At 45.5% G+C, this 72,089-nt stretch overlaps 1 protein-coding gene and 1 long non-coding RNA gene across 2 annotated transcripts in view; both read left to right on the forward strand.

The window, feature by feature from the left end:
* Positions 1-2,047: 2,047 nt before the first annotated feature.
* TTC9 (tetratricopeptide repeat domain 9) lies at positions 2,048-34,763 on the forward strand. Its single transcript, XM_021675046.2, has 3 exons — positions 2,048-2,670; positions 27,261-27,443; positions 30,503-34,763. Exons 1-3 carry the CDS (start codon positions 2,265-2,267, stop codon positions 30,580-30,582), a joined length of 669 nt encoding a protein of 222 aa, XP_021530721.2. The 5' UTR covers positions 2,048-2,264; the 3' UTR covers positions 30,583-34,763.
* Positions 34,764-59,489: 24,726 nt separating this feature from the next.
* The window catches only part of LOC135274178 (uncharacterized), a 13,318-nt gene continuing 718 nt past the window's right edge, over positions 59,490-72,089 (forward strand). Inside the window, exons 1-3 of the long non-coding RNA XR_010341961.1 lie at positions 59,490-59,638; positions 60,787-60,992; positions 64,045-64,137. This is a non-coding gene — a long non-coding RNA (uncharacterized LOC135274178). The remainder of the gene's footprint in view (positions 59,639-60,786; positions 60,993-64,044; positions 64,138-72,089) is intronic.

Consider the following 72,089-nt stretch of genomic DNA (forward strand, 5'->3'; position numbering starts at 1 on the left):
TATAATTAACCAGGGATGATGGTATGCACCTATAGTAACAACTGCTCAGGAGACTAAGGTGAGAGATGAGAGGATCCCTTTAGCCCAGGAGTTTGAGGCTGAAGTGAGCAATTATCATGCCACTGCACTCCAGCCTGGGCGACAGAGAAATACCCTAACTCAAAAAAAAAAAAAAAAAAAAAAAAAAGCAGTAAACAAATTGTGTATATTGTTCCATACCACTTATGTTTGCTGAAAGAGCACTTGTACAAATATAGATGGCTAGAAAACAACTGGTAGGAATTCCATCAAAATATTAACAAAGACTACAACTGGGTGTAGATTGGGGGATTCTTTATACTTTACTGTATTTTCCAAAATCTCTAGAGCAGTGTTTCTCACACTTTAATCGGTAAACAAATCACCTGGTATGCTCGTTAAAATGCAGCTTCTGGGTCAGTAGGTGTGGGATTTCGCAGATTCTGCATTTCTGACAGATTCTCCTGTGATGCTGATGATAGTGGCCCGAGGTCTACACTTTGAGTAGCAAGGTTTTAAAGCAGTATATCTGAACCAATATACTGGTTAACTGGGACCCACCCCGAGAGTTTCTGACTTCGTAGATCTGGAGTAGGATCCTGGGATTTGCATTTCTAACTGTTTCCCAGGTGATGCTGACACTGCAGGTCTGGGAACAGCACTCTGACAACCTGTCGTCTAGAATATTTTTTCCTTAACATCATGGGGGGGGGGGCACTAAAAAAAATGTCAGGCTTCTCCATTGCCCACAAAATCAAATCCAAACTCTTCGTCCAAAAGCCTCCGTAATCCAACCCAATCATTTCCCACTACTTCTCATTAGGACATAAAATCAAACCTCTATGCCCTAAACACACCTGAGATTTCAAACATCAGGACTTCTGCTGGATTTCGTCACTCTTGCTATCCCATTTTCTTCTATTTCCTCAGGCCAAATCCTACCCAACCTTCAAGGTCCTCAAATGCTATTTCCTCCATAAAGCCTCCTGATCTACCACTACGCAAAAAGCGACCTCTCCCTCCCCTCCTCAGGGCTGCACAGGACTTTTTGTTCCTCCCCAGTGACAGGCACCATCTGTACCTGGTCCAGCGACTCCACTGGTGGGTGGCGTATCTTCGCCTGTAGACTGGGAGTTTCTTAAGGGCAGGGGAATGACTTGCCTCTTAGCCTTAGCAAATCCCCAGTAAACAGCTGACACTCAGAATTGACCGAAAGAATGAAGGAAGGAATGGGACCTCCTGAGGAAGGGCACAGAACTGTCCTGTAAATGGAAACTAGACCGGACGCACGCCAAGCCGATGACCCACAGTAACAGGTGCTCCATCTCTGATGTCTGTGATTCATTCTGCACAGCTGCGCACACACAGCGTACGCACACACAGGCTCCCAGAATACGGCGCCCCACACGCTGTACAGCACGCCTCGTTCTGGGCCCCCTGGCCGCCACACACACCGAGACACACCTCAGCGGCAACCTGGATCCACAAAAAGGAGGCCCTGCCCCCTTAAAAATATTAACATCTTACTGCGAAGAACTAGAAGCCCCGGCTTGCGCCTGCGCCCCTTGTTCCCCGCCGCACCTTTCCTTGTAGTTTTTAAGAAAGAATCTATTTCTGCACGCATTTCGTCGCCGCCGCCCCATCCACACACACACACACACACACACACACACTCTCTCTCTCTCTCTCTCTCTCTCTCTCTCTCTCTCTCTCTCTCTCTCTCTCTCTCTCTCTCTCTCACTCACTCCCCTTCCCCCTACACCTACCCCCTCCCTTTCAGACTGCGCGCCTCGGAGAGAGGGATTGAAGGGGAAAAAGCGGGGCCGTCTTTGTCATTAATCCTCCCCTCCTTCGAGCGAGCCAAGCTTCTTCCGGGTCAGCGACCATCCTCGCCACCCCACTCAGGGCCGCGGTCCCCCAGCGGCGCTAGCCCCGGGCCCACGAGCACACGCCCCGCCGCCGGCAGGTTGCGGAGGGAGGAGGGCGGGAGCGGGCGGTGCGGAGCGGGGAGGTGGGGGGAGGGGCCGGCGTCCCAGGCGGCGGCGGCGGCGGCGGCGGGAGCAGCCTCTGGCAGCAGCGGGGAGAATGGGAGTGCGGGGCGCCAGACCGCCGCGGGGTGTCACGGCCGCCACCAAGCCTGCGAGGCGCGAGGCCGGCGCCCGCGGCTTTTAAACCCGGGAAGGCGCGGCGACGGCGGCGGCGGCGGGCAGATCGCGGCGCGCACCAGGCGCCGGGGCGGCGGCCGAATGGAGAGGAAGGGTTCGGTGGCCGGGGCCAAGGGGAACCCGAGCCCGCCCGCGGCCGGAGAGGGGCAGCGGCCACCGCCGCCGCTGAGCGTCCCGGGAGGCGGCGGTGGAGCCCCGGCGCGGGGCCAGGTCGGGGCGGCGGCCGAGCCGGCCGAGCTCATCCGGCGAGCGCACGAGTTCAAAAGCCAAGGGGCGCAGTGCTACAAGGACAAGAAATTCCGTGAAGCCATCGGTAAATACCACCGGGCGTTGCTGGAGCTGAAGGGGCTGCTGCCGCCCCCCGGGGAACGGGAGCGCGACTTGCGCACGGCCTCCCCAGCCGGGGCCCCCAAGCCCGGCCGCCTCTCGGAGGAGCAGAGCAAGACGGTGGAAGCCATCGAGATCGACTGTTACAACAGCCTGGCAGGTGAGCCGCCTCGCGTCCCCTGCCCTCCGTCCCCCGCCCCTTGGTCCCCGGTCCCTCCGCGGACCACTGCGGCGCGCCCGCGGTGCAGATTCCCCTGCTGTGACTGTGCTGCTCTCGGGAGGAGAACCCGGGAGGGAGGCGCTTTGGAAAAAGTGTGACTTTCAGGATTATACCTTCCAAAGGCCATAGTCACCTCTCGTCCCTTCGCTTGCATACATCGTAAATCTCACCTAGAAATGACTGGATAGATAGAAGGGGACCCAGCTGGCCTGGAGATGGCTGCTGCTGCTACTGCTCACCAGTGGACCTGGGTCCAAAATGCAGAAGTAGCGCCCGGGGTGGGCCCCCCGCACCCACCGCTAGCCCAGCTTTTTCCTGCGGGAGGGTCCCAAGGGAGGCCACGCACCTGTCCACTCTCCTCAGGTAGCACTGGCACCAAGGACTGGCCTCGCCTTTTCCCCAACTAACCGCCTCCCTGTAGGTAAGGTCTTCCCCAAGTTTTTTGGCCCCATGAGCAAAGGGGAGTTAGACACCGTGCCTTCAGCATCTTGAGCAAAATGGATTCCAGAATGCCACTTTCTTCTCTCTGAGCTATGCTGGGGCTCCCGGTTGCCAGGTGAAGACCACAGTCTCAAACGATACCTGCTTCATGGCTGGGCTTGAACTAGGCTGCGTTCTCACTCTCCCTGCCCCTTTCTCGCTATGTGTAGCATCAGCCCCCACGCCAGCTGGCTGCTAGGGCTGAAGGAAAAGGGGGCCCTTCTCTTGGGCAAAGAAGGTGTACATTCCAGCAGTAAGGAATTCCAGTACATGCCTTATCCACGGGGAAGTACTTATTAATATAAGTAGTGGGCACTGGAGAAGGCAGCAGAGGGGAACATCTGCTATTGCTACTTCCAATTCTCTCTGGAATTTTTTGTGAAATACTCTGTACTTTTTCCCTTCCCTTTGGGGAAAAGGGCCAAAATCAGGCATTTAAAAAATTTTTAATTTAGGCGCAGGAAAATTTAAAGTCTCTAAAAAAGGAAGAGTCTGGCTCTTGCCAAGGCCTTCCTGTGAAAAGGTGGGAGAGGTTGGCAAAGGCAATTTGAAAAGCATTCTCTCCTCTTCTCTTGCCCCATTTGGTGAGATTTTGGTGTGGTCAGCCTTCTCCGATCAAATAAAGGGCAGTTCCTCCTAGTTCCTAATGTGTGAGGTTGCCGAAACTGTCTATGGACAGTTAGAGCAGGGTAGGGGTGGAAGTGTGACTGGGTGTGGCAAGGGATGGTGAATGTGTCTGAGGCCCAGGCAGTGGGGAGTGAAAATAAATACTGGCAATTCTGCTCTATTCTTAAATGCAGATCTCTCTGTTCCCTCTGAGGTTCCTAGTATTAGCCTACCTCTATCTTCCCATAATGCCATGCCCAGTTTCATCTTTGATCAGGAAAAACCCAGGTTACAGAGGCACTTTGTAAAAAGTAGTTTACAAACTTAAAGGATTAATAGAGTAGTAGTAGCAGCAGTTGGAGGAATGGTGGTGCTAATGGCAATACTAGCAGTAATAGCAGCAGATAAAATTGTTGTACAGCAAAAATGGACTCTTCAATCCATTATAAGATACAGCTTGAGTCCTTTAGTTCCCGTAAGTCTTTGGCATACTGGCTGCTGCCCCATGAATAAAGGGCAGAGCAGCCAGGAGTGGAGGAAGAGGCACTGTGGATTGCTAATGTGGTGATTTTGGAGTGGTAATGGAGTCTTATATTTAGTAAGTATTATCCATGGACTTACTAGGGCTGCCAGCCAGTGGCTAGCACTGCCTGCCCTCCACCCCAGATGTGGTTACATTTCCATGGTGAAATCAAAGATGTGTCCTTAGTCAGGGCCAGCCCAGTTAGGGTGGGGCTGAAATCTAGACAGCTCTGCCACTCCCATCCTCACCTCACACACTGGAAAACTTCAACAGTGAGAGAATTGGAAGTAGCAATAGCAGATGTTCCCCTCTGCTGCCTTCTCCAGTGCCCACTACTTATATTAATAATTAATTGTTTATGCTGTTAGGCATCCTCCATACATTGTCTCTTTAAATCTTTATAATCTATATAAAAGAAATATCAGTTTTGCAGAGAAAAAGCTCAAGGCTCTGGAGCCATTCTTCAAAGGCAATGTTCCTGTCATCATACTTTGATGCACAAAGTCAGCATCCATTGGGCCTCTGTCTCCCTTGAGCCCAGTTTCAGGTGGGCTTCAAAGCCTTTTACTTTGGAAATTCCTTTGGGAGTTCTCAGGCCTGGTAACCAGGAGAAAGAAATAGAGTAGAGTACTTTGATTGAAGGTTCTAATGGGGCTATTTGCAAATGTCAAGTTTCACACAAGAAAAAAAACAGATTACAGGCAAAGCAGTTTTGTCAAAGCTAAAATCTGTATCCTGTCTAGAAAATTCAGCTAGGAGGATGGTTCCACTTAAAAGTCACTTTGAGGAGAAGTAGAAACCTTGTGTTTGTTTCCTTCAGGACTATGTATAAAATCAGTGATGACTATTTCAGAAGTCCCAAGCTAATAGGAAAGTATCCTTTCTTGTTAGATTACAAAATAATCAATGCATATAATATGTATTTTTTGTGAAATACTGAAACATTTAAAGAAGAAAATACACAGTTACCTCTAATCCAGTTAGAAACCCATTGTGGTGTATTTCCTTCCTGTATTTTTTTCTGTGAATAAATGTAAAGAGTTTATGAAGCTGAGGTCCTCCTGTGTGTACAATTGGGTATCCTGCTTTTAATCCCATTTACTTATATCAGAAGCATTTTTACATTTCATAAAAATAGTTTCATGAAGATTATTTTAAATGGCAACAGAAAAATTTTACATGTGTATTTATAGTCCTCATTGTCTAGAAAGGAAGGAAAGATGATCACTGGTGGTGGTGTGAGAGCCAGAACAGTGCAGCATGGCCCATGAGATATCTTTTCCCCTGTGTGCCTGCTGAAAGGAAGGAGACTAGCAACTGGAGATTTATTCTGGAAGAATGGCAGCTGACCCTTCCACCAGGGCTGTAGCACCAGCTGAGTAGCCCATCAAGCTCCAGGTCTGGGGCAGTCTGAATATATTTAATCAAGGATCTGTCTGTCCTCCTTCTACACAAAGCTGTGCATAGAGAGAGAGGACTGGGGTTTAGGAGGAACTTGGACTACTAACCCAGAAGTCCAGGGAGAATTAAGCTGTGTTGCTAAGGGCATCGCTGCTCTAAACAAGAGGTGGTTATGAGGCTTCTGGAATAAATCTAGGCTCAGTGAATGCTTGTATTCCACATGGAAGCCTCCAAAAGAATAGCAAGGGGGCAGCTAGAATGTGCTAAGAGATGTCCATCTGAAAACCTATTTGGATGACTTGAAGGGCCATATGAAGGGTGTGCAGGCAATTTGCAAAGTGCTCCAGGTTGTGGTCTCTTCTGGCTGGGATTTCCTTTTGGTTGGAAGGGATCTGGCCAGTTGTACAGGGCCCCTGAATGTGATTTTTGCATATCTTATTTTCCAAGAAATTCAAAGAAAGAGGTAGGGAGCATTCTGTTTCTTCAGAATTTCCAATGATTCTGATACAATGATTAGAAAAGATACCCTGACCTTCCTGGGGGGACATAGGAATCTGATCTTTACAGAGGCTACAAAGGAAGCATGTATTGGCCTGTTGGTGGACTCTTCTTGACATTGAACAAGACACAGGACTCCCCTGGGGCCTTGGAATGTTCTGTGCTGAACCCTTTGAAGGGCAGAGACTTTTGCCCTACATCTGTTCTTGTGGGGCTGTAGGGGCCCTAGCTGAAGTGTGATCAAAGGGATACAACATACAATGACTTTGTTGGTATCTTCAAATGATGTTCGAGGCTCAAATGCCAGCAGCAGAGATGGAAATCAACAAACCATGGCATTGGACCTGAAGACTAGGAGCTTGTGCCTCTGTCCCTGAGAAACGTTGTGACCTTGGATAAACCACTGCCATTTCACTTTACCTCCATTTTCCCATCTACTTACAGCTATGTTTAGGAGATTTTTGTTTATCTTACCAAAGGGGTAGCTAATATCCACTGATCCCAGTTGAAGCCTCAGGATAGGGATGTGACAATGCCTAGAAGGAAGTCACACTGGGAAAAGGCCTGGAATGCTGCTGCTTTGAAACAAGCTTTTCGGTGCTTGTGGACGTGTCTTAAAGCCATGGGATCAGAGCCAGCCACATACTTTGCTGGGCCCAGCGCGAAATGAAATGTAGGACTCTTTGTTCAAAAAGCAGGGAGGAAGTGTCGTTAAAGATCCTAAAAGATAAAGCTTTCTTCTTTTTTTCATTCTCTCTCTCAACATGGTGTTTTGTATTTGCTATTTAATGTCATTGCAAATAAAAAAATTTTTAGATGTAGTTGTTAGCATAGATTTTACTATTCTTTTTTTTTTCTTTGAGTTGTCGTCTCACTGTCACCCAGGCTGAAGTGCAATGGCACAATCTTCGGTTCACTGCAACCTCTGATTCCCGGGTTCAAGCAATTCTCCTGCCTCAGCCTCTCGAGTAGCTGGGATTACAGGCACATGCCACCACACCCGGCTAATTTTTGTATTTTTAGTAGAGACGGAGTTTTACCATACTGGCCAGGCTGGTCTTTGGCCAGACTGGTCTCGAACTCCTGACTTCATGATCCGCCCACCTCAGCCTCCCAAAGTGCTGAGATTACAGGCGTGAGCCACCATGCCTGGCCTGATTTTACACTTCTTTATATTGTGTGATGCCAGTTTTAAATGAACTTATAAAAGCACTTTACTTATATAAGGGATTATAAAAATTATACAGTTTATACTTCTGTAGCTCATACATGCATATGTATTTATTCTTACTAGAACAGTGGAAATACTGCACCAAACAAACTGAACTATTTTTATTTCACTGTTTTATATGTGTACTTTATATGCATACTTCATATACACACTTTCTACCAGGCTTTCAGATGAGCTAGGAAAGGAAAAAGGGCTGTACGTTACCCTACCCTTTCCTTCTGTGTCATCCTTTTCAGCATAAGTGGTTGGCTAATAGGAGGAAGCAACATAGGTAGGAAAGGATATGATAGGGTTCCTAGATTATCTGTGTTTCTGAGAACGTTTTTTATTCCTACATTTGAAGCCATTTCTAATTTGAATGGAAAGCATGGCCCTTTGGGACTGTCAGCTTGTTCACTTAGTTATGGGCATAATTAAGTCTTGATGAACTCTCATGCATCATGAGCCTCCTAGAATTCTTTGCTCATTGAGCGTTTTGAATGCTATATGCAAATGGGGCAGCAAAGAGTGGTATTGTGCCCATCTCCTCTGTCCCTGCTCATGCTGTGTTGTCCCATCAGACTTTACTTACAAAACGCAAGTTTAAAGATACAGTGATTAAGAATTTCAAGAAGGCGGCTGGGCACAGTGACTCATGTCTGTAATCCCAACACTTTGGGAGACCGAGGTGGGTGGATCACTTGAGGTCAGGATTTCGAGACCAGCCTAGCCAACAGGGTGAAACCCCATCTCTACTAAAAATACAAAAAGTAGCCAGGTATGGTGGTGGCACCTGTAATCCCAGCTACTTGGGAGGCTGAGGCAGGAGAATCGCTTAAACCTGGGAGCAGAGGTTTCAGTGAGCCGAGATTGCCCCGCTATACTCCAACCTGGGTGACAGAGTAAGACTCCATCTCAAAATAAAATAAAATAAAATAAAATAAAAAATAATTTCAAGAAGGCAATAGCAGAGTATTAAATGAAATACAGGGCCCTTCTGAGTGTGGGGCTCTATGCAACAGCACAAGTTGCCTATCCTTAAAGCCAGCCCTCAATGGAACATCAGAAGATGGCTGGATGGGTACATCTGAGGTGAACAAAACTGGATACAGACTCTGAGGCAGAGTCTAAGAACAAAGGATATTCAACAGAAGTTGGTGTAAAGATGGATGAATTACAAATGCAAAAACTCAGTGGTGAAAACGAGGTCAGGGACTAGAGACAAGCAGTAACCTTGTAGTCAGAGTAGAATTACTAGGGTAAGGACTGGTCCAAGGAAGGGAAAAGAATATAGGCCTCATGCTAAGATGCTCAGCCAAGATCTTGCCGTCCAGATGGGAGAGCTTGACTGGCTAAGCTGTTGTTGACCTGAGGCTGTTCCTTAGGTAGCACCTTGACCAATAAATCTTAAGGGTCATGTAAATGGGGCTTGTAATACCTTCTTCCAAGGAAGAAAGTGAGAATTGAAACTTGCAGAATGCTTTCAAGGAAGGTACTGGGAAGAACATTCTGAATTTAGACTTTGGGCTGAGTTCCTAAAGTGGATTTGGAAGCTCTTTAGTCCACCTTCAAGGGAAATCAGTCAGGTGGCTTTTAGCCAGGAATTTTTTAGGCCATCTTGAAATCAGAGTCCCTAAAGCCAAAATACATGGAAGTGCCCCCTCCAAGGCAAGGAGACTCAGCTGCAGAGCAGACAGGAAGGCCGAGATGTGGAGCAGCCAAGAGCTGTGTTGTGGGTGACCTCCAGATTCACTATAAGGAAGTCCTCTCCTTACAGCTGTTGTCTTTCACCACCAGACTGTGCCTACTCCAAACAGCTAGGGTGATAACTGAATGTTTCCATCAACCCAACCAGAGATTTCCTAAGCCCCTTTGGGAAGGCAGATGTCCATGTCTGGAACAAAATTTTCCATTTCGCCCAGATGATTAGTGTGGCCCAGCCCCAGGCATGGAGCAGCAACTCTAAGATCTGGCTCGGACAATGATTCCAGACATAAAAAAGCCAAAGATAATACTACAGAGATTAAGGGAATTTAGCCTTCCTTGTGGCATTTATATGATCTTGGAATTATTCATTAGCACTGTAAAGCTCATTATCTTATATACACATACAATGTTATATACCCATCAAAAGTATGAAGTGGTACTAGCAAGCTCAAGATTTCTGTAAAATCAGAATTTTTATTTCGGATTTGGATATGACCCCAAATCCTACATAGGTACATGGATTCCCTTGCCAATACTACCAACTTGTCATCCCGCAGGAGCTAGGCATTTCCAATGATAGGGATATTCACCACCACCTGAAGCAAACTTTTTGACAACCACTACCACCACCAAAACAACAACTGTAATAATAATGGTATCGGTAATGACAGAAAGGATTACCATGATAAGCCCAGTACATCACAGGTGTTCCACAATTGTGTTTAAAATGAATGAAAGTGTTTGTCCTAGCATCTGTCTCATGTTAAGGATCCAATAAATTCAATCATTCCGTTAATGTTTATTGAGCACTTACTATACAACACCAGATCCCAGGCATGGGGGCTGGGTATACAGCAGTTGACATGAAGGACAAGGTCCCCGCCTTACATGAACTTACATACATATACTTTCATTTGATCTGTACAACTCTGTGAGACAGAAAACTCAACCTTGGAACAGTTATGTCACTTGCCCATGGTCACATAGTGGTATGTGGCAAACTGGGATGTCTCATCCACTGTGTCTATAATTCCAAAGCCTGCAGTCTTAGCCATTCACCCTACCACCTCCATCTTTAGGGGTTTCTTCCTTAGATACTAAAGCTTACCTCACTGAAATTTATTTTAATCCACCAATATTCTACTCTTTGAAGCAACATAGAGTATATATAATCTCTGTAGCAAGGACAAGCCTTGACATTTTTAGGGTAACTCTCTTGCCCATCTTCTAGTCTTTTCTTCTAGTGGTTAGACATTCTTTTACTGTGACTATGCCTTGTGTGATTAGGACTCCCATTCTATGGCCATCATGGATGGTTAAAGGGAAAGTGTCCTGTGTTCTGAAACCGGGTCATCATTTCCCTAGGTCCTTCCATGTCACCAGGAAGATGACTTGAATTTGTATGGACAGTGGGGAGTGAGAAGCCCCATGGGTAATAATTTTTAATGAACATAGAGACTGCAGAAGCCCCACCCATGTCTCTCCTCTTTCCTTCCTCCCTTGCTTTAGAGTGTGTGAATTCTAGTTAAGAGGTCTTGAGAAATCAAAGTAGAAATTTGAAGGCTAGTCCTGAACATTAGTAATATGTCTCTGGTGTTGAGAAAGGCATGACAGAAGGATTACCATAGGTGCTCAGCATCTAAGGTTCTTGTTAGCTCCTGAGTCTAGAAATCCCACGTGTTGGAGGCTCAGCCAGAGCAGCTGAAGCACCCAGAAGGAAGCTCACTAATTCATTGGATCTTTACTGGACGCTTGCTATGGCTCTTCACAGTCCAAATGTAAACATTTTCTGGGTTTTTTTTTAAACACGGAGTAGGGGCCAGGGTTTTAGTCCAGGCTCTGCTGCTAACTTGTTCTGTGACTTTGAGCAAGTCACATCCTGCTGAGCCTCAGTTTCCCCATCTGTAATCACTGGGGGTTAGATCAGCTTCCCAACAAGCTTTCTTTCAGAAGCATTGAATATGCAGGATTTCAAAGAGCTTCTAGCAACCCCCTCCTTGCCTTGATTTTTCTGTCACATTTGGGGAAGGAAACAAGAGACAAGCTCTCTTTTATTCCAGCTTACTGGTATGTGCTGACAAATAAGTATTAAAAGATCTCAACTGAGATTTCCAAGGCAACCCTTGCAAATCTGGGGGTAAACCAAAGGGACGTCAAAGCCTCCTTGGATGATGCAGTCAAACACTGGATTTCTGAGAGAAATATGGGTAGGAATTGAAGCCTATATAAAACATTATCTGGGCCCTGGAACTAAGTTGATGGCACCAAATAGTACTCATTGCTGCTGTATCTCCCTAGATTATCCCCAAATTCAACTAATCAAGCAGCCATTCAGCATCAGAAACCTGGCAATGCTGGCTATATTAGGCCAGGAAGTACTGGCAGCAGTGAAAATAAAACAAAACAAAAGCTCTTGATAAACAGACTGGCAAGAGTTTGAGAGAACAGTTGCTGGCTAAGTTATAGCATCTCAGAGAGCGGCCACCCATGGCTGTAGGCTGGCAAGCCCTGGGGATTCTGGACTGGATTGGAGCATCTGGGGATGTGACTCTAGGCCTGTTGCTTATGTCCAGTCAGAACTGCACTCCTTTCTCTAATGGATCTGTACCTCCAGGGTGTGGAGACCACAGGGCCATTGGAAACTTGAGTGGACTCTGATGCCTATACAGAGAGGGGTATCCCACTTGTGCCCATGAGGATGGCAAGGAAGACAGAACACAGAGGAAAAGACAGGTAGCAACCTAGTCCTCAGAAAACCTGAGGGGCAATGTGGCATAATGGAAACAGGTCTTTACTTAGTGAAATCTGCATCTGAATCCTAGCTTCCCTACTTATTCCTCCATTAACCTTGGACAGGACCCAACCACTGTGGCTTCTGTTTTCCATGACAGCATGGGAGTAATAGTAATGTACCACACAGGATTGTTATGATGATTAAATTTAATGATACTTGCACACATGCCTAGCACCGTGCCTGGTTCATAAAAGATGCTTAATAGATGTTAATTGATATTTGAATCTAACTCCTACTCTAGTATGTATGAAGACAGAGGGAAATACAGGGAAAGGGAGAGGAAAAGAATGCAGCAAAGAAGGCTATGGGGAACATGGGAAGCAAGTGAACAAAAAGGTGAGGACAAAACAGGGGTCAGGGGAAAGAGTTTCATCTCCCAAAGTGTCTGCAAGACAGGGGAGGTGAGAAGGTATAAGCCAACAGCCTTTGGTGTGGACATTTCCTACCACCATGCCTGGTGCATTCCTGGTCTGGGGAGGCTGAGTGAACAAGTAACTCATCAGTTACCTGAAAGACTGCAGAGCTCCAACCTGACCAAGAGCCCTTGGGTCAGGGGTCTGTCCCCCTTCCAGCTTCTCAGGATTTGGGTCAGTCTAAGAAACACTTAGAAACTGTGGGTTCTAGGCACACATCATCTCCAGCCTGAGATTCTCTAAGTGAATAAGGCTCAGTGAGACAGTGCCTGCTCTCTGCCACTTTTCACACTTTGCCCCAGGATTCCCCCTGACCCTGTCTTTGAAATGAAACAGCAGGGAAAGAACTTCAGGCACTCTCACAAGTCAGACCAGTTGAGAATCTGACAGCAGAAAATAAGGATTTGCCTGCCGGGAAGAGAAGATACATGCTGCGATCATTTGAGTTCCCAGGGGAGCTTAACAAGCAAGAAAGCATTCTGGTGGGAAGAGAAACAGAGGATGGCAGAGGCTCGTGGGAGAAGGAGACATCCGAGAGAGAGGCTATGGGGCTGGCAGCCTCAGGCCTGCCCCGCCCACCCTCTTGTGCATCAGGCAGATGCCAGCTTACTGAGCTTCCTTACGGGGGTAGGATGAAGAAAGTCCTTGGCTTAATTAGGCATCTTGGGAGTGAGAGCACTAGCAGGTATGACCCTTGGGTCTGCTCACAGGTTCTCCTCCACCAAAATACCCAGGGTCCCCTCATGACCCTAAGCCTCCCCAGGACAGTGCCCCATGAACAGGCAGTGCTTTCTGTCTAGGAAACCCTTCTGAATCCCTTTTCACACCTCTCCTCCCAAGTTCTTCTCCCCCTTATCCCCCTGCTCTCTCTGAAGGGATGATAATGGTCAGAGGTGACTTTTTAAAAATAGCTTCTAGCTGGGCATGGTGGCTCCCACCTGTAATCCCAGCATTTTGGGAGGCCAAGGCGGGTGGATCACTTGAGGTCAGGAGTTTGAGACCAACCTGGCCAACATGGTGAAACCCTTTCTCTACTAAAAATACAAAAATTAGCCAGGTGTGATGGTGCATGCCTGTAGTCCCAGCTACTTGGGAGGCAGAGGTTGCAGTGAGCCAAGATTGCACCACTGCATTCCAGCTTGAGTGACAGAGCAAGACTCTATCTCCAAAACAACAAACAAAAAAAAGTTTCTAATTACACAAGTAAAGCATCATAATTGCAGAAGTTATTGATATTAAAAGAAAAACCTTAGACAAATTAAATTTAACAAAGTTTAATTGAGCAAAGAATGACTCGTGAATCAGGCAGCCTCCCAAGCCCAAATAGGCTTAGAGAGACTTCAGTGCAGCTACATGGTGGAAGACGATTTACGAAACAGAAAAAGGAAAGCCACTGTACAAAAAAATGGAAGGAAGGTACAGAAACAGCTGATTGTTAACAGCTCTGCATTTGCCTTATTTGAACTCAGTTTGAACAGTTGGTTGCCTTCGATTGGCTAAAACTCAGTTGACTGGCATAAGAGTAGGTTGCAGACTGTTTACACACCCAGCTAGTTTTGAGTTCACCATGGTTCACTATGTACAAAGACATCTTTAGGCCAAACTTAGAATATGTAAGGAGGCAGCTTTAGGCTAAACTTTTTAACACTGAAAATATAAGAAATTACACAAAAGCAGCCCAGGCTAGGTGGCTCATGCCTATAATCCCAGCACTTTGGGAGGCAAAGGCAGCAGATTCCTTGAAGTTGGGTGTTTGAGAACAGCCTGGTCAACATGGTGAAACCCCATCTCTACTAAAATACAAAAATTAGCCGGGTATAGTGGCACACACCTGTAGTCCTAGCTACTCGGGAGGCTGAGGCAGGAAACTCGCCTGAACCTGGGAGGTGGAGATTGTAGTGAGCCGAGATTGCGCCACTGCACTCCAGCCGCACCTGGGCAACACAGTGAGACTCCATCTCAGAAAAAAAAAGAAAAAAAAATTACAAAGAAGAAGATAAAACTGTCATTTACCACCCCAAGATGACAACTCTTACCTGTTTTGGTTTATTTCCTTGCCATCTTTCTTCCCTGTGGGTATGTAATCATTTATATGTAAAACATCAGCCAATTTCCTTCAGGTCTACCTTTCCAGGTGTATTTAGGAAAGAAGGGGTTGTTCTCATGTGGGCTGGGGCCACTGCAGGGACCTCCTGTCTTTTCTCCCCTCCACTCCCACAGGATGCTGCTCACTGTTTGCATGACAACCAAGGGACCACTTGACTTCCTGCTGCTGCCACTTCCTTTTCACATTCCACAGCACCCCTACACCCAGATGTATGATTTCACTAGACTTTACTGAAGGTTATGGGATACAGAAGGAGTTTACATCTCAAAAATTGAATATTAGAAATTCTTCCTCCTAAAACTCATTTGGCCATCAGACTACCAGGAATTTCAAACGGACCACTCACCGTTTTTTTGGCAGGTTCCAGCTCCCTGCCATGCTGCTTGGACTCTGTCTCCCCTCCAGCTCCTCTTAGCTTCTTAGGTTTCCCACTCTCAGATTCCCTTCATTTCATATGCAAAGCAGCTTGGGCATCTTTTCATCTACCTGTGTGCCTACTACTGACCTGTAAGCCTCACCTTCCCCACCTGAAGCAGTTGATGAAGCCAGTCTCCTCCAAAAAGATAATTTCTTCCCTTAGAGAAACTCTGCTTTAGCTGTTACAAATTCTACACCCATACAGAAGGAGCAGAACTTTTAAAAGAAAAAAAAAAATCTTCACACACACACACACACACACACACACACACACACGGACATTTATTTTTCACAACATGCAGGTTAATACTGCACAAACTTTAGCAACCTTCATTTTTTTCCACCAGTGTTTTCCATTGAAAATATTTTTCAATGTCATTATTTTTCTAAAGCATAATTGTAATGGCTGTGTAATGTTCCATTGCACCAATGTCCCATTATTTATTTAACTAATCTACCGATGGATACTTAGGTTATTTCCAGCATTCTGTGATTACAACACAGTGCTGCCACAGAAGTGTTCTTTCTGCTATACACGTGCCTGTTAATTATCTGATCCCCAAATACATCTGATGGCAGGAGGGAAGGATGGTGGGAGAGGCAGTAGGAACAAGGGAGACATCGCTGGGGCAGGAGAGGGGATCGGAACGGGGAAGACATTCCTTAATGTCCAAAAAGAGAACAGGATAGAGCTTTGGCTTCTAAGATGTTCCCTTATCCTGGCTTAGAGTTTCTGCTAATCGACGTGACTTGTGTACTTGGCCAGAGCTGAGAAGAAAAAGATAATATGGGGCGATGGGTTTCTTCTGAATATTTCTGGGAATATACTCATCCTCATATTCCAAATGGCCAATCTGACCCCTCCAAAGTTCTGCTACCATCTTTTCACTACTGCCTTCTCCCTCTTTGTCTACCACACCAAAGGCAAGAGTGAGAGTAAGGGGCCATGGGTGGGATAACAGAAATGTTCTGCCGTAGCACCCAGATTGGTGCCAAAGGGCTGAGCTGACCTCAAGCTTTGGCATTACAACTCCCTTGGGCAGATTCCAATATGCCTTAAAGGACTGTCAACATAAGCTTTCAGCTTGTAGGATTTTTTATTTCATTTTATTTTATTTTTTGAAACGGAGTCTCACTCTGTCACCCAGGCTGGAGTGCAGTGGCATGATCTTGGTTCACTGCAACCTCTGCCTCCCAGGTTCAAGCAATTCTCCTGCCTCAGCCTCTTGAGTAGCTGGGACTACAGCCGCTCACCATCATGCCAGGCTAATTTTTTGTATTTTTAGTAGAGCTGGGGTTTCACCGTGTTAGCCAGGATGGTCTCTATCTCCTGACCTCATGATCTGCTGGCCTCAGCTCCCAAAGTGCTGGGATTACAGGCCTGAGCCACGATGCCTGGCCTCAGTTTATAGGATTTTATACTGGCCTTCCACCTTAGCTGTTTCATCTGCCGCTTTGACAGCTATTTTTCCCAACAGAGGGTAATTAAAAAGAATATAAACTCCTTGAAGATATATCTCTTGAATGCTTTCCATTTTCCTTGTGAAGCCCTGGGCACAGGCCATGATGAGTGAATCCTTATTGACTAAGTTTACTAAGAGTGCCTACCCGAAATTGCGTAGTGATGATGAGTGGGAAGCAGCAGCTCTGGTAGTGATCCCAAAGCTGGGGCATGTGAAGAATCAGAGGGATTCAAGGGAGCAGCTTGGTTATGGTGAAAAGGAGAGATCTTCAGACAGTGTTGCTAAAACAAAGAAAAGACACACTTGACAGTGTTTGTTTGAATCTAGTGCAAGCACATACTAGATTGGAAAAGTGGAAGGCCAGAAATTAATGTGAATGGAATCAAAGGAGATTTAGTCCCCTAGATAAAGCCAAACAGCTCCTGGTAGTGGGAGTAGCAGCAGCAGTAGTGGGAGACTCCCAGGGCAGCAGGCAGGAGAAACAGGTATTGTAGTGAACAAAGAAATGGCCACTTGTAGGAAGCTAACTCTGAGCCAGCCTCATCAGTCCTCAGACTTGAAAAAGATCTTCAGAGATCAGCTAGTCCAGGTTTCCACCGTTACCACCAGCTCTGTTCGATTGGAAATATGGGATTTGGGGTTAAGTAACACTGGCTCTTTCCCTGTAAGAGCTGAGTGGGCTCAACAAGTCACTTAACTTTCCCAAGCCTCAGCTCCTGGAAGCAGAGCTAATTATACCTATTTCCCAGAGTCTCCATGAAGGACAAATGAGTTGTAAAACACGATATATATGTTAGGTCTTGCTGCCAATTGAGCATAACCACTGTGATAGGTGCTGTGTGAGAATTTAAAGATGTTCTAGAGATGCTTGTCTGAAAGAGCAAGGGAGACACATTTCATAAATAACTGTAATGATCCTGACTTGGGAATATGCCTATGAAAAATAATTTTATTCTTTGTAAAACTAAAGGGCAGATCTGAGTTCATTAGAGAGACTCCCAAACAGGTTCTGCAAAGCATTACTGTTAGGCAAGGGTGTACTATAATTCACAAATATTTAAAAAATAATAATTTCTTCACAAGTTAGAAATAGAAATTTCCTGATCTCAGTTAAAAGCATCTACAAAAAAAAATAATAATAAAGCCAACATCATGGTTGATGACAAGAAATTGAATTATTTCTCTTATGATCCAGGAATTGCACTCTTGAGCTCTTATCTTAGAGAAATAAAAGCTATACCCGACTGTTCCTATCAATTTTATTACGCTTGATCTTAGCTAAAAGGCCGAGAAGCGATCAATTTTATTTATAATAACCAAAAACTGGAGATAGTGCAGCTATCTTTCAACAGATAAGTGGGTAAACAAACTGTAGTACATCCATACCAAGGAATACTACAGCACAATGAAAAAGGATGAACTGTTGGTGCATGCAACAACTTGGATGCATTGCAAGGGAATTATGCTGAGTGTAAAAAGCCCCTTCCAAAGGATATCATGCTATGTGATTCCATTTATATATTTCTGAAATGACACAATTTTAGAAATAGAGAACAGGATAGCAGTTGTCGGGGGTTAAAGAGGAGGTGAGACAGGAGGGAGATGAGGATAGAGGAACTTACACATGATAAAATTGTATATAACTAAACACCACACGCATACGTACTGAGTACAAGTGAAGCTAGGGAAACCTGAATAAGATCTGTAGATTGTATCAGTGTCGATATCATAGCCAATATGTTGTACTATCAACTTACAAGATGTTACCACTAAGGGAAAATGGATAAAGGGTATAGGGAGTTTCTTTGTAGTGTTTCTTACAGCTGGAGGTGAATCTATGATAATCACAATAAAAGTTTCAAGTAAAAAATAATAATCGGGGGATTAGCTTTGTAAGCACTAGCTAAGCAAAGATAGATGTTGTTTCAGGAAGAAACCAGAAACGTGTCATGTCAGCCCTATTAGGATAACAGTAGACTCTCAATGGAATTGGAGATGCTGGTGGTTTTAGAACTTAGAAAAAAAAAAAAAAAGCAGCAGCAGCAACAGGAGGGAAAACTTTGCACTTGGTTTTGTTTCCTTATTTTTTGTTTTTCTCTCTGAATGCAAAGGAACTAGTGGGAGAGAAGGTTCTGGAGGGTTATATAGGAAGTTTCCAGATGAGAAGTATTTACATATAAAGTGAGAACAGTTTGGCACAATTAGGGTCTCACACTTAACCCCCACAGGAGGCAGCACCTATGCCTCAAATATGTCTAAAGAAAGAACTGAGTTAGAATCATTATAGGCAGGTAAGCATCCTAGGAGGGCAGTGTGTGTAATGGTCAAAAGCACAGCACAATCTCAGGTGCCAGATGACCCAGGTTCAAATCCTGGCTCTGACACTTACTAGCATTGTGACCTTGGGCAAGTGATTCAACTTCCTAGGGCTTCCATTTTCCTCTCTGAAAAATGGGCAAAATACTAGAATCTACCTCATAGATTGTTGTCAAGATTAAATGAGTTAATGCTTAGAGCAGCGCCTGTCCCATTCATGCACAATAAAGATCACCTGCTCTTCCTCTTATTGCCCTTCTGGGAGGATGAATGGATACTGTCCACTGGTGCAGGGCCAGATTCTCTTGAGTTCATCATGGAGCAACTCGTTTTGCTGCTCCTTTTCCCCATCTCCTTGGCCAGGGTTCTTATTCTCCAGGAAAGTATTTCAAATCACTAAGAAAAGTATCCAAATGTCACAAGTTGACAGCATAATGGAGAACAGTTATTTGCCCACATGTGCAGATTTCCAGCTCTAGGACTTGGCCATCTGACACCTGTCTGCCCTTGTGGGTAGTCCTGGAGCTCCCCATGGCTGTCCTGGACTCTTTTCATCCAGTTTAACCAACTGGATGGTTCTTAATAAACGCATATCGGCCGGGCGCAGTAGCTCACGCCTGTAATTCCAGCACTTTGGGAGGCCAAGGCGGGCAGATCACGAGGTCAAGAGATTGAGACCATCCTGATCAACATGGTGAAATCCCGTCTCTACTAAAAATACAAAAATTAGCTGGGCATGGTGGCCCACACCTGTAGTCCTAGCTACTCAGGAGGCTGAGGCAGGAGAATCGCTTGAATCTGGGAGGCAGAGGTTGCAGTGAGCTGAGATCACGCCACTGTACTCCAGCCTGGCAACAGAGCGAGACTCCATCTCAAAAAAAAAAAAGAAAGAAAAAGAAAAGAAATACATATCTCAAATGCTAGAATGTCAGTATGCTCTCAGAAGGTGAGGAGGCTCACCTGCAGGAGCTCACTGGGGACTTACTAAAAATGTAGATTACAGGGCTCCACCCAAGCCCTTTGGAACCTGAGTTGCTGGGCTTGGAGTCTGTGAATCTCTATGTTAAATAAGTTCTATGAATAGTTTTCTTTTTTTGAGACAAAGTCTCGCTCTGTCGCCCAGGCTGGAGTACAATGGCCTAGTCTTGGCTCACTGCAACTTCTGCTTCCTGGATTCAAGTGATTCTCCTGCCTCAGCTTCTTGAGTAGCTGGGATTACAGGAGCACACCACCACACCTGGCTAATTTTTGTATTTTTAATAGTAATGGGGTTTCGCCATGTTGGCCAGGCTGGTCTCGAACTCCTGACCTCAGGTGATCCACCCGCTTCAGCCTCCCAAAGTGCTGGGATTACAGGTGTGAGCCATCACACCAAGCCTAAATAGTTTTCTAAGAAACAGTCATAGCAAGGTATATTCATTTCCTAGAGCTGCTGTAATAAATTATCACACACTGGGTGGCTTAAAATAACAGAAATTCATTGTCTTGTCATTCTTGAGGCTAGAAGTCAAAAATCAAGGTGTCGGCAGGGTTGGTTCCCTCTGAGCGCGTGAGGAAGAATCTTCCAGGCCTCTCTCCTAACTTCTGGTAGCCTCAGGCACTCGTTGGCTTTGTAGATGGCCGTCTTCCTAGATCTTATTGCATCATCTTTCCACTGTGTGTGTCTGTCTCTGTGTCCAAATTTCTCCTTTTTATAAGGACTCTAGTCATTTGGATTCAGGCCTATTCTAACAATTTCATTCTAACTTGATCGTCTCTGCAAAGACCCTATCTCCAAATAAAGTCACATTCTTAGGTACTGTGAGAGTGAGGACTGTAACATATCCTGTATAAATGGATACAGTGCAACCCAAAACAGTGAGGCAGCCTTGTAGAGTGGGTTCTTCCTTCTCACTCCTGGCCCCAGATGAATCTGGTCTTCCTTCTATTTAGCCCTTGTTTCCCTTCTGTTCAGCAGGTAAAAGCAAACGATAGTGAGTCAGCTACAAGAAGAAAACCCGTGATTGCATGAACTGTTCTTCCTTTCATAGTGGGTGGCATTTTGCCCTGCATGCACCAGGAAACACAAAAAACAAGACAGGTGCCAGAGCGTGGAGAACTTGACATGCTTCAGCCTGAGGTCTCAGTGTGGTTGCTGTGGGGAACATCACACTTGGGATTTTCCGTCTGTGTGCATGAGTATGGAAGGCGGCTCCTTGAGTAGCTGATTCTCTCATGTTTGCTCACCACAGACCCCTTTGTGGGGCTAAGAAGGCCCTCCAGTCCTTTTCATAAGATCATACCCCAACTGCCTAAGGCTGGCAGTGGAGGAGGAATCTGTACTTGGGAGGGGTAGTTGGAGATCTGCAGCTCCAATTCTTGTCCCCTAGATTTGCCTTTCTCTTGTAAGTTGCACTGGCCACCTCTGCCATCACCCTGTTTGGCTCAAGGAAGGCTGTTTCTCTTCTAGCACTTCTTCCCACGCCTTGATAGAGACTTAGTCTTAATTCTCCACAATTTGGCTGATTCCAGGCCATTGCATTTATTCAGCCTTTTCTGAAGACCCAAAGACCAGAAAGTTAATAACATTTCTTTCAAAGGAGCTTCTAGACATGGTTATCTGAGAGCCCAGGCCCTTCGCCATGCGTCTCCCACCTGCATCTCTTCTGCTGCCAAGTGACTCCTTCTTTGAATCCAAGTATATCCACAGAGCCCAGGCCAGGTTCCTTCGGCAATCAGTCCAGAACCTGCCTTCCCAACTCAATGGCCTCCTCTGCTCAGGATGACTGATGGTGGGGAAGTTTACTCCCTTCAGACCTTCAGGGAAGATCTCACCCCAGTGCCATGCCTTAGGAAGACCCACATCAGAACATAATCCAATCTCTATGCCAAAAAAAAAAAAAAAAAATCTACACAGCAGGAATGGAATTGTTGTCTTAGAAAAGCCCTCTTGATCACTGATTGTCCTCCCCAGCAGAAGATACCTGACCTTGATCAATAGGGAGAATGGAAATCCTTTTGAAGGGGAACCAGTGAAACAATTTTGTCCTTCTATTAAGTGGCAAACATTCGTATTCACAGGCTGTAGAGCTGAAGATATGGTAGAGATTATTTACTGAAATTTAGATTCCTCGTTTTACAGAGGCCCAGAAAGGGAAAGTGATTTTCATAATGTTGGCTAGTGGCAAAGACAGGACTAGAATCCAGCTCTTTTGATTTCTAGTTCAGTACTCTTTAAGATATAGATGCATGCCAAATGGCAGAGTACAGAAACTGTGACACAATAAACCTTAATTCAAACAGAGATCAGGTCACCACAACATGGAGAAACACTTCTTGACAATCAGGAAATCCAAAATGACAATAAAGATCTCCCAGATAAGGGTTCTAACTTGCAAATATGGACAGCAGAGGGAAAATACTGCAGAGATTCCCTGCTGCTGGTCACTTCCACCTCCTGGATGCCACTTAAATTGATCTGTTTCTCCTGCTTGTCTGCCCCACTCTGGTCCCCCAAGTCACCATCATTTCATCATCCAAATCCACTCTTGCCTCACAATGAAGTCCCAGATCCTCTACATGGACCAGAGGGGTCTCTGTGCCCTGGTTTCTTTCTTTTCCAGCTTCGCCCTCTTTGACCCTTCCCTCTGGCTCTCTGCTCCCACATGGCATGCATGGCTTCCCAAAGTTTCTCAAATAGGCCATTTCCCTCTTGCTGGCTCTCTTTCTCTGGGATTTGCCTAGAAAACATCTCCATTTCACCCAGATCAGTGATTCCCCAAACATGGGTAATTTTATCCCCACCCCACCACCCAGGGGATACTTGGCAATGTCCAGAGACATTTTTTCGGTTGTCACAACTGGCATATAGTGAGAAGAGGCTAGGGAAGCGGCTAAGCATCCTGAAAGACTCAAGACATCCTCGTGTCACAGAAAATCATCCAGTCCAAAATGTCGAATAGTGCTAAGGCTGAGAAAGAATCTTTAGATCCCAGCTGAAATACCACTTCTTCTGTGAAGGCTTCCCACAATCCTTTAGAGGAAGGTAAGGCCCCTCCTGCCTAGGTATGCTCCTCTTCTACCTTTGTCCTTCATAGCACTTAGCCCACATGTGAATATTTGAGATAACGTGACCTCTGCCCTCCCCGCCCGTCTGTTAGCCCTAGGAGGATGGTGTGAGGGGCTGTCTGCTCATCACCTGATCCCACTGCCCCGCCCAGTGCCCAGCAGTTAGGCATCAATTTTTGCTTGTTAGCTTTGGAACACAGCAGAAGGGAATTTCCACAGATGATCTTTCTTTCTCCCCAGGGGCTGTGTGGGTTTCTGACAGCTTCAAATGCAGGCCCATAGACACCCCAGAGGTCAAGTGCACAGTCTTAGAAGTCCGACAGAAGTGGGCTGATATCCTAATTCTACCACCTTTCAGCAGAGTGACCTTCAGCAAGTTACTTCATTTCTCTGGAACTTGGCTTCATCGTCTATAAAAGAAGCATAAAAATAGAACCCGTTTCATGGAGTTGATGGGAGGATTAAAAGATATAGTGTATGTGAAGTATTTAGCACCTCTGACACCAGAGAAGGGATTAATAACCATGAGGAGGACACACTGTGGGACGATGCCACTTATCCTGAGGTCCACTCACTGCGACCCCAGGTCCTGGCTAATGGCCACAGGGGCAGGGATGGAGCAATCAGGAAGCAGCCCATCCACCTCTTCTTAATGTCCTCAGCCTTCACGTGTGCCTGCCATCATCCCATCTTACCTATCCCATGGGCTTGTTAGATGTACCAGTAGCCACCCACCCAAAGCAAAGAGGTGCCTAAAATCACTCGTAGCCCTGGGGCCAGCCTCCAGCCTGGCTGTCACCCCTCCACCCCTGGATTCCCTTAAGAGTTCTGGCCTGGGCCAGGCATGATGGCTCACACCTGTAATCCCAGCACTTTGGGAGGCTGAGGCGGGCAGATCAGCTGAGGTCAGGAGGTTGAGACCAGCCTGACCAATATGGTGAAACCCTGTCTCTACTAAAACTACAAAAATTAGCTAGGTGTGGTGGTAAACACCTGTAGTCCCAGCTACTCAGGAGTCTGAGACAGGATAACTGCTTGAACTCAGGAGGCCGAGGTTGCAGTGAACTACCACTGCCCTCCAGCCTGGGAGATAGAGCGAAACTCCATCTCAAAAACAAAGTCCTGGCCTGGCACCCCAACTTCTTATCCAGATTCCACCTCTTGGCCCAGCATTTCTCCGGATGACAGCCCATTTCTCCATCTTCCTGGGCCCTGCCTCTGGTGTCAGCTGAGGCTCCATACCCTATAACCAGCCTAGCTCTGCCTTCCCCCAGGTCTGAACCCTGGTCCACAGCCAGGTATCCCAGTTCCCACCAGATCTGCAGGGGGAACTAGAAATATTTTCACCAAATAAGTGCCAGAAATTGATTGCTATGGTTCCTTTGACCCTTCGTGGGAGGGGGGAGGCTTTCCCATTTCCAGGCCTCTTTGCTGTCCCCACAGCCCCCCATCACCACCATTTTATGCATTCAGAAAAATTTTTAAACATTTTTAAAATAAACAAAGGTCCACTTCTTAGACTGCTGGGGTCAGCAAACAGAAGTGTCTGCTTGAAGAGGGAGGGTTAGACGGAAAGAGGGCTTCTGGGCCCGGTCAGAGAGGACATCAGGCAGGGCTTGTGGAAGCTGTGAACAGGACATCTTTTAGCTCTGGGAGCACCTGGGAGCCAAGTTGCACACATGTATGTGTCAATGAGGTTCATATTCAGGAACCTTTTTACAGAAACCCCTCTCTCTGTACCGCTCTATAAGCACCAGCACAGGCTCCAACAACATGGGGGTGAGGAAGAGGACAGAAGGGCCTAAGACCCCACCATGGAGGGAGGAGAGGGGAGGGGAGGGGGGCTTGTATCAGAAGGACCCCCTGGCGCACCAGAAGATTGTAGTCCTGGTGAACAAAAGCTGCCCGTAGGGTGGTTAGCAGCCTGTTGCTCCTGTTGACTTGGCTTTCTGCCCTGCATCCAGTGAAACCTGACAGGTCAGTTTCTAGATCTGGGCTGATTCTCTTTCACTTCCTAGTCCTCATACCGTCGACTTGAGAGTCTGTGTAGTTCTCCTCATTCTGTGAAAGAATGGAGTTTTTTGGTCCCAAATGCTCCAAGAAAAGTCTGGTCTCCTAAAAATCTCAGCAATTCTGATACCTGTGAAGTTATTTAAGAGGTCAGAAGGACTGAAGTTAGACCCCTCAAGATTGAAATCAGTGACTTGTCTCTATCCTGAGGTGTCTTCTTTCAGTGTGGGAAAAGTCTGGGCACAAAGAAGGAACAGAGCATCAGCATTCTCCCCCAGCCACCCAGCCGGGTTGTGGACAGAAGCAGTAGTTTTGCCTACTAAGTCTCTGTTTTTATTTGCTTTGAAGAAGACAGGTGCCATTTTCCTCTGTCTCTTTTTTTGTAATCCCTCCAAAGTATACAACATACTTTGCCCTTGGTCTGTGCCTACTAGATATTTGAGTGGTAAAATGGAGGCGAGGTGACTCAGCAGAGCTGGGATTAGAGTGAGGTGCCTAGGGCACGAAATTTCAGTCATTCTTCAAGGTCATTCAGTCATGCTCCAGGAATGTCGTAGCCCTAGTCCCAGCCCTGTGGCTCCCTGTGGCTCAGAGCTGGTGAGAGAAAGCTTCAAAGGGAGATGGTTTACTCAAAGATGACTGTTTGTGGGATGGGGAAGGCTCTCCACCATGGGACCTGCCTGCCATAGTTTCCTCTGGCCTGGGCACCTAAATCTCTCATGTCCTGACATGTGCCCTGTATGAGCTGGTCACTAGCCTACCAGAAAGCCCCTTCTCTCAGGAACTGCAGTGGCAAATATATATGAAAGGGAACTTGAGGGAAGTCAGAGGCAGATGTTACTGGTACTGGTTAGTTAACATTCTAAGAATGTTAACTAACATTTTTTTTCATGCTTGCTATGTGCCAAGCCCACGTTAAGTACTTTATGGCCATTATTTTATATAATCCCTCCAACAACTAGATAAAGAAGGACTTGGCCGGGCGCAGTGGCTCACGCCTGTAATCCCAGCACTTTGGGAGGCTGAGGTGGGTGGATCACGAGGTCAAGAGATCGAGACCATCCTGGTCAACATGGTGAAACCCCATCTCTACTAAAAATACAAAAAATTAGCTGGGCACGGTGGCGCCTGCCTGTAATCCCAGCTACTCAGGAGGCTGAGGCAGGAGAATTGCCTGAACCCAGGAGGCGGAGGTTGCGGTGAGCCAAGATCGCACCATTGCACTCTAGCCTGGGTAACAAGAGCGAAACTCCGTCTCAAAAAAAAAAAAAAAAAAAGAAGGACTTGGATTCTGGAGCCAGACAGCTTCAGTTTAAATCTCATCTCTGCCTCTTTCATGTTGTGTGGCCTTGAGAAATTTCTTGAGCTCTCTGGGCCTCAGCTTCCTTACCTATAAAATTGAAACAATAATAGTATCCACATCAGAGTATTCTGAGGATTATATCAGTAATACATATAAAACAATGAGACCAGCATCTGTTTAAGGTAAGCACTCAACAGATATTGGCCATGATCATGATGATGATGATGACGATGATGATGATGATGATTGCCTCTGGTAGCTTATTCCTAAGGCTGTCTGTTAGAAGCAAATTTTCGATGCCACAAAGGAAATAGCACTTGAACATAAATATTCTCAGCAAGGCAATTTTTACTTCTATAGAAGGGTGCATCTTGCAGATGGAGCAATGGCGAGAGCATACCTGAACAGGGGAGGGGAAGGAGTTCTTATCCCTGACGCAGGTTGCTCCTACTATTGGCTAAGGTTGGACTACACAGTCTAAGCTAATTCTGATTGGCTGTTTTAAAGAGAGCAGGGGTACAAGCCATATTGGTATACTGATTCTTTGAAGAGAAATTTGGAACTCACTGTATTCAACGTGCCCATAACACAGTTCCACAAACTGGGTGACTGGAGATAACAGAAATGTATGGTCTCACAGTTCCATGGGCTAGGAGTCCAAAATCAAGGTGTTAATGGGTTGTTATTCTGAGGGATATGAGGAAGAATCTGTTCCATGCCTCTCTGCGAGGTTCTGGTAGCCTCAGGCACTCCTTGGCTTGTGGATGGCTATCTCCTCCCCATGTGTTGTCACGTCATCTTTCCTCTGTATGTGTCTGTCTTTGTGTCCATAGTCCCCCTTTTTCTAAGGATACTAGTCACACTGGATTAGGCCCTACCCTAACGACCTCATGATTATGATAAGACGTGATCACCATGTAAAGACCTTGTCTCCAAATAAGGTCACATTCTTGGGTACTGGAGGTTAGGACTATAGCATATCTCTGGGTGGTGGAGGTTCGGGCATAATTCAACCCATAACACAAGGTTAAGTGACTTGCTCAAGGCATGTTAACATGGCTTGTTATTGATGAAACTGGTTGGGGAGCCTAGGATTATTAGAAGACAAATTCCATGATGTAAACCCCAGTGGATAACCCCAACCTTGCTAAACCTCTGGAGAGAAAGAACTCAAGGGAGACATGCAGAGCCGGCCGCTGTTGTGTTGATGGCATTTTCCCTCCCTTCCACCATAGCCTGCCTACTCCAGGCTGAGCTGGTAAACTATGAACGTGTCAAGGAATATTGCCTCAAAGTCCTGAAGAAGGAAGGGGAGAACTTCAAGGCCCTTTATCGGTCTGGTGTGGCCTTCTACCACCTTGGGGACTACGACAAAGCACTGTACTACCTGAAAGAAGCAAGGACCCAACAACCAACAGGTAAGGCAGAAATAGCTGTTTTACTTAGTCCCCACTCTGGTGGCTCCTGGGGCCTTCTCATTGCAGCAGACAGTTTTCTTGGCTGGGAGAGCCAAGCAGGGACAGAGATGGCAAAATTAGGGATCAGATATATGATAAGACCTAAGTAAGAGGAGCACACATCCCAAGCATTTGCCTAGGGTTTGAGGTCCAGGAGCACAGGTACCTCTTCTCTTCATATAGAGTATAGAATTCCTCATCTTTTTCAACTCAAAATCCAGCTCTCTTCACTTATTCAATAAATACATATTGAATTTATACTATGTGCCAAGATTTGTGCTGAGCACCAAGGGAATAGATGAAAAGACATGGTCCCTCCCATGAGGAGCTCACGACTGGCTGATGACACAGAATACAAACAGGCAATTTTGATGCTAAGCCCAGCATCTTTCAGAAAGCATGCTCTGACTTCTCTAGTCAAATCACATTCCTTAGAGCATGTGTTATCTATACCATTCACTTACATCACATTCGCCCGCCCAGTCATTCATTCATTCATTCATCGGATATTTATTGAGGGGGTACAATGTTGCTAGGTACATAGTAGTGAACAAAAGAAAGTCATTGCCTTCAAAGAGCTTCTATTATAATGGTTCACTGTCTATTGTTAAGTGGGGAAAAAAGTGTGGAGAGGGGACAGAACCCAGGGAGAGGTGCTCTCCACCAAAGGATGGCTAGAAGTCACCTGGTAAACAAGCAAACAGACAGTAAACAAATGAAATATTTAGTAGTAATAAATGCTGTGAAGAAAATAAAGCAGAATAAAGAGATTAAGAGTAAACGGGGACCAGGCGCAGGGGCTTATGCCTGTAATTCCAGCACTCTGGGAGGCCGAGGGGGGCAGACCACTTGAGCTCAGAAGTTCAAGACCAGTCTGACCAACATGGTGAAACCCATCTCTACTAAAAATACAAAAATTAGCTGGATGTGGTAGCAGGCACCTGTAAACTCAGCTACTCCAGAGGCTGAGGCAGAAGGATCACTTGAGCCTGGGAGGTGGAGGCTACAGTGAGCCGAGATCACACCACTGCACTCCAGCCTGGGTGACAAATCAAGACCCTCTCTCAAAAAAAAAAAAAAAAAGAGTAAAGGGAGAGCTATTTTAAACCAAGTGGTCAGAAAGAGCCTCTCTGAGGAAGTAGCATTTAAACAACAACTTTGACTTGATGTTGCTATTATTGTTGTTTATGTGGTTAATTTTTCTTTTTTTGAGACAAGTCTCACTCTGTCGACCAGGCTGGAGTGCAGTGGTGCAATCTCAGCTCACTACAACCTCCACCACTCTGGCTAAAATGATCTTCCCACCTCAGCCTCCTCAGTAGCTGGGACTACAGGCATGCACCGCCATGCCTGGCTAATGTGTTTTATTTGTGTATAGATGAAATCTTGCTATGTTGCCAGGGCTAGTCTTGAACTCCTGGGCTCAAGCAATCCTCTTGCCTCAACCTCCTAAAGTGCTGAGACTATAGGCATGAGCTGCCATACCCAGCCTTTTTTTCTTTTTTAATGCAATCCTCCTTTCAAAAAGTCTTTTTTTTTTTTTAATGCAATCCTCCTTTCAAAAGTCTTTAAAGAACTTTAGGATCAATTTACAAATGTCCAAATGTACACTTTTTTATCTTTTTAAAGAACACCTTGTTGTTGATTTATTTTCTGTATATAAATTGTGTTCCACCAATTATACTGTAAGCAATTTGAAGACTAAGAATTGGACTCATTCAACAGAATTTTCTGGAGCACTGCTATCTGCCAGCACTGTTCTGGAGGATGCGCCTGGCTTTTTTAGCATGATATAGTATTCATTTCTACTTCCAGAAGTAACTATTCCAGGCAGCCCTGTCACTCTTATGTTCTGGTGTATATGGAACTTAGCAGCTGTTCCATGCCATGCCCTCCTCACTAATTTAATAACAGGAACTGGGAAGAAATGCCCCACTTTTGGTGAGGTGGTAGTCTGACCCTACTTATAAGGACAAAAATAAGACAATGAAGCAAAGTCATTTTAAACTCTTCAAGTTTTAAAAAAATTACATTAGACTAATATTTATTGATCATTGTTTTAAGTACTTATAGACTTAGCTATTTTGGTCTTCAGAACAATTTCATGAGGCAGGTATTACAGTCCTCAGGAGAGGCAGGCTTTGCAGCCAGACATACCATTTACTATGTGTCTCCTTGGGCATCTTACTTAATCTCCCTAGGTCTCTATTCCATTTTGTCACAGTGAGGAGGAGGATATATACCTTGAGGGATTGTAGTGAGGATTAAATGAGATCATGAAGGTTAGAAACCTGGCACAAAGTTGGCATTCAAAAATGGAGGTTGTTGTCCATGCGCAGTGGCTCACACCTGTAATCCCAGCACTTTGGGAGGCTGAGGTGGGCAGATCACCTGAGGTCAGGATTTCGAGACCAGCCTGGCCAATCTGAGGAAACCCTGTCTCTGCTAAAAATACAAGAATTAGCCAGGCGCAGTGGTGTGTACTTGTAATCCCAGCTACTCAGGAGGCTGAGGCAGGAGAATTGCTTGAACTTGGGAGGTGGAGGTTGCAGCGAACCAAGATTGCACCACTACACTCCAGGCTGGGTGACAGAACAAGACTGCATCTCAAAAAAAGAAAAGGAGGTTGTTTCTTGCAGATGGGACAAGAGGCTCAGAGAAGTTGGCAACTTGCCTGATGTTAACCTCCAACTAGAGTCTCACTAAACTAACTCCACCGGCTGGGAAATCACTGGGCTATGCTGCTGCATAGAAAAAGGAGAGAAATATTCTCTCCTCTCCCACCCGTTCTCTCTCTTATTCCCTTGGTCACGCCAACCTGTCCACATTTGCTAAAGGGAGGCAGTGAAGGACAGGGCCGACATCTGGTTGCCCTCTCAGCCACCATGGATAGCAGAAGGGAGCTTGGCTGAGTGAGCCTGGCCTGTTCGTGGTCTGCAGACACAGCCTTTGCTGATTCTGCATACATGTGATAGTTGCACTCGCCTGGTGTTCCCTATGGTTTGTTTCTCTCCTCACAGACACCAACGTGATTCGGTATATCCAGCTGACGGAGATGAAGCTCAGCCGATGCTCCCAGAGAGAGAAAGAAGCCATGTAACCAGGAAGCAGCTCCAGAGCTGCGCCCACGCCTGACCAGGGACTTCCAGGCATGCCCTGGCAGAGAGCCCTGTCCTGGGTTCTGTCCATTTTTCCCCACTTCTTCTGGCTCCCCCTTTTTTCCTCCTGTTACACCCCAGCTCTTTGTCTCCTCCCAATGTGAAAAGAAGGAGAGATGCAAATTTGGAATCTGGTAGGTCGCCCGGACAATGGAGACATCCTCTCTTCTAGCAGGTCAGCGACTGAGAGGGGCCGACTTCTGCTGGGACAGCTGGAGAGGAGTCTCACCGGCTGGGATGCTGTTGTGGCTTTGAGTTTGGCCAGTGCTTCTGACCGAGGTGGAGCCTAGCAGGTGTATCTTCCCACAGGCAGCAGGCACACAGCCCAGGAACTGGATCCTTCCACACCTTCCTGACAGACCAGAGCCAGAGCATCTCAAGGCAATGGTTAGAAATCCAGGGACGAGACAAACAGCAGAAGCACTGGTGAAGCCGACACGGAGACTGTGAATGTGTACACTGGAGTTCCCACCGCCCCACCCACCACCAGCCACGTCAGCCCCTGCCTCCTTCCCCTTCTCGTTGTCTCGGCTTGTGCTTTCTCCTCTCCCCCTCGGGGATCCGAGACTCTGCCAGGATTCACATGCCACTGAAGCCCACTCTCGGTGCCCTCTGGTGACCACACATACCATTCCCCCAGACTCCCACCCAACAGGCAGCTGTGACCCAGAAGGGCAGAGTGAAGTGGGCCAAGGTTTGAGGCAGGGTAACTGTGTAGGTGACAGGGAGGGAAAGACGACAGCCAGGGGAAAGAGTATTGTATAGGCTAGGAGATTGAACTGTGGACCGATTCAGTGTAAATAAAAATAAATTAATAGGCAGTAGTTCCTGCCATTTCTGTTGGAAGCAGCCCACTCCCTCACTTTTACTCCCTCCTCCAACCCTCAATCAGAGCTACTTACAGCCAGGCAGGATGGGGCTTCCCCCAAAGCAACTGGCCATTTGTCCACTGGCAGACAATAGTGGCTGCAGCCTTTGTGCTTTTAAGAGTGTGCTGGGATTGTGGAGACCGCCCAGGGGCGTGGCTTTGTCAGAACTTGTACAGTCTTCTTTTGATGAAATTTTCTGAACTCAATATCTAGCACATAGAATGTGTTCAACAAATACTTGTTGAATGAATAAATGATGACTGCAGACTGGCTCTCCTGCCTTAAACCAATTTCATCCCAGCCTAGTCTCCTGATGTCTGTGCTCGTTATGCTACGCCATGTTGCTTCAGTCAAGCAAGAACCATTTAGTGGGCGTACTGTTTGCCCATCATTGTGCAATATGCTATGGGACATGGGTGTCGTCTCAGTCTTCAAGGAGATGGAAGGGTTAAGAAATGCATATGAGATTATTACCAATGACACCTTTAATTTATATGATGCTTTAAAATTATCAGAGCACTTTCATGTGTTTTTTGTGTGACTAGTGAAAAAGACAATGTTGTACAAAATTAAAATATATACAGATGCAATAATGTGAATAGTTAGGATTTATTAAATGCACTATCTTCAGATCTTTACATGTATAATCTCATTTGTTTCATGCAGTTACTCTGAAATACTGTTCCTGTTTGATGGGTAAGAGTATTGAAAACCAGATAAATTAATTATCTCAAGGTTGCATGGCCTTTAGTGGCATAGCCAGTATGTGAACCAGGCCTGTCTGACTCCAGGGCTCTGGCTAGTAACTATGCTATACTTAGTTGCCTCTCTATAAGTGTAATATCGGGCAATTGTAACCATTCAAGAACAGGACAATATGTATTAACCTGAAAAGTATTCGTGATGTCAGTGATGGTACATGGCCTCCTTGTGTATTTACTCAAGGCCCCAAAAAGACCAGAATCCCTAGTGGTCAGAGCAGTGACAGGTCAGAAAAAGGCAGCTGAGGTCCAACAGTTATGTCTGTGTATTGCTCATTCTACTTGCTGATGGAGCCAGCATGTGTCACAACAACTCACCTAGCATTCACCACCCATCCCCAGCATTGGGAAAGGGTCACAATTGAGACTGAAAGGAAACACAAAGTTAAATATGGGTTATTCATTTAAGGAGAAGCCCCACCACAGCAGGATTCAATCACAGCCGAGGGGCCCAGAAAACAACAGCATAAGTTACATTCACATAGTTCCCCAAAAGCTTTCAATGGGGGCTACAGGAAGGTCCTAGAAATATTGAGGGGCCTCCTGTTACTCACCTAGAATTCAGTCTTTGAAGAAGAGGAAAAGGAAGAAGCTGTTTCAGCTGCCACATTCTTTCCAAGCCCTACTATGTTCTGCTCTCTTCTCTTCCTCCAAGCTGGTTTTACGTGACCCTAACCCAGAACTACCCTATGGCCCCACACGGGCATGTGTTCAAACCTCCTAACTCCCATCTCCATTCCCAAGCCTCCAACTTAGAACGTTTGTGAGTTGGCCAATACAAAGATGAAGAGGAGGGCAGGGGTTGCCTGGAGAACCAGTTCAAACTGCCAGGGTCTTCCTTTGGTCAGTACATATCAGGAAGGACTCTGAGTAATTATTCCCCATGCGGAGGCAGGAGAGAGGTCTTGTTTACATGAGTGTGCTGGGGCAGAGCTGGACCACTGGGGATGTGATTGCAGCCATCCAAAGTAGAAAGATTGAAAATCAGAAAGAAATGAGGACGGCCTCTCAGAACCTCATAGAACAAGCATCCAGGCCATCTGCTTGTTTGGTGACTTAGATATAGAGGCTTATTGGAACTCCATTCACTGTGACCTGAAGTTAAATAATCCCAAAGAAAAAAGCTGCCTGGGGTATTGGTTGATGTTTGGGGTGGTAGGGCTGAATTTTCTGTGCATTTGTCCAACAAAGGCTTTAGAGCACAAAACCAGGTTCATCCTCTCTACCAAATCTTCGGCTTCCTTCTCCTCACCCCTCCCCAAAACAAGAACTGTGATTTAATTACATACTTTGTGGATGTCACTGCTGACCTATATATAGCTCGAGTACTAATCATGCATCTGACCTGCACTGTCATCTCCTGCCTGGACTTTTGCGATGGACTCTTTGGGGGGGAAACTAACGCTTTTTAATTATTGTGAAAGCATCACGTGTGTATTGTAGAAGTTTTAGAAAAAAAAAAAAGGACAAAATCCAATCCGTAAGCTTAACCACCCAAGACAAATGTGTATTCTTTTGAATATACCTTTTAGTTCTTTTTGGTGTAAATGTACACATACATACACACACAGTTGTGGGGTTTTTTTAAACAAAAACTTGATCACACCAAATATACCCTTTAATAACTTTTAAAATGCATATTTATATTTTAGAATGTGTGATATAGACACAAATACAAACTTCAAAAAGTACAAACTGCTCTGTAGTCGGAAGCAAATATTCTTCCCACCCTGTCTGCCAGCATCTAGTTTCCCTCTCATCTTTCTGGAGATGCTTACACATCGTCAAACATGTGTATATATTCCTTTATCACACACAAATGGCAGCATATTGAACACTTCTTTTTTGCTCCTTCTGTTCACTTAATAATATCATGAACATTTTCTGCATTTCAAACTTTCTCAACAGTATCTTCATTACACAGATGCACCCTTTTTTTTATCATCAATCCCCAAATAGTGATTATTTCATTTGTTCCCAATCTTTATTGTAAATAGTGTTGCAATTGACATTCTTGTAGCTAAATTTTGCACATGTCTATAACTATTTCCTTCCGATAAACTCCAAGAAGAGACTTGCTTGGCTATTTTTAAGAATTTTGATACGTGTTGCCAACCACCCTCCAGAAAGTTTGTACCAAAACACTCTCCTATTTGGAGCCTAGAGAGTACCCTGCTCCCTGCACCCCTAACACTAAGAATCATCACTTATCAAATCTTTACCAATTTGATAGCTGGGATAATAGTATGTCAATGTTATTTTAACTTTCTTTGATTCTTCGCGAATAACATTTTCATATGCTTATTGACCATTTGTACTTCTTCCTTTGTGAATTTTCTATTTATTTGATATTGGTATGTTTATTATCGATTTGTAATTTTATCAAGAATATTATTTTTGTCAAGAAATGCTGCAAATATGCTTTCCAAGTGCTTTGCTTTCAAATTTTATTTATGGTGCTTTTTGACATACATAAAATTCTTAATTCTGCAATTAATTCGTTCCTCTGTTGCCAGCTTCTCCTGCCTACAGTTCATTCTCTTATTTCTATCAGAGTGACCTTTCCAAAACACAATCTGACCATGTCACTCCACAACTTAAAAATCTTTAGTGGTGCCTCGTCACTTTTAGGATAAAGTCCAAACTCCTTAACAACCCACACAGTCTTTCATATTTTGTCTCCATTGATTTTTCCAGGCTCACTTCCTGGCCCTCTTCCCAAAGTACCCTACATTTCACTGCTGCACAGCTTCTTGTGCTGCCCTGAACCATTGTGTTGGGTCTCTGGGCCTTTCCACACTGTTCCTTCCCTCTGCCTCACTGGCTTTTCCTTAGCCCTTCAGTCCTGTCTTTGCCTTGCTAACTCCTGTCGGCCTTAACTCAGGATCACTGCCAGAAAGCCTTCCTTGGCCATTTAGTCTGAGTTATTAAAGCAACACAAGCCTATCTCAGCCTAGCTTTTGCTACAGCGCATTGGAATTTCTAGTTTACACTTATCTCCCGCACACCCTGGGTGTTCCTCAAGGCAGGCACTGTGGTATATTCATCTTTGCAACCAGAATGTCGAGCACCATGCCTGGCACATTGCAGGTACTCAGAAAGTGTTGAGCATTGAGCCTGGAATGAATGAATAATGGGTTCAGTGGCAGATGTTACTTGAGGTAAATGCAGGGCTGAACTAGATCTGTACTTCCGAGAAATGAAGATGTCCTACAAGACTTGGGTCAGAAGAGAAGCCACGTGCTCCAGCCCTGTGCTTTCTAAGACATCAGAATCACTTGGAAGAGCTTTTTAAAAATATATAATCTCAGGCTCTAGTTTATACCCATTGAATCAGATTCCACGGGGATAATGTTGAGGATTCTATAGTTTTGTGAACACCATGAGGGTAACCAGCCAGGTGAAGGCCCAGCAGACAAACTTCAGAGCATGCTACCCCACTGTTTCAAACCATGTGACATTTTACAGTGGATAGATGGAGTTTTGTTTGAATACCAGCGTTAGCATCTGCTAGCTGTGTGACCCTGGTGCAGTTGTTTAACTTTTCTGACCCTCATTTTCCTCGCCTGTACATGGGGAGAATGTTTTGTTGTTGTTTTTCAAGACAGAGTCTTGCTCTGTCGCCCAGGCTAGAGTGCAGTGGTGCGATCTTGGCTCACTACAACCTCTGCCTCCTGGGTTCAAGCAGTTATCCCACCTCACCTCCCAAGTAGCTGGAATTACAGGTGCGTACCACCACACCCAGCTAATTACATTTTTAGCAGAGATGGACTTTCACCATGTTGGCCAGGCTCGGGGAGAATGTTTTATCCCTTAAAAGGGCATTGGGAGGATTAAGAAATAAGTGTCTCCCAGCTCAGCGGCTGGAACAGAGTAAGCACAGAATAAACATTTATTTCCTTTCCTCACTCTCCCTGGCCTTGGTTTCCTAGTTTATGGTGCAGCTGCTAATACACGCATGTTCACCTTGCACATTCCCCCTCTCTGCACCGTAGAAGGAAGGGAACCTTCCAATAGGCCCTTAGGTTACTCTCTGATCAAACAGGACAAGTACTTGGAGGTGGGGAGTAGAAAGAGGAAGCTTCTTACTCCACCCCATGCCACTCCAGGCTTCAAAGAGACTCCACAGCAATCAGTTGGAATAATTCCGATGGTTCTCGGAATCAACTGTCTTCCAGTCACATCCAACAATGAACACTGTTTTCTTCCTGACAATCCACTGGAGGCTAGCAGCCTCTGAGCTGCAAGGAGACGGCAATTACCAGGAAATAGAATGGCCACTGCTGACTCCCCTTCCAGTGCCCTTGGTATCCTCATCACATGCCTCAGGCCGGGAAAGACAAGACCGGTTATGAGGTCAAATAGCTGATCTGCAGCTGCTTTAAGATGCCCCACTCCCTGGTCCCAATGCCAGCACTCTCTCTCCACAGCAGCCCAGGGCAGGCAGCAGAGGCAGGGAAAATGCATTCAGTCCATCAGGCGTGGCATAGTTCAGATTACCAAGTCAGCATGAAAAGTCCCACTCTAAATGGACTGAAATTGGATTCTATTAAAAACCACATTCGACAAGGCCCTTGACTATTAATATTTGCTAAGACACGGAGGAGGGGGAGGCGGTGGAGGCCTCTGGGAAGGCTGGGCATTTTGGCTGCTCTGTTGAGTTGCCTGTCTGAAAGGGAGCCTACATTTGAACCCTAGACTTGCCTTGTTTTCCACGTCTCACAGAATATTAGGGCTGGACAGAAGCTCGAAGCTCAGTTGTTCAAATCTCTTTTCTTTCAGATGAGAGATAAGTCCAGAGAAGGTTAAGAGATTTATTCAAGGTCACTCAGCTAGTAAGTAGCAAAGTCAGAACTAGAACTCAGGTCAGTTTCCTGACAATAAAATACTTTTTCCACTAAACCAAAATACACTTACAATATATATATACACACATATATATGTATATGTACATATATATATGCTGTAAAAGTGTTCACTTCTTTTGAGATGGAATTTCTCTCTTGTTGCCCAGGCTGGGGTGCAATGGCACGATCTTGCCTCACCGCAACCTCTGCCTCCCAGGTTCAAGTGATTCTCCTGCCTCAGCCTCCCAAGTAGCTGGGATTGCAGGTGTGTGCCACCATGCCAGGCTAATTTTGTGTTTTTAGTAGAGACGGGGTTTCTCCATGTTGGTCAGGCTGGTCTCGAACTCCAACCTCAGGAGATCCACCCCCCGTCAGCCTCCCAAAGTGCTGGGATTACAGGTGTGAGCCACAGAGCCCGACAAAATTGTTCTTTTCTAAAGAAAGAAGGAGCATAGTACTCATTTATTCACTCCCGCACTCAGTACTTCTTCCAGTCACTGGTAACAAGGTGTTGTTTCTGCTTGAGGGGCTTACAGTGTACAAGGAAGAAAAAAAAGTAAATGAGGAGTGTCAGTTCTGCGTAGGAAATGTCACAGAAAACATCATGGAGGCTCTGTGCAGTGGCTCACGCCTATAATCCCAGCACTTTAGGAGGCCAAGGCAGGCACATTGCTTGAGCCCAGGAGTTTGAGACAAGCCTGGGCAACATGGCAAAACTCTGTCACTACAAAAAATTAGCCAGGCGTGACGGTGCATGCCTGTAGTCCCAGCTACCTGGGAGGCTGAGATGGGAGGATCATCTGAGCCCAGGAGGTATAAGTTGCAGTGAGCCAACATCACACCACTGCACTCCGGCCTGAGTGACAGAGCAAGACCCTGTCTCAAAAAGTCATGGGAACACATAGAAGAGGGAATCTATTCCAACTCCAGAGGATCCAGGAAGAATTTCTTGAGGGGAGCCAACAGGGTGGGGCAGGAGCGATAAGAGATGAGTAAGCGTCACACTAGTGCCTATGGCAGTACTCCACTACTCCTTTTCCTGGATATAATGTGAAAAGATTTGAAAGAAACATCACATTAGCTGTCTTCTTACCTTTTTTCTGGTTTTTCATACCTGGGCTCCAGCAATGTAACTTTTACTACCTTTGGAAGCCCAAACGGCAGAGAAATCACAGAAGACCCTGCAGGTTACATCTGATTAAAGCCCTTCCATGTAGACTAGGAACACGTGGCTAGGCATGTTTTCTCTGACTGCAGTCAGAACTCTTCAAGATTTATGATTTCTATAATAGGGAAGATTCTAGACCAAGTTTAGCTCACACATGTAGTTCCAGGGGCATAATGTCATGAGTACATTGAATATATCCCATTATTTTAGGCTCCTTTGTTTTCACTAATCTCCCTTTTTATTCTAGAGCGGTGTTACCTTTTAGAAATGTAATGTAAACCGCTTAAATAATTTTAAATTTTCTAATAGTCACATTTTAAAAAGTAAAAAGAAATACAGAATATTTCTTTCAATAATACATTCTAAGCAAAAATAAAACTAAGGAAAAACACAAAAGAATAAAATATTCAGGAATAAACCTGGCATGGTGGTGCCTTCCTGTAGCCCTAGCTACTTGGGAGGCTGAGGCAGGAACATCGCTTGAGCCCAGGAGTTTGAAGCTGTCATGAGGTACAATCACACCACTGTCCTCCAGCCTAGGAGACAGAGTGAGACCCTGTCTCTTTAAAGTAAAATTTTAAAAAGAATAAAATACTCAGGAATAGCCCAGGCACGGTGGCTCATGCCTGTATTACCAGCATTTTGGGAGGCTGAGGCAGGCAGATCACCTGAGGTCAGGAGTTCGAGACCAGCCTGGCCAACATATAGAGAAACCCCATCTCTACTAAAAAATACAAAAATTATTGGCATGATGGCACATATCTGTAGTCCCAGCTTCGTGGTTAGCTGAGGCAGGAGAACCACTTGAACCCAGGAGGCAAAGGTTGCTATGAACTGAGATAGCACCACTGCACTCCAGCCTGGGTGACAGAGCAAGACTTCGCCTCTCAAAAACCAAACAAACAAAATACCCAGAAATAAATAGCAAAAGAAGTGTAAAACTATTACTCTGAAGACTACAAAAGATTTTGGAAGAAATTAACGGAACCTAAGATAAATGGAAAGATACCCCATGTTTATGAATTGGAAGACTTAATATTGTTAAGATGGCAATACTCCTCAAATTAAACTACAAATTCAACATAGTCTCTATAAAATTCCAACTGATTTCATGGCAGAAAATGACAAACTGATTCAAAACTTCAAATGGAAATTCAAGAGACTCAGAATAGCCAAAAAATATAGAAAAAGAACAAAGTAGGAGGACCCACACTCCCTGATTTCAAAACTTATGACAAAGCTACAGTAATCAAGATAGTATGGTACTGGCACAAAGACAGACAATAAATAGATCAATGGAATAGAAATGAGGACCCAGAAATAAACCCTAGTATTTATGGTAAATTGATTTTCTACAAGGGTACCAAGATAGTTCAATGGAGAAAAAAAGAGTATTTTCAACAAATGGTACTGGGACAACTGGATAGCCACATGCCAAGGAATGAAGTTAGATCCCTACATATAAAAATTTACTCAAAATGGATCGAAGACCTAAATGTAAGAGCTAAAATTATAAAATTTTTAGATGAAAGCATAGGTATAAATCTTCATGACCTTGGATTAGTTGATGGTTTCTGTTAAACGCATACTCTGAATGAAGAGATCCCCTAAACAGGCTTTGTGTGAGCAACATAGCTATTTATTCACCCAGGTATGGGCAGGCTGGGTCCAAAAAAACAGTCAGCACAGGGCAGTGGGATAGGAGTTGGTTGTATAGGTTTGGGGTAGGCAGTGGAAAGTTACAGAAGTTACAGTTCAGGGTGGTTTTTGCAAGCTGGGAGGGGGTCTTAGGGTCTGGAGTCACAAGGTTGACCAAGGTCAGTTACAAAGTCCAATTGCCTTATCAGTTGAGGTGGGAATAAGGAACAATAGAAGAATGTCTCAAAGTTAATTAGGTGCCACAGGGGTTGATTATTTCTTCTCCTTTTATGGTTTTCCAGTTACTTCAGACTTTCTAGTTCCAGGAACTCATCTGGAGTGTATGTGCAAGTTACAGATGTTATCATGGTGTAGTCCATGGTGCTGTCAGTCAGCCTAAAAGAACTTACAGTTTCTTAGATATGACACTAAAAGCACAAGCATCAAAAGAAAAAGTAGATAAACTAGACCTTATATCTATTAAAACTAAAAATATTTGTGCTTCAAAGGACAGCATCATGAAATGGCCACCCACAGAATGAGAGAAAATGTGTGTAATCTTATATCTGATAAGGATCTTTTGTTTAGAATATATATAAATAACTATTACAACTCAATAATAAAAAGACCATCCAATTTTTAAATGGGCAAAGGATCTGAGGGATATTTCTCCAAAGAAGATATGCAAATGGCCAATAAACACAATAACAGATCATCAGCATCACTAGACATTAAAGAAATGCAAATCAAAACCACAATGCAGGACCACTTCACACCCATTAGGATGGCTGTCATGAATAAGACAGGTAACAAGTACTGGTGAGGATGCAGAGAAACTGAAACTCTCATGCACTGCTGGTGGTAACACGATATGATGCAGCTACTGTGGAAGAGTCTGGCAGTTCCTGAAATGGTTAGTCATAGTTACTCGGTGACCCAGCAATTTCACTCCTGAGTCTATACCCAAAAGAACTGAATATATGTGTTCACCCAAAAACCTATACACTAATGTTCATAGCAGCATTATTCATAAAAGTCAAAGAGTGGAGAAAAACCAAAATGCCCATCAACACTGATAATGAATGAATGAATAAAATGTGGTGTATTTATCCACACAACAGAATATTACACACAGTAAAAAGGAATGAAGTACTGATAGATGCAACAACATGACGAACCTTGAAAACATTATGCCAAGTGAAAGAAGCCAGGCACGAAGTATCACATATTTTATGATTCCATTCACATGAAATCTCCAGAGTAGACAAATCCATAGAGACAGAAAGCAGATTAGTGGTTGCCTAGCAAAAGGGGTCAGGGAGATGAGAGGATTGGGAAGTGGTAGCTAAGGGGTGCAGGACTCTTTCTTGAGGTAATGAAAATGTTCTAAACTTGATTGTGGTGATGGATGCATAACTCTAAATATGCTAAAAGTATAAAGGAGTGTATATCTTCAATGGTGCATTGTATTTTAATGAAACTATTAAAATAATATATTTTATTTAACCCAATATACCTAGAATATTACCATTTCAGCATATCCTTAATATACAAATTATAAGTGATACATTTTACATTCTTTTCTTCATAAACCAATGTGTAATTTCTTGTTTTTTTTTTTTTCTTTTTGAGATGGAGTCTGGCTCTGTCACTCAGGATGGAGTGCAGTGGTGTGATCTCGGCTCACTGCAACCTCTGCCTCCCGGGTTTAAGTGATTCTTCTGCCTCAGCCCGAGCTGCTGGGATTACAGGCATGCACCACCACACCCAACTAATTTTTGTATTTTTAGTAGAGACAGGGTTTCACCACGTTGGTCAGGCTAGACTCGAACTCCTGACCTCATGATCCACCCGCCTCGGCCTTCCAAAGTGCTGGGATTACAGGTGTGAACCACCGTGCCTGGGCCCAATGTGTAATTTCTACATCCAGCACATCTCCATTTGGATTAGCCACATTGCAACTACTCAACAGTCACATGTGGCTAGTGGCTACCATATGGGACAGCAAAGTTGTATAACCTTCAGGAAGATCCCCACCAACAGGTAACCAGATTGGTGGGGCCGACTAGTTCTTTTAATCCAGCTCCTTCATGGAATGTCCAGTGCGCCCACCCCCAGACCCTTCTGTAGCCTCTGCTGCTGAATCAAGACAGAGTCAAAACTGCAGTCTGCATGAGAGCCCTAGGGGAGAAGAGGGCTCAATGGTCTATGCGGTGAGCCTCCACTTAGGGCCCTGTGCTGGTGCACACACCCTTTGTCAGGTTCAACCTCAGACTTCAACATGTATGAGTGATGTGTCTCATTTATGAAAATAGGGATGTAGTAGTACCATTCCCTCATAACTATTTTAAGAATGGAATGTCATAATGTATGTAAACTGCTTTGGATGGTGTCTGGTACAAAGTAAGCATTATTTGGTATTAGGTAATTATTGGGTAATAATCAGATCATTCATTTTGTCTCTGGCTTTTGTTTTAGTTATTTGTTCATTTGTTTTGCCATGTCTTATGGTGTTGATTATCTCTGGCTTTTAGCAGGGTGCCTGGCACATAGCAGATTCTCGGGAAATCATAGATCTCCACATTAAAATCTTATGATGGCCTCAACAGTTGGCTCTCTAGCCACAGCCTGAACACTTCCAGGGAGTCCTGTGTCAAAGACAGCCCATTCCATATTGAGTTCATTCTGCCTTTTAGAATGGACCTTCTTATATCAGGCTGAATCTGTCTTTCAGTAGCTTTTACCCACAATCTCCTTGTCCCTGCCCAGGGAAAGACAGTCTTCTCAACATAACATTGTTCAAAATATTTAATGACAGTCAGTCATCTGAGCTGCCTTTACAGTCTCCTAGTTTTTCAGCCTATGTGTTCTCAGTTCCTTCAACTCCTCTCCTAACAGGTTTTTCAGCTCTGAGCTTTGTTTTTCAGTCTATTAGTGTTCTTCATTTTTTTGTGTGTGATGTGATTGCCCAGGCTGGAGTGCAGTGGCACAATTATGGTTCATTGCAGCCTCAAACTCCTGGGTTCAAAGGATTCTCCCCCCTCAGCCTCTGGAGTAGCTGGGACCACAGGCATGTGCCACCACACCCAGCTAATTATTTTCATTTTTTTGTAGAGATGGAAGTCTCACTGTATTGCCCAGGCTGGTCTCAAATTCTTGGGCTCAAACAGGCCTCCCACTTGGGCCTCCCAAAACTCTGGGATTAAAGGCATGAGCCACTGCGCCTGGCCTAGTGTCCCTCTTTAAATATGACACACAGAACTGTGCTGACCAGCACAGAAAACAGGGGACCATCATCATTTCCCTACTTCTGGATTGCAAACTCCCTTGCTTTTTTATCCAATCGTTTCACAGCTGGAATGTAGCATGCTTGTGGCTCCATCTCTTACTTGTACCATTACTTTTTAAAGAACGATACAATATAAAATAACTCCAAAGAAACCTCATATATTATATTATTGAGTTATAATTATGTGCCATAAAATGCACAGATCTCAAGCATTAGTTAATAAGTGAATAGGCTCCTGCAACAATACACCAATCACAATATAGGACATCATCATCACCCTAGAAACTTCTCTCATGCCCCGTTCTAGTCAATCTCCTCTTCAAACTCCTGAGACAACCGCTATTCTGATTTCTAGCCCTATAGATTCATTTTGCAAAAACAAAATTGTTCTGAACATTCACATAAGTGGGAAAATACAGTATTGCAACTTTTTTATCTTAATGCAATACAATTTTATTCCCATTAAATATATTCATATTGCTTTTCATATTTCCTCATAGCTTCTTGTGAACATTTTGGTCTTGATTCTGCCAACCGTATCTGCTAATTTCCCTAACTTTATGCCACCTACAGACTTAATAATTCCTTCTGTCCTTAATCCAACACAAGATAAGACCAACGATGGAGTCCAGGGTGCTTAACTAGAAGCCTCCCTTCAATTTTCAAGCTTAGGAAATGAGAAGCATTGAGAAAGCACCAACCCAAAGGAGGCACCTGGAGATAACCCATGTGGATGGAGAGGGCTGTGTTCTGTTAGGATGCAGTGAAGAGGAAGGTGATGACAGGACATCCTAGCGGGATGTGTGCTGGGGGAGGGGAAGGGCTCAGAGGAAGGTCTGAGAGTCACCTGCATAGAAACAATTGCCTACAAGAGAGGGCTGCAAAGGTTTCCAAGGTCATCTGAGAAGTCTTGAGCAAAAGCTCTTGTCTGGTCTGGTTTTATGTTTGCTTTACTTTGTTTGTTTTGATAAGTCTTAAATGGAATCTGGCAGCCTATAAGGCAAATGATTTTCCTAGATTTAGAAGTAACAAATTGTGCAATCATGGAGAGACATCGTCCATTCCCTCATTCCCCCAACCTCAGAGCAGTGAGGCTTTGGGTACAGGCCAAGTGTAGGCTGGGGTAGGGGTGGGGAAGGGATGTATGAAAGACACTGGTCCTCCCTTCTTTCAGGGGAGAACTATGGTAAAGTCAAAGCCACCTTATCAAAATGTTCCTTAAATTTTTACTTTTTGATTACTTTTGATTAAGCATTTTAGGGCTTCTGCTTCTTTGACACACACGTGGGCTTCGAAATGCAGGTAAGCACCTGACCTATGCCTGCGGAAGCCTGAACCTGGATCCGCCATCCCTGGCTGAGAGACCTTGAGCTTGTGGCAGGCCTTATATTCATCTATAAATGGGTGAAGGTGAGTCAGAAATCTGTCAGAGTCTCAGAATCAGCCAGCCAGCATTTTAAAAAATATACATGATGGGATCTAGGAAACTATTTTTTTTTAAAACTAGAATTCCAGTACCGGTTCATAAACTGATATTTGGGAATTACTGAACTATAAAGTCCTTTACAGTCCTAATGTTCTACAAATACATGGTAGGATATCCTAGAAAACTCCATACAGAATTGATCCTTCTGGTCCACGCAGAGGGGCTTGAGAAAAGATGAAGGGGTGGAATGAATAAGAACAATGGGGACTGGGTATCTGACCATCAGGCATGGTTATAGGTTCTGGTTAGACTAGCATTTTATAGAAACATCTGTGATAAGGAAATGAAGAAATTAAAAAGGCATGCCAGTGGCCCATTTGGCATGTAATTCAGTGTAAGCAAGGTACTAACACCTCATCCACAGTGGATTGAACTGTAAACCTTTGAACATGAGATAATTTAGGACCCTCAGGTATCATCTGAGCTGGCATTGAGCTTACAGAAGGGCTAAACCCTTTAGCTTCTTCTTGTCCCTTTTCACTCCCTGCAACCAAACTACCTTTGAGCCTCTAAGCCTCACGGTCTTAGCCTGAGTCTAAACCTACACCTTCTCGGGTTGACACCAGCATCTAGTTAAAAGAAGCTGGGGTCTCTTTAGAATCCAGAAAAAGGAAGGGTAAAACAGAAGGGGAAACGGAGAGTCTGTTCAATAAGCTAAAACCCTCCTTGTCAATCATGTGGCTCATTTTGCAGAAGAGAAACTGACGCACAAAGCAATGATGTATTCAAGGAACCATGCTGGACACGGCAAGAGACTCTTTAACCTGGCTCTCAGTCCTTCTGGGATTGGATTCTTTGCACAGAGACCTTAAAGTCTTCCTTCAGGACTGCTGAAGGTTGCTTGAATTGATTTCCTGCATCCCCTGGCAGGTGGCAATAAGGGAATTTTTAATAAGACTATTAATAGAAATTATGCATTAGGGAATGTCTAGTGAATCATGAATACAGGAATTGTGTCTGGTAATCAAAACTCATACTGAATAGTGCTGATGTTATAGTGTGTGTGAGTGTGTGTGTGTGTGTACACACGTGAGTCAGGGTCAAGAATGTTAAATATGTCAAAGGCACATTGGTGATATGGTTTCCTCCTGCTATTGGTCCATATACAAAGATTTTATTCAAGGATGAGCCCACTAAAGTATAGTTTAAAATTAGAATGTAATAAGGTTCTTAGCATCACCTGATGGCATTCTGTCCTGGTATAAAGAGTTTTTAAATCTCTGCAGCTCACACATCTCCCCCAAGCTTAAATATATGCATGAATCACCCGGGAATCTTGTTATAATGCAGATTCTGATTCAGCAGAACTGGAGCAGAGCCCAAGGCTCTGCCTAACAAGATCCCAGGTGGTGCTATGCAGCTGGTCTGTGGACCACACTAAGCGGGAGGGGATAGAGTGGCCTGACTCCTGAGCATAGGCAGACAGCCTGCAGAGTCAGTTAATCCCCAGCCCCGTATCCACATACTCCTTCTGACCCTTCCTTTATCTAGCTACATATTGATTATAAATAAGCCACAGTATTCTTCAGTGTCACTAAGGCTTTTGGCACGTCACCATTCCGAAAATCTCGAGGACCAAGGTAAGGACTCCACACACTACCTTTGCCTCCAATCACCCACCCCTGACTAAACTCTTTCTTTGCATAACCTCAATCCATCCCTTATAATCCATAGCCCCAACCCTACCATTTAGTTCCCCATTTTCCTCCCTACAGAATAATCCAATCCTATAATAGAAAACATCTGTTGGCTACTGTGTGCCAGAACTGTTTTTTGCTATCCTTATTGGGTTTGTAAATGTCACTTTATGAGGTAGGTATTATTATTCTAACCTCTATTTTATTAATGAGAGATTTGAGACTCAGAGGGATCAAATAAATTGCCCAAAGTCTTACAACTAATAAGTGGAAAGACCAAGGTGTGAAGCCAGGCTGCCCTTCTCTAAAGCCCACGTTCTTGGCCCACTGTGATGTGGGAAACTGTTTCCCAAGATGGAGAGCACTCCATTCTCCCTGGGAGGTTAAGGCCTTGAGCATCCTCTTCTCAGCCTAAATTGTCTCTGGTACTAACCCGCTCTGACTACTTTCATCCCTCCTTCACCTGGAATGAAACCACGTCAGGTTCTGAATCTCCAGGATAAAAATCTCACTTAAATTTCAAGCATCCTCAGAACTTGAGATGTTGGCCGAATGAATCTGTGAGATCTCCAGCCTCCCCTTCCTAAACCTCACTGCTACCCTCCATGGGACCACCTTACAGCTCCCTCCTCCTGCTCACTTCGGGAGCCCCTGTTCTCTACCCTCCGTCCCTTCCACATCAAAAGTGGCTTCAGTGAAAAATCTACAAATGATTAATAATACCTCCACATACTTGAGGATTTGGGGACCGTTTGCATTTTAAGCCTTATCACTATTCAAGGGAGAAAAGTCTCAGGGAGCTGAGGTCTAAAGAATAAATGGTTGTTGATTAGGACCAAGCTGTAAAGGGAAGGAGGAGAAGGAAGGAATTTAGGACCTATTCTTGCATATTGGGTAATATGCATATCATAATAAATGTTTGCTGATGAAGCAATGGAAGGGAAAGAGGCACGTTTAAGGGATTTCCCTGCAAAACTCCTGGCCTCCTTTCCTGCCTGTCATTCAATTCTAAGAAAAGACAGTTGGATTTTAAAAACCATAATATGTGTCTTCTCTCCTCTCCTGACCATATGAGTTGACTTTTCCTTTAATTAGATAATCTAAAAGTAAATTTAAAAATTCTACCAGTTACCATTTAAACAAAAGAAAAGCTATGACTTCCAACCAAAAGGTGCTTGTTATGAGGGAATAAGGTGGAGGTGTTTCCTTTACCCTCCCACTGGCACCTTTGGCCCCAAAACAGTTTCTCCTTCTGGAATTGCTGCATAGTGATTGGGCTCTGGCCTCTGACCTCTGGAGCCCTATCAGGCATGGGAACCAGAATCTTGAGCTTTGCTGGGAAGGTCATGTGTTGGTCTAGTTCATAACCTGGCAGCTCTACCCATTGTTTCTGTGCAGCTCAGTTTTCTTGCCTCACTTTTCAACCCCTTGACTTGTCTGAGTTATGGGAAGTTACAGCTGCTGTTCTAAGAGCAAACAAGCAAGAAGACAGTAGCAAAATCAGCTTCCAGGTGAATTTCAGGCAGTTCAAGGGGTCTAGAATTGGCTGATGGCTTTGCACCTCTGAATAGATGAGTATTCGAGGTGTGCTTCTTTTCCTTGCCTTTGATCTGTATTGTAAACTCTTCCCCTGGCTACTAATTGTTGAGAGATCAGCAGGTTATGAACACTATTACATGCCTGTCATCAAGGATGCAAAAGTGAGGGAGACACATGGTCTCATTGGTGTGATAGCCATGTGCCTGTAATCCTAGCTACTTGGAAGGAGGAGGCAGAAGGATTGCTTGAGCTTGGGTGTTCGAGACCAATCTGGGCAACATAATGAGACCCCATCTAAAAAAATATAGAAATAGTGCCAGCTGGGTGCAGTGGCTCATGCCTATAATCCCAACACTTTGGGAGGCTGAGTTGGGAGGATTGCTTGGAGTTTGAGACCAGCCTGGGCAACATAGTGAGACCCTGTTTTAAAAGATTTTGTTTTTTAATTAGCTGGATGTGGTGCATGCCTATAGTTCCAGTTACTCAAACGGCTGAGAGGACGATTGCTTAAGCCCAGGAGGTCGAGGCTGCAGTGAGTTGTACTCAGCCCAGGCAACAAAGTGAGACCCTGTCTCAAAAAAAGAATAACATAGACCAGATCAGACCAGAATGGAATGTAGAAGGCTGAGGAAGAGGAACCTGGGATGCACTGGGAAGCTGTGATCATATGTACAGGCCAAGAATAAGAGCTGGAGCAAATAGTTCTTTATCATCTACTGAGACATACCATGATCTTGAGGTGGGAACCAAAGCCACTTGACCAGTAAGAGACTACTTAAAAGAACAAAGAGCAAGAGGGGGATGTTAGCATGGGTGTCCAGAGGGGAAATTTTAAGCTTTTACATAGGCAAGTATGGGATAAGAGTGTGGTAAGTGTTTAAGCGAAGTTTTTAGTTTTTTTCTTTTTGAGACAGAGTCCTGCTCTTGTCACCCAGGATGGAGTACAGTGGAATGACCTAGGCTCACTGCAACCTTCACCTGCCAGGTTCAAGCAATTCTCCTGCCTCAGCCTCCCAAGTAGCTGGGACTACAGGTGCGTGCCACCACGCTCAGCTAGTTTTTTGTATTTTGAGTAGAGATGGAGTTTAACCATGTTAGGATCGAGGATGGCCTCAATCACCTGACCTTGTGATCCGCTTGCCTTGGCCTCCCAAAGTGCTGGGATTACAGGCCTGAGCCACCATGCCCGGCCTAAACAAAGTTTTTTTAACCAGTATAACATCTTGTCAGAAAAATAAAAGAAAGTTTCTCATCCACAAAATGTTTGGGCAGTGACCTGAATAAGAATTAGCTTATTCTAAGAACAGCCAGCTTGAATTTTTAAAAGGTAATCCCTGGCTATTCAGTGAAGGATTGGGCATCTAGTTATTAGTTTACATGTTTGTCTCCCACATTAGGCAAAAGTTCAAGGGCAGGAACCCTGTGTCTTCTTCTTTCTTTGAGATGGGGTCTCACTATGTTGCACAGGCTGGTCTTGAACTCCTGAGCTCAACCAATCCTCCTGCCTCAGCCTCCCACACAGCTGAGATTACAGGCACATGCTATTATGTCCAGTAGGACCATGTGTCTTATTCATTTTTTCACCCTTGATGATCGGCATATAATAGTGTTTATAACCCAGTGAGATCTCAACAGTTAATAGCCAGGGCAAAGAGTTACAATAGGCCCAGAGCAGTAGCTCCTGCCTGTAATCTCAGCACTTTGGGAGGCCAAGGTGGAAGGATCGCTTGAGCCCAGGAATTCACGATCAGGCTGTGCAACATGGCAAAACTCCATCTCTACTAAAAATTAAAGAAAAAATAGCTGGGCATGGTGGCACATGCTGGTAGTCCCAGCTACTCGGCAGGCTGAGGTGGGAGGATTGCTTGAGCCTGGGATGTTGGGGCTACAGTGAGCTGTGATTGCACCACAGCACTCCAACCTCAGCAACAAAGTGAGCCCCTGTGCCACAAAAAAAAACGGTTTGAGTAAAAATTAGGGCAAAGAAAATAAGCTGGATAGCTAGAGCCATTTCAGCTTCACCTACTTCTGCACAAGCTTAAGACGAGGGCAGACGGATGGCCTAAAGTTGCCCTAACGAAAACCTCTCTTTTTCTCAGCCTCCACTGCTCTCACTTTGCATTTCACCCATCTCATTATTGTCTAAGCAGCACAGCTTTTGCATCATAAAGCAAAATCCTTAAGTGAGCTGTAATTCTGACAGTTTGTTCACTGAATCTCAGTTGGGGAAAAAAACAACTATATGGTATGTGAATCTTCCTCCAAGACACGCATACAGCATCACCAGCAAGCCCGTGTCACTGATTCAGGGGCCATTCAGGAAATACGGTCTTATCAGCTTTAAAATCATGAGATCTCTAAGTCTGAAGAGGAGGCTTTATTTCTGGCACAGGTTTGCAGCCTGCAGGTGGCCAACCTAACAAGCTGGAAAGTGTAGCCTTTGGCAGAGACTGTTAGCAGGCACTTAAAGGGAGGAGGAGTTGGAACAGAAATTTATGCCGAAGGGTAAATTTGCCTAAGTATACATATTCAACAGGTTATAGGATGAACTATAAACATTCATGAAGGGGACCCTACTGCATGCGTACTGAACAAACATGCATTTTACATGTGTCCCATGTTCATTTTTGGGGTGGATACTTACCATTTAAATGCATTGCAATTAGGCCCTATGTGTCAAAAGGTGAAGCAGGGACTGATGTCACTCAAGTGCACAAGCTCCGTAAATGCTAGAACCAGTCCGTGGTGAGTGGGCACTTATCAGGAGAAAGTTACTCAAGTTAGCCTCTTGTCTAATTAAAGCTGTAATTTTTTCTTGTGGAACAGGGCGGGTCTATTAGCATCTGGCAGTGGACAAGCTACAATTGTTTCAGCATTGCTTATCTCGAGGCCAGTGCTTGATTACTAGAGAAGAAGAAAACCCTTGTGGCAGTTGGGACATAGTTTATTCTTTAAATGTAGGGGTGCATGACTTCACCCTTGCCTGGCATAGCCTTAGATCCTGTTTATAACATGGTATCCTTTTTTTTTTTTTTTTTGAGACAGAGTCTTGCTCTGTTGCCCAGGCTGGAGTGCAGTGGTGTGATCTCGGCTCACTGCAACCTCCGCCTCCCGGGTTCAAGCAATTCTCCTGCCTCAGCCACCTGAGTAGCTAGGATTACAGGCAAGTGCCACCACACCCAGCTAATTTCTGTATTTTTAGTAGAGACGGGGTTTCACCATGCTGGCCAGGATGGTCTCAATCTCTTGACCTCGTGATCTGACTGCCTCGGCCTCCCATAGTGCTGGGATTATAGGCGTGAGCCACCATGCCCGGCCTTTTTTTTTTTTTTTAAGACAGAGTCTTGCTCTGTCTCCCAGGCTGCAGTGCAGCAGTGCAGTCTCAGTTCATTGTAACCTCCGCCTGCTGGATTCAAGCAATTCTCCTGCCTCAGCCTCCTGAGTAGCTGGGATTACAGGTGCATGCCACCACGTCTGGCTAATTTTGTATTTTTAGTAGAGACTGGGTTTCACCATGTTGGCCAGGCTGGTCTCAAACTCCTGACCTCAGGTCATCCACCCACCTCAGCTTCCCAAAGTACTGGGCTTACAGGTGTAAGCCACTGCACCTGGCCTATTACTTGGTATCTTACTACCACAAAGGATCTGTGTTTCCTCAGTCTTATGGTCTCTATTTTAACATTAGTGCTGGTCAGTTGTGTCTAAACTGCAAAAGGGAGGGCGTATAAGAGGCATGCCTGACCTCCCATCCCATCCTGGCTGGGAACTCATTTTTTAAGATTTCTCTGGGGTCTCCTTGGCCAAGAGGGAACCCATTCAGATGATTGAGGGGCTTATGACTTTCTTATTTGGTTCTCAGTCTTAAGGGCCATGCTGACCAGTTCAGGAGTATAGAAGGGAGAATTGGGGCATTCACATAATTGGCTTGAAGGAACAACTCCTAAGCTGGTTTCAAGATGGCTGGCAGGGCCTGTGTTGTCACAAAAGAGGGATTCCCTTTGTCCAGACCTAGGAGAGCTCAAATTCTCTACAGCTCCTCCCATCAGACAGATGCCTCAAAAAGAGCTAATAAAAGGAGAATAACCTGGTGGCACCCAAAATACAGACAGGCCCCGTCCCCAGGAAACTCTCCCCCTGCCTCTGTCACACATGAAGCCCTGGGGCTAATAGCCCTGAGTTGTTTTCTGAAAGGCAACTCACAGGAAACATGAGAGGAAAGGCAACTAGGAACAAGGAAACTAAACTGCTGGGTTCGCCTTCCCATGCTTCTCATTCTGCAGACTCACTCCTTGCCTCCAAGATGAGCATCTCCAGCTGGGGCTCAGAAGTGAGGCCTGTTGACAGGAGCGTGATGAGCTTTCCTAGCCCAGGCCTGCTAGTCTAGCTGTACGGCATCCTCTCTGTTATCATGCCATTTTGGACAAATGCAATTCACCTATCTCTCTTGATTTATAGGAGGCTCAATTTGAAAGAATGAGGACTCTGATGGAGCCAAGTCCAGAGATGTAAATATCTTCGATAACAAAAGTGGTTTTTTTGAGATGGAATCTCTCTCTATTGCCTAGGCTAGAGTGCAATGGCGCGATCCTGGCTCACTACAACCTACACTTCCCAGGTTCAAGTGATTCTTCCGCCTCAGCCTCCCGAGTAGCTGGGATTACAGGCTACCATGCACCACCATGGCTGGCTAATTTTTGTATTTTTAGTAGAGATGAGGTTTCACCATGTTGACCAGGCTGTTCTCAAACCCCTTGTAGGTCTGTTAGGTTCTCGCCGAGTTTAAAAGGAAGAAACTGAGGCCAGCACAAGAAGATCCAATGCGAAGGATTTATTCAGCTCCCGGGCGAGATTCTGCCGTCCAACAGGAGGGGCCGGAGAAGTCGTGTGGACTTCTCTCAGACGTGGGGTTTTATAGGGAGTGGAGGTGTTCGATTGGTTGTGGGAGAGCAGGGTGTGGGCAAGACAAAACTGCAGTTGGGTGGAGTTACAAGACTTCATTTGCATACAAGATTTGACTGCTATTGGCTAGAGTTACAAGACTTCGTTTGCATACAGGACTCGGCTGCTATTGGCTAGAGTTACAAGACTTCGTTTGCATCTTGGCAGGGTTCTTTAAGGGAAGGCTAGGCTGTGCGAGGGGGTGGACATGTCCGAGCTCTCAGAGAAAAAAAGGAGGGGTTGTCCGAGCTCCCAGCGAGGCGACCAGCCTTATACCCCTGACCTCAGGTGATCTGCTCACCTCAGCCTCACAAAATGCTGGGATTACAGGCATGAGCTACCACGCCTGGCACCACGCCTGGCCATAGTTTTTGTATTTTTAGTAGAGATAGGGTTTCACCAGGCTGGCCAGGCTGGTCTCAAACTCCTGACCTCAGGTGATCCACCTGCCTCAGCCTCCCAAAGTGCTGGGATTACAGGCATGAGCCACTGCGCCTGGCCAACAAAACATTGTTCTTGGCCAAACTTCACAGACCTTTAGAGCTTGAAAGAAGCTCATCTAATTGGACCCCCTTTAAAGACACTAAGGCCCATGGTGACAGGGCTGGGACCCAAACTCATTTCTTTGGCACTTCAAGTTCAGTACTTCTTAATGGTCCTGGTTCTTCCCTGCCCTTCTAGGTTGGCAACTTGTTCCTGCATTGGCAACTCAATCCTGAGACCCCTAAATTGGCACCCCAAAACTAAGAAGGGAAAGAAGCTGTGACTTCGGGCACCACTGTCAGGTCACTAAATTGAAAGAGAGCTGCAGCCACAGTCAGAATCCCTCGTGCTTCTTCTTTGAAAGCTTGGCCTCCGAGCTTCCTGACTCCAGTAGCCATGGCTGTGACCCCATAGAGTCCTCTGACCCTCAGTTCTCCATGGAAAGGGGGGTGACTTCTGAGTGTGTTTGACAGAGACATGTTTTGAAATAATTGGGTGGCAGGAAGAAGGATAGCGTACCAACTTTTGTCTAGAATTGAAATTGATGTCACTGCTAGCAGGCCAACGCAGTAATTGAGCAAATTTTGTCAGTTCCAACTTCAAAATATAGCTGGAATCTGACTACTTCTACCACTACTACTGTCACCCCGCTCCAAGACCCTCCCCTAACATTACCCTCGAACGGGACTCATGACTTCTGCACTTGATCCCTGCACTCTGTTCCAGCATGACCCTGTTAAACCTGATTCAGATCATGTCACTCCTCTGCTTAAAACCTTCCAATAGCTTCCCCCTCATTCACGGTAAAAGCTAAAGTCCTTTACTATGAACTACAGGGTTCAACATAATTGGGTCCTATAATACTCTGACTTTATCACCTGTTCTCTCCATCCACTTCAGCGATAACTGACCTCTCGGTGATTCCTTAATGGCACCAAGCAGGTTCCCAGCTCAGGGCCTTTGCACTGGTGTTCCCTTTATCTGAAATTATCTTCCCCGACCTCAGCCTCCACTCCCCAGACAACATGGCTAGCTCCATCACTTCTTTCAAGGTCTTTAATCAAAAGACACCTTCTTAGTAAGGCTCTCCCTGGCTATCCCATTTAAAATGTCAATATTCACATACCTGGCTGACAAGTCACATATCTCTTCCCACTTTATGCCTTCTCCTTAGTACTTGCCAGTAACATATATTTTACTTGTTTATCCTTATTTGTCTTTCTCTCCTACTAGAATGCAAATATGCTATATCTCCAGCAACTAGCAGGTTGACACATAGTAGGTATTCGATTAATATCTATTAAACGAAAGGGTAGTTTGGGTACCCAAGACATGGTAGCACTTACCTGTCCTCCAGCTGGGAATTAGCAGTCAGGCCTCCTGAAGGAACAACATTTGCATGTCCACACCCCTAATGGTTTACAACCCTGTCTCCCCCAGTGGACAAATGAATGGAGATGCATTCCCCATACTCACGTCACTCAAGCCCGTGCCTTCTGCACTACCCTTCCCCTCCCAAGTCCACACTACCTCAGGGATCTTCCTACCAACTCCAGTGGGCTTTATCTTGAATAAAGAGCAATTGTTCAACTGGCAGCTCTTACTATGTATCAGCCACTATGCTAAGCATTTTACATAGAATATTTATTCAATTCTTATGAGACATGTAATATTATCCCATTTTTCACATGAGAAAATTGAGGCTCAGAGACTGCATTGAACAGCTAATTGGGTGATTTCTCTTCTCTGAGAACTTTTCACCCCCACAAAGGTGGGCCCTTGCCGGACCGTTGGTACCCAGCAATACCACCCTCCAGTCCTCAGGCCAGCCCTGACTGATTGGGCCAACGTAGAAACCTGATTCTAGTGGGGCCAGTCAGTTTCTTTTTCCCAGAAATGTAGATTTGGATATAGAGACATTTGTCCCCCCTGTTAGGTTCTTCATAAAGGTGGGACTGGAACGAGGCGTCTGGTCATGGGCACCCTGAGGCCAATCAAGAAAGAAAAAGCCTGGGCGCAGTGGCTCACGCCTGTAATCCCAACACTTTGGGAGGTGGAAGGATTGTAAGAGTTAAATAAAGAGGAAAGAAAAACGAAGTGCAGCTGGCAGTTAAAGACAGGTTTTCTTTTTTCTTTCTTCCTTTTTTTAACTTGTGTCTGACTCTTAATTCCTTCAGCAGGACAGGTTTTCTTTAGTTAAAACCTGGGAGGCACTCCTGGCTGATTTTGGTCAAGAGTGCTTTCTCTTACAGACTAAGAGTATACATTGGTTTTAGGGTGAGGGGCCTTATCACAAGCTTGGAATGTTTATGTGTGTGGAGAAGTTTATGGCAGGGTTGGAATCTCTGTGGGAGGAGGGGAGGTTATCTTAGGGCAGACATCTTTCCAGCACAGAGTGGGGTTATCTCGGGGCTAGCATCTTCCCAGCAGGAAGGAGCTTATTTAGGGGCTAGCATGTCTCTGGTCAGGGAGGAGTTTGGAATGTTTCTGGTTGGAGACATTATTTGTGGTTGATGGTCATGCTAACCTTAGCCATTACATTGATGCCCTTTGGATTTAGGGTTTTTTTTTTTTTATTAAGGTGAACTTTAGAATGAGGGTCTTGTCCAAGATGGCGATGCTCCTGCTCTGTCAAGGCTCACCTGACATCAGGAGTTCGAAACCAGCCTGGACAACATGGTGAAACCCTGTCTCTACTAAAAATACAAAAAAATTAGCTGGGGGTGGTGGTGGGCGCCTGTAATCCCAACTACTTGGGGGAGCCGAGGCAGGAAAATTGAACCCAGGAGGCAGAGGTTGCAGTGAGCAGAGAGCGTGCCATTGTACTCTGGCCTGGGGGACAAGAGTGAACCTTTGTCTCAAAAACAAAATGAAGAAGAAGAAGAATCAGATTTGCTGAGAAAAGCAGAAACAGAGAACTCTACAACCCAATAGCAGATGAATGAGGAAAAAAGTGGCCACGCCTCTGTTCAGAGCAGCTCATCTACCCTGATCTTTCTCCCTAAGGCCTGGCTGAATGTCCAGTTCCCAAGTGTTTTAAGACACACACCCCCTGTATTCTTCCAGTTAAATGCCTTGTTTTGATTAAGATAAACCAAATGTCTTTTAATTGTAACCAAAAGAGCTTGATTCAGAGAAGTTCAAAGACTTACCTAACTCCACGTAACTTGAGAAGGATGAAGCTGGGACTCTAACACCTCACGTTCCTGTAACTGCCAAACCGTCAGACTTTGTCTTCCTCCTAGAGGTTGGCAGGGCAGAGGTGGAGCTTCCCCACTGGATCACAGTCTCATTTTATGTTTTTATTGAGTCTTGGTTCTTTTGTGGAGCAGGTGGAGCCAGCCCCTTCTCTCCACGGAGACACAGCCAGGCAGATGAGTAAGGTGAGCAAGGAATAGTCCAGGAAGGAGTGTAGGGACAGCTTAGCCTTTGGAGTGAGGACTTCATCCATGAGGCTTCCAGGCCCAGACGAGTTCCCTCATCAAGGAAACTGTGTACGCCTCCTGCAGGTTTGCTCCAAAGATGTAATCAAGCCAGGTGAAGACCAAGGAAAAGTGGGTGGACGATCTTGCTGGGCAATCCATTAGTAACAGCTGATCCCTTGGCACCACTTGAAGTCTGCAGCTCCTGAAGCTCTGTTTATTGACTCTGTTTATTTCTCTACTTTGTCAAGTACTGTCTGCAAGCTCCAGCTTCCCTCATAAGTGCTCAGCTTCTATTCTGCCTCCCAGGCTTCACCAATTTGATTAGCATACTCTGCACTCCGTCTTTCAAGTCATTAATGAAAATACTGATGACTAGTGGGAGTTATTCAGGTCCCTGGGAGGCCTCTCCTCCACCCCATCATCTTCTTGCCTGATGAGTAACCTGGAAGGGATGTATCCTCTTTTCAGACATCCTTTGCCTACTGTTCAAGAGCTTTTGTCTGCTCTTTTCATTCATTCATTTATTCAATCACTCATTTATTCATTTGCTAGGGCTAGAGGCTTAGCACAATCCCTGCCATATGGAAAACACTAAACAAATGCAAGCTCTTCATGTTATGAGATGCTGTGGAGAAACAAAGATGCACAGGATAGACCCCAGCCCTGAGCAATATGAATGGGAATAAGAATTACAGCTGCCAGTTTTGAAATACTTGCCAGATACTGGGCTACCTACTGTTCAGACAATATCCAGCCCAGGCCAGGTATTATCCACCCTAGGGAGGCAGTTGTTGGTAATGATTAAAAGGGAGGATTCTGGCCAGGCAAGGTGGCTCACACCTGTAATCTCAGCACTTTGGGAGGTCAAGGAGGGCGAATCACTTGAGGTCAGGAGTTTGAGACCAGCCTGGCCAAATGATGAAACCCTATCACTACAAAAAACGAAAATTAGCCAGGTGTGATAGCAGGCACCTGTAAGCAATCCCAGCTACTCAGGAGGCTGAGTCATGAGCATCACTTGAACCTGGGAGGCAGAGGTTGTAGTGAGCCAAGATAGTGCCACTGCACTCCAGCCTGGCGACAGAGTGAGACTCCATCTCAAAAAACATTTTTTTAATTTAAAAAAAAATGAGAATTCTAAAGTCAAAATTCTTATTCTAACTCATCCACTGACTGGCTTATTTGCCTTAAATTCTCCTCTCTAAAGTAAGGGTACTATTACTTATTTCGGAGGGTTACTGCGAGGATTTAAATTATTAAATAATACAGAATTGGTACTTGGAGCACTGCCTAGCATATAATATGCACTGAACAAATGTTGGCAATTATTATTATTTGATGTAATACAATTACCCCTTGTGAGGTAAGTGTTATTATCGGTGTTTTACCAACAAGAAAGCTGAAGCTTGGGAGGCCTGAATAATCTGCCTAAATGCCTACAACCAAATAATGGAACTTGGGTCCAAACCCAAATCTTTTTTATTCCAAATTCCATTAGCTTTATTATTGGAAGCGAGAAAGGGAGAAAACATGCATACATATATCACTATTTTTACAAGACAGAAAAGCAAATGAGACGGTAGAGCACAGAATATTTTCATGGCACACCGTAGATTCTCAATGAACCCAACCAAATGATGATGATGATGATGATGACGATGATGAAATTATAAGTGCCATGCTGAAATTTTTAAAAATTGCTTTAAGATGTCACAGGACACAGAGAGAGCATTTCTGAAGAGAGGAATAGTTGGAGACTTTCATGGAAAAGGTGGCATTTGGAAAGGCCTTAAAGGTTGGCCATGAGTTGGACACAAGGAGAAAAAAGAAAAAGGCACCCAGGTAGAGGAAACTGCAGGAGCAAAGGCTTACAGACATGAATGCTTAGGGTGTGTGTGAAAAGAAACAGCAAGACGTTCCATTTGGAAAGTATGTATTGTATGAAAGAAAATAGTTGGAACTGAGCTGGAAAGGAAGTTGACACACCCATATTGACACATGAGGCCTTGCCCAAAAGACTGGTCAAAGCAGAGAGATTTCTCACACTTCAGAGTCTTCTAAAATTCACATTGCAGAAAGAACCATATAGGGATATGGAGATGAGGAATGGGATTTATTCAATATTCAAGCAAGAGTGAGTACCAGAATGCTTATACAATAAAGCTTTACTTTGAGGTGAGGGCTAGGCAGGGCTGACATTCAGCCAACACGTGTGTATCAATACAGGTTGTTGAAAATATTAAAGTGCTTTTCTTCCAGGCTGGTAAACGGCACTGCCCTGAACCATCCAAGGCCCCTTCCCCCAGACTCCAGGACCTCCTTGACATTCTCTCATAAAAGGATTAATTTCTGGCAGTATTTTAATAATCACCCCTGGAGCTAGGGGACTTGGCTTGAGGATACTTTTGCATAGCATTTCGCTTAACATTGAAAAACACAACAGTTGTGTCAATAAATGGGTTGCAGAGTATAAAAGCAAACAGACCAACCACTACACTCTGGCCCAGATATCCCTCAAGGTAGATCTTGTGAGGAACTAAATCTTTTCCTGCTGAGTCACTACCACTGCAGCCCTGCCCTGCCATGTGACTATATCATTTGGAATTATGCTTCCTCCTGAGCCCAAGGGGACCACAAAGGTCTGTATCAGGACATTGCGCATTGCCACTGTGCTAGGCACACACACCTGACTGATGGCTTTGTGGGCTCCTGCTTTTCCTGTTTCTCACAGCATCAGATGTATCCCTGGGATCCTTCCATTAGCTTGGTAATGCTGTGAAAGTTACCAGAAAAAGAATCCTAAAGAATTGGCTCTCGGCAGCTTTGGCTCAGGCATTTGTCTTCCTAATGAACTGGTGGGGAGGTAGCTATGTTGAAGCATCATCTCCAAGAGGGGATCCTGCCCTCAGAAGCTTAAGGTGAGACCAAGTTGATGGTGGCGGGGAAGCTTAGGGCCTGCTTTTCCCTCTGCTATGAATTTTCTCTTTATTCCCCAAGCAATGGCCTCTCTTAGCCCTGCATTTCAATTTGATTGCTCTCAGTCCCCATGGTCACCTTCCCCCACCCACAGCTTTTCATAAAAGAGAGCCAAGAACAGGGAGGAAGGGATCCCGAGGCAGAGTCCCTCTTGAGGCCAGGCTCCCCATGCAAATCTGCACCCTGTGCACCTCCTCCTAGGACTGCAGATGTGAGTGATGCCCCAGGATGAACGGTGCCCCCAAAGCCTTGAGCCGGGGAACGCTGTGTGCACTCTGCTGCTCCTCCCTTGGGAAGATAGCCCCACCATTGAGCCAGGGAGCGCCAGAAGGAGATCCTGGATCTCTAACATCTGTTGTCCTGCTGCGTAATGATACTGTTTCTTTCATAAAAGTCACAGCTAGCCTGGGCAACATGGAGAAACCCCATCTCTACAAAAACAAACAAACACATAAAATCACAAAAATTAGCTGAGCGTGGTGGTCACATGCCTGTTAGTGCCAGCTACTTAGGAGGCTGAGGTGTGAGGATCGCTTGAGCCAGGAGGCAGAGACCACAGTGAGCCATGATCGTGGCACTGCACTTCAGCCTAGGAGACAGAGTGAGACCCTGTCTTTAAAAAAAAAAAAAAAAAAGCTTTCCATCTCTCCCTCTCTCCCTTTTAGAGAAAGCAGAGAAGATACATAGAAGACTGTAAGTCATACACCTTTGGGTGTGACTGTAGGGGGAACAGAGGCTTTGCCAAGGAACCTTTCCTGCGAAGGGAAAGAAAAGCCTATGAATTGCATTGAGGACCTAACAAGGGCACAGGATATGGAGGCGGGTGACAACAAAATGGTTTTTATTAGCAATCAGCCCTCCATATGCTGCGGTCCCTCCTACCAGTCGGCCAGCAGGTTCCTAGGGAAGCAACGCGTCTTCCATCTTGGCCATGCACACGCCCCTCCTGCAGCAGTGGCACTTTCCGTTCTCCCACGTCGTTGGCCTGAGGCTCACCCTGCAGCCCAGTGCCAGTAGCAATGACGTCAGCCCTGCCTGTGCAGAACCCACTTTTCATCCCCTATCTCGGCTGTGCTCTCCTGCTCCACAGTGGCTCCCAAAGTCTCAAGCCCACTGTGCTGATTTGGGCATTTGGCTCAGCCTTTTCTGGTCATCACCAAATTTCACCTGGCCGAGTTGATGGCAGCAGGCACTGATCTGGCCATTCCCACAGCCTGGTCCCCCCACGGTGGCCCTTGATTGAGCTTGCCATGGCACGAAAGGGGACCTCTCCTACCCACCCAACTCTTTATTGAGGTACAGCACATTCATCTACATTCATATGGTAGTAATACCTAATTTTTATACGACTCCTCAAGTGCCAGGCACTGTCCAAAGTATTTACATGCATTACTCATTTAATCCTCACAATCTCATGAGATATATACTGTTAGCCGCAATTTGCAGATCAAGGAAACTTGCCCATGGAGATGTTTGTTAACATATCCAAAGTTGGGTGTAAGGAACAGGGCCCAGATTCCAACTCAAGCTACTAAGTTCCCAAGTGCATGGGTGTTCTAAAACATCATGCCATGAGGCTGCTGAGGATACACATGACCGGTGTCCAAATCCTTCCTAGGAAAAGGTGGTGATGCAATGGGTGGAGAAGCCTGGAGGAGGCGGATCTTGGAAAGAGGGTGAGCAAAGGGCACAGCAAGAGGAGATGCTGGGAGCCAGAAGCCAAAGGAGAACTTGGACTTCCCTCCATTCACCAAGGCCTGGCTCTCATTGAAGACAGTGTGGGAGGAGAGAGAACAGAGTACTAAAGAACAGAATGAGAGCAGGTGAGCAGTGGACCCAGAGGAGAGGAAAGCACGTGGGCTGAAGACAGAGAAGAGATGAAATGGACGTAGCACATCTCACTAGCCAATGGGAGTAGCTGGGAATCCAGCATTAGCTTGAAAGTGCGCACCTTCCCTCTGGATGGCTAACTCAGTGCTGACGCTGACTGTCACAGACTTTAGCTGTCAGTCCTGAAAGCAATCAGCTCATTATATAGCCTCTTCATTGACTAAATTTTTCTGAAGGCATGAGATGCCACTGGCCTTTCAACAGGGCTACCCAGGACCTGGGGAAGAGAAGGGCAGGGAAGCAGAGGTAGAGGCCAAACGTGAGTGCTTCTGCCAGCAGGGCTCAGAGCATGCCTGGCAACCCCAGTTCCCAGCCCTGAAGCAGGCACCAGGCTACCAGGACAGACATAGACCAGGGACAAGGAAAGGGAAGGGCCAGCCCCAAGGCCCCCGGGATGCCTTGTCAGCAGGCCAGTGTCCTTTGGAAAACAGTCCAAAGGAAACAACAAAAGTGAGACAAAGGATTTCCTTCCTCTTCCCTCATGTCAGAAATTCCCTGAGGTGCTTTCATGAGCCACTTGTCTGTCTCTATAACAAGCCTACACACTGGCCAACATTTTTAAAGCCAAAAGTTTTAAAGGAAATGGAAAGAGAAGATAGAAAAGATGCGTCAGAGTCTGTTGCTGTCGCTGTGGGAGCTTACTCTTTCTGGTCACAGGGAACAAAGCTGAGGAAACAAAGATTTTTCCATGCTGCATTTGATGGGGGTGGGACCCATGGCCTAGAACCGGGGGTCAGCGGAAAACGGCACGCCCACTAGAGAAAGGGGTTAGCAGGAAGGAAGACAGAAGCAGATGCCAATGGGGCAGGGGGCTATAGGGAAAAGATGGGGAAGAGGGAGAGTTTGGGGGAAAAGGAGGAAGAAGTGGAGGAGGAGGGGAGGAAGAGGAGGAAAAGGAGGAAGAGGAAGAGGGTAAGAGAGGAAGAGGAGGAGGAAGGTGAGGAGGAGGAGGAGGGGAGGAAGAGAGTATGCCCGTGGAGAGCAGAGTCAGCTCTGCCTTCACTTCTCCCTGCCTCTCGCGTCCTCTACCTGCTCTCAGTCAAGTTCTTGCCACTGGCACTTAACTTCTCTTCCCTTTATGGATCCCAGCCATCCACCCTTCCAGGTCCTTCCTGCCTCTCACCTGGACCAGCTTGTGACTTCCAATAATCGTTTTCTTAGCTTCAGTTTCACCCATCTCCAGCTCATCCTTCTCACCCCTCCAGGTTCAGCTTCCTAAAATGACTTTTCATGACATTGTTCTGTTATTATTTTCATGACATTATTCTGCATCATTTTTTCATAACTCCCTCTTTAACTTCCATCTCCCACTTTGGTGTAATGGAAGGAGCATGAGCTTTTCGTAGACGGGTCCTCAAGGGTTCTCAGCCTCAGCATGGTTGATATTTGGGCCAGATAATTCCTTATTGTGGGGCCTGTCCTGTGCATATTTAGATGTTCAGTGGCATTCTGCTACCCTTGAGTGCATCCCTCCCCACCCCTACTTGTGACAAACCAAAAATTTCTCAAGAGTGCCATATGTCTCCAGGGAGTGAAATTGCCTCTGGCTAAGAACCACTGACCTAGATTCAAGCCCTGACTCTGTCACCGACTAACAGAGCTCCTTGGGGTAAATGGCATAACTTCTCTGGAGTCTAGTTTCCTCAACATGAACACAAAAGCTAATGATGCCTACCTTACAGAACCATTGTGAGAATTAGAGAAAATAATTCTAATACATAACACAGACCTAACACAATACCTAGCACATGACAACAGCACAATAGGATGGGGCCCACGTGTACAGTACAAACCGGAGATTCTACCGTGGTTTAGCCCCATCCTAGCTATTTTAGAATAGCCGTTTGCTTGTTATTATAAGGAACAAAATAATAGTGGATTAAACAAGGTAGGGGTTTCTCTCTTAAGTAATAGTCCACGTAAAATCAGTCCATGGCTGGGAGAGTGCCCATGTGGTGTCTTGCGTACGGGCTCTTTCCAGCTTTATGTTCTGATATCTTCAACACAAGGTTTCCATCCTATGGTCTAAGATGCTCCAGCTCCCTGCACCACATGCCTGCACTTCCAGGCAGCAAGAAGGAAAGAGGGTGAAGGGGGAGAAGGGGTCTCTCTCCTTGTATGGGTACCACTGCGCGTGCTGTACACATCACTTCCACTCAAGTTCTGCTGGCCAGAGCCTAGTCACACGGTCACACCCAACTACAAAGGAGACTGGGAATATACATACACATATATGTAAAATAAATATATATAAAGTAAATAAATATATATGTATTTTTTTTTTATTTTTTAAGAAACAGAGTCTTGATCTGTCACCCAGGCTGGAGTGCAGGGGTACCATTGTTCCGCCTCAAGTAATCTTCCTATTTCAGCCTTCCAAGTAGCTGGGACTACAGGTGTGCACCACCACCACCACACCTGGCTAATTTTTTCTTTTCTTTCTTTTTTTTTTTTGTAGAGACAGGGTGTCATTGTGTTGCCCAGACTGGTCTCAAACTCCTGGGTTCAAGCAATCCGCCCGCCTCAGCCTCCCGAAGTGTTGGGATTACAGGTGTGAGCCATTGTGCCTGGCCAGAAGTATCTTTATGCGGCAAAGTGCCCAGCTGAACCTTCTGTTATCACAGATCAGAGAATAAACATTGGTAAATGTTAGGTACTGAATGTTTGTATCCCCACTAAAATTCATATGTTGCTGGCATTTGAAGATAGGGCCTTTGGGAATTAATTCTTGTCCCATGAGGTCATGAGGGTGAAACCCTTCTCTGATAGGATTAGTGTCCTTATAAGAAGAGACATCTGCTGGATGCAGTGGCTCATGCCTGTAATCCCAGCACTTTGGGAGGCCAAGGAGAGTGAATTGCTTGAGCTCATGAGTTCCAGACCAGCCTGGGCAACGTGGCAAAACCCCATCTCTACAAAAAATACAAAAATTCATCGGGCATGGTGGTGCATGCATGTAGTCACAGCCACTTGGGAGGCTGAGGTGGGAGGATCGCTTTAGCCCAGGAGGCGGGGGTTGCAATAAGCCAAGATTGCACCACTGCACTCCAGCCTGGGTGACAGAGCCACACCTTGTCTCGAAAAATAAAAATAAAGAAAGAAGAGACATCACTCACTTTCCATCTACTATGTGAGGACACAGAGCAGGCGGGAGTCTACAAGGCAGGAAGAGAGACTTCCTCAGAAACAGACGCTGCTACTCCTTGATCTGGGACTTCCAGTCTCCAGAACTGAGAAGAAAATACACTTCTGCTGTTTCGGCCCCCCAGTTTGTGGTGCTGTGTTATAGCAGACAGAGAAAGGCTCTACCTCCAAACAGTCACACTGTGCCGTACAGGAGGTTCTGACTTTAACCTATACATTTGTTGGGGGAACACAATTTAACCCATAATAAGCATACTGTAGATGCCCAGGAAATGCTTCTTATCTATCTGAGTAAAAGACTCCGAAAGAGAAAGGATAATCATACTGTTAACTAACTCCTGTGCACAGGCCACTCAGCAATGTTTTGACATGTTACTCCTCCTCTTGCTTCCTCTTAGAACTCAATATTCTCTTTGGCGGTTATGACTCCACTCTCTCTAAGTTCTTTTCCTTCTTATCAGGCGACTCCTGCATCCCCTTAGTGAGTTCCTCTACCTCTGATCATTCTTTAAAAGTCAGCATTCTAGAGTGTTCTATCCTCCTCACTCTAAGCTTTCCACAGTGATCTCATGGACTCCATTGCTCGCAATCATCACTTGCATCTGATGGTTCTGAAATCTATAGCTTCCACCTAGACCCCTTCTGAACACCTTGTCCAAAGCACTAACAGAGCCAGCCATGGTGGTGTGCACTGTAATCCTAGCTTCTCAGGAGGCTGAGCAGGGAGGATTGATTGAGGTCAGGAGGTCAAGGTTGCATTGCACTATGACCATGCCTGTGAATAGCCACTGCACTCCAGAACGGGCAGCATAGCAAGACCCCATCTCAGAAAAGAAAAAACACTAACAGGTCCATTTGGTTATCCTACTAGTACCATCAATTCAATATGCTCTAAACTGGATCATTTATCAGTCCCCTCCATCTCCTCCATCATGATTCACTCTCCTCCTCAATGCGCACACAGACACACACACACACACACACACACACACACACACACATACAATTGTTCCTTCTCTTAAGCTCCTTATCTCAGTGAACCATATTACCATCTTCCCGGAACTAAAGTCTTCCTAATTCCCATATTCAATCCCTAAATCCCATCCAGTTTGACTTCTTAATACCTCTTTCCACCCCCTCGTCTACCAGTTTACCTGGGGCTGCTGCCATCTCTCATTTAGATTACAAAAACAATATCCCTTCTAATCCACCTGCCTTTAACCCACCCTTTTCCCTTCAATTAAAGTGATTTTCTAAAACAGAAATGCAATGCTATCGCTCCTCTGATGAAAACCTTTTAAAAACTTACCGTTAACCTTAGAAACATTTTCAAATTCCTAAGTCTGGCAAAATAATTCTTCATGCCCTGGGTCCTTCTTCTCTACTCCCCTTTATCTCCTGCCCACCCACCCCCCACAACACCTTACAGTCTTTATTCTGTTCCATCACTCACAGTTTCCCGAAGAGTGCTATACTCTCTTTCAACCTCCAGCTTTTACACGTTTTCCACCATGTTTGGACTCCTCCCAGCTAATTTCTGTTGATATTGCAAATCTCAGTTTAGACATTGCCTCCTTAAAGAAGCCTAATCAGCCTTTGAGAACCAATTCCTCTGCATCCTCTTCCCTGGAACCGTCTCCCTCACCTTCAGGCACACTAACCCCTCCCTGACAGCTCATTTTCTAACACCTGCACTCCTCTCATACTTTGTTCATATCTTTAATAACGCATTTATCACACTGTAATTCAGCTCTGCACTGCTGCTCCCCTAACCGTATGCAGGCTCTTTGGGGACAGAGACTGTGTCTGGTTTCTGTGCTAGAAATCATCCATTTTTTCTTCCATATCCCCTCCCTACCCTTCTCTGTCCTCCTGTGAACCCCAAGAGGCTGACCTGTAATAACCACATAAATGGAATTCAGCCACTGGAGAGAAGAGGGTGAAGTCAAGGTCAAGGTCATCATTTCACCAGCTAGATGAGTCCTTCAGCCAAAGCATAGCTTCTACCCGGTGGCCCTCTCCACCTGGTTCATTGCTTCTGGATTCTGGGAATTTTCTCTCCCTTCATCCCTTCAGCCTAGGCTTGATAATATCTTCCTGATGTTACTGGCTCCAGGAGATGGCACTACCCCTTGTTTTTCGGCACTCTGCCCTCCCCTTTGAAAATAGTCCCTTTATTAAATTCTCCTCAAAAGTTTGCCAGGACCCAATTAATTTCCTCTTTTAGTTTCTGGCAAAGATTCTAGCATATAAATGTTGAATGAATGGATGAATGAATAAATGAATTGAGGAAAATAACCCAAGCCATTGGCTAGCTTGGCTTATTCATCCTTCATTTCACAGGGAGGAAAAAATGATTTCTCAACTTAGAACCTGAAACTCAGCCTGGTGTGGTGGCTCATGCCTATAGTCCCACCATATTGGTAGGCTGAGTTGGGAGCTTCAGTTGAGCCCAGAAGTTTGAGACCAGCCTGGGCAACATGATGAAACAACTTCTCTACAAAAAAATACCAAAATTAGCTGGCAGTGGTGGCACATGCTTGTAGTCCCAGCTACTCAGGAGGCTGAAGTGGGGAGATCAACTGAGCCTGGGAGATTGAGACTGCGGTGAGCTATGATTATGCCACTGCACTCCAGCCAGGTGACAGAGTGAGACCCTGTCTCAAACAAATAACAACAAAAGAACTTGAAATTCAAGTGAGACAGTTTTAGAGTCAGGAGAGAAGGGGATCCTTGGGACCCTTTTGGCAGAAGGCAGGTCTGGGGAATGGGAAAGAGCCTGGTGGGCAGATGTCCTTTGCTATAGCAGTCCCTGAGGTTTCCAGGGTGCTGGGCTCCCCGAAGAGAACTGTATTTCCTGCAATGACTCTGTGCCACGTGGGGTGGGAGTGGCTCTGGTGCCTTCCTTTTCTTTCTCTTGATCTTTCCCCTAGAGAAGGGATTAGAAAATCACTAGATGGTTACCTCCTCCAACCTCCCACTCAAATCCAGCAACCTGAAATTCAAGCTCAAGAGGTGTGGGAGGGGAAAGCCCAGCAGTCATCAAAGTAGGAGGGACTAATTCATGAGCAGATCTGGGCCAAGGCCACAGCCGAGGGGTGGGGGGTGCAAGATCCTCTGAGATGAGTCATCCACCACACAGCCCTGTGGAGTTCTCCAATAGTCCCAGCGCTGTTAAAGCTGGGAGGGACCTCATGCTCATTACACCGTCAGAACCTGGCCTACGGAGCAGAAGCAATTGCCCAAGATCGCACAGCAAGTTGGGGGCAAAGGAGGTGTCAGAACCTAGGTCACCCAGTTCATAAACTTGCCATCTCATTGCCACACCACATCACACCACACTGCCTCCTGAGACCAGCAGATGCTTCCAAGATATAAGATTTCAGTAGAAGGAACAGGATCCCAAAAGAAGAGGCCAGACAGACAGTGCAAGTCTGCTGTGCTATGTGCCTTGGAGAAGAGAATTAGCACTGGTCAAGCTTTGGCCACACACAAGGCCTCAGCCATGTGCTGTCGGGGTCAAGAGCACTGTTCCGCAACACATACTGAGGCCTGTCGGGGGCAGTCGAGGAGGGAGAGCATCAGGATAAATAGTGAATGCATGCGGGGCTTAGTACCTAGGTAATGGGTTGATAGATGCAGCAAACCTCCCTGGCACACATTTACCTGTGTAACAAACCTGCACATCTTGCACATGTACCCCAAAATTTAAAATAATAAAGAAAAGGAAAAAAAAACTACTGGTTCTGAGCTCAAACAAATATGGATCTGAATTTTGCATGACCCTGAATAGGTGACTCAAGTTTTCTAAGCCTCAGTTTCCTCACCTGTAAGATGAAGATTAAAAGAATACTCACCTCACAGGAATTTTGTGGGGACTTAATAAGGTGATCCGTGTAAAGCACTTAGCACATTTAAAAGCTGGCACAGAATAAGCTCTCAATATATGTTAGCAATCATTTTTCCCTACAGCAATTGTTGGATTTAATTTTCATGATGCCATCCTTTTAAGAGAGACAGGACATGAGCTCAGTGAGGTAAGTTACTTGCTCAAATTTACGTATTCGTTCATATCTGTTAAGCTTCTTCCAAGGGGCCAGATTCCGTTCTGGACTCTGGGGATATGGCAATGAATAAAGGCAACAAAAATCCCTGCCCTCATGGAGCGTTCATTGTGGGGCAGACAGACAATCGACAAAAAGTAAAAGTGAATTATCTGAAATGCCAGAGGGAGATGAGTGTCATTGAGAGATATAAAGCAAGGGAGATGATGGAGACAGGGAGGGCAGGGTTGCAGTGTAGGGAGAGTGGTCATGGAAAGCCTCCACATGATAATGATACAGGAGCTAAAAAGAAATTATTTAGGCAGTTAGTGAGGGTAAGAGAGTCCTTGGTAAGGCTTCCCTTTTAACAAAAAGCAGCCCCAAAATCATTTCTTTTCTAACAAAGGACTGCCTGTAACATCGATCTGCAGACATAAATAAGCAAGCTGGACGCCTGCATAGGTAAATGCCAGCAGCTGTGCTGATAGGAAGAGGCTACCTGGGGGCCAGGCGTGGCCAACATGGAGGTCCCCTCTTCCTTTTTTTTTTTTTTGAGACAGAGTCTCACTCTGTCACCCAGACTGGAGTGAGTGCAGTGGCACGATCTTAGCTCACTGCAACCTCCACGTCCCGGGTTCAAGCGATTCTCCTGCCTCAGCCTCCTGAGTAGCTGGAATTACAGGCATGCACTACCATGCCCAGCTAATTTTGTATTTTTAGTAGAGACAGGGTTTCACCGTGTTGGCCATACTGGTCTGGAACTCCTGACCTCAGGTGATCCACCCACCTCGGCCTCCCAAAGTGCTGCGCCCAGCCTCCTCTTTCATTTTCTTTGTTGCCACGTGTCAACCCACATAGCCAGGTAGAGACCTCATCTGCATAATAAAAGATTAGGGTGGGATGTCCAGCTTCTTTGAGTTATGCAAATAGTGCACCTGCTCCTACCAATCTCGCAGGCCCTATGTAAATCAGACACTGCCTCCTCAAGCTCACCTAGAAAACTCCATGCATTGCACCACAGAGCCAGAAAACCCACTCAGGAGCCCCTTTCTCTCTGCAGCAGAGAGATCTATTCTCTTTCTTTCGCCTATTAAACCTCTGCTCTTAAACTCACTTCTTGTGCATCTGTGTCCTTGATTTCCTTGGTGTGAGACAACAAACCTTGAGTATAACCCCGAATGACACCACTTCAGTGGCATTGAGCAAGGGTCTGAAGAAGGGAAGAGGGTAGGCTTGTGGCTCCCAAAGGGAAGAGTATTCCAGAGAAAAGGAAGCACGAGTGCGAAGGCCTCGAGGCAAGCACCAAGTGTTGGAAGGAGAGCCTGGAGACTCCGAAACAGGAGTGCAGGGAGGAGCCCTGAGGGCTGAAGTTAGAAAACATCCTTAATTATGGTGCTGGGTGCTGAGATTTCAACCTAGAACTGGTTCCCAAGCTCCTGCTCAGCCCCATTGCGGGCTCCCTAGGTGATAGGCTGGTGTAATGGAGTTGATTCTGTTCTGTCTAGAGAGGGTTTTGGGTGGTCCAACATTGATACCAGGGAGGAGATGAAGAATTCCATTTCCAAATAAGTATAATGTCTCTATCTTTGGAAACAAAAATCAGAATATAAATTTCAATAAATACATGAACTTATAAGAGGGTAGGACAGAATATTTGAAAGGAAGGCATCCACAATACCCAGGACCTCGAAAGAGCACAGAAGCTTTTCCATCCCAAAGATCCTCGGGCACTTTACCTTCATCCACCTCCAATAAGAAGCACCTCCTTCACTGGCTTGGGGAGGAGCAAGCTGGGATTCTTTAAAGTCCTCTACCTGCCAGGCAGCAGCAAAGTCCAAGTGGGCAGAATGCAGGGGTAGGAATCAGGTGGCCAGGGGCCCCAGAGACCCAGTCCTGACTCCTGTACACTCTTGGAACCTTCTGTGTGCCTTCCTTTCTCTCCTCCAGCAAGAACCCCTCCATGTGCCCAGCCACCTCCCAGGATATTCCTAGGAAAGATCAAAGAGGACCTCTTGAAAGGGCTGGCTCTCACTCCAGATAATTGGTAGGTAAACACACGGTGTCTTTAGGATGTAATGGGCCAGTACAGGCAGAGCTGAACAGAGGAAATTGCTTACTTCAAGGAGGGGCAGGAACTCTTCCAGGCCATTACGGTCCACTAAGTAAGCTGCCTTTGCCAAGGTGAAATGGCTCCCTGGTGACTTGAAGAGTGAACTGTCTCCTACCATTTCACACTGCATTTTGGTTACTGAGCTGTGATGCTCCCCTTCTCTCTCCGTGAAACCTTTGCAGCAGGGTTGCCATCACACTTCCTGCAGAAAGCCAGGGAAACCAAGTCACTGATTTCAAAGAGGTTGCAAATTCATGTGGAAGGAGGTGGGGGAACGAGGGTGAGGGAGAGGCTGCTCTGGAGCTCAGTGAGGGACCTCGGAGTTATATCAGAAGGGACTCTGTGCTGGGTTCCAGGCCTGGTTATTTCTTTTTCTTTCTTTTTTCTTTTTCTTTTCTTTCTTTCTTTTTTTTTTTTTTTGAGATAGAGTTTTGCACTTGTCACCCAGGCTGGAGTGCAATGGTGCGGTGGTGTAATCTCGGCTCACTGCAACCTCCGCCTCCCAGGTTCAAGCAATTCTCCTGCCTCGGCCTCCCAAGTAGCTGGGATTACAGGTGTGTGTCATTGTGCCCGGCTAATTTTGTATTTTAGTAAAGACCGGGTTTCACCATGTTGGCCAGGCTGGTTTTGAACTCCTGACCTCAGGTGATCCACCTGCCTCGGCCTCCCAACATACTGGGATTGCATGGTGGCATGAGCCACCACACCTGGCTCCTGGTTATTTCTTGATGCCATACATCAGCTGAGTGGCTTTGAGGAAGTCAGTTCATGACTCCAGCCCTCAGATTTCTCATATAGAAAATGAGAAGATAATTGCTCAGTTCACACCCAGCTCTAAAATCCTGTGATTTTATGTGGAAAAAGAGATTGCACGGAGCATCTGCAGTGACTGGGAGGGCTCATGATTGAGCTGAGATGATAGACCTTTGTTTCAGATCCAGAAACCCCTTCACCTGAACCTCGTTGCCACAAGCCAGACTGAGACCTAGACAGGGATTTTCACATAAACAACAAAAAAACACACTGAAGGAGGCTGATTATTTTTACCGGGAGCTTGGAAGCCCAGAGGAAAAACATACAAGCAGGGCTAGGGACCCCCACACACTCAGCTTCTGAATTTTATTATCAGAAGATCATTATCATAAGCTACATCAACAACTTGGGATCCCAACTGGTGCCAACTAAGCCTTCTTGCTTAATTACATG

Source organism: Aotus nancymaae, unplaced genomic scaffold, assembly GCF_030222135.1.
Source record: "Aotus nancymaae isolate 86718 unplaced genomic scaffold, 86718_ANA_hifiasm-v0.15.2.pri h1tg000011l, whole genome shotgun sequence".
NCBI classification, from domain to species: Eukaryota; Metazoa; Chordata; class Mammalia; order Primates; family Aotidae; genus Aotus; species Aotus nancymaae.

Coding starts and splice junctions, on each gene's coding strand:
- TTC9 (XM_021675046.2), top strand. CDS start 2,265: ATGGAGAGGAAGGGTTCGGTGGCCGGGGCCAAGGGGAACCCGAGCCCG. Junction 2,671..27,260: donor CTGTTACAACAGCCTGGCAG/GTGAGCCGCCTC, acceptor CTTCCACCATAG/CCTGCCTACTCCAGGCTGAG. Junction 27,444..30,502: donor AAGGACCCAACAACCAACAG/GTAAGGCAGAAA, acceptor CTCTCCTCACAG/ACACCAACGTGATTCGGTAT.